General features: G+C 43.3%; 2 protein-coding genes across 3 annotated transcripts; both read left to right on the top strand.

Moving 5' to 3' along the window:
* Nucleotides 1-26,264: 26,264 nt before the first annotated feature.
* fabp7b (fatty acid binding protein 7, brain, b) lies at nt 26,265-27,748 on the top strand. Its single transcript, XM_078399590.1, has 4 exons — nt 26,265-26,446; nt 26,723-26,895; nt 27,205-27,306; nt 27,391-27,748. The coding sequence occupies exons 1-4, from the start codon at nt 26,374-26,376 to the stop codon at nt 27,439-27,441; spliced, it is 399 nt and encodes a 132-aa protein (XP_078255716.1). The 5' UTR covers nt 26,265-26,373; the 3' UTR covers nt 27,442-27,748.
* Nucleotides 27,749-28,980: 1,232 nt separating this feature from the next.
* On the top strand, nt 28,981-61,478 carry smpdl3a (sphingomyelin phosphodiesterase acid like 3A). Of its 2 annotated transcripts, none has more exons than XM_078399587.1 (8): nt 28,981-29,110; nt 41,271-41,484; nt 42,057-42,201; nt 44,255-44,351; nt 47,789-47,973; nt 52,011-52,191; nt 56,498-56,622; nt 58,373-61,478. In XM_078399587.1, the coding sequence occupies exons 1-8, from the start codon at nt 29,002-29,004 to the stop codon at nt 58,676-58,678; spliced, it is 1,362 nt and encodes a 453-aa protein (XP_078255713.1). In that variant the 5' UTR covers nt 28,981-29,001; the 3' UTR covers nt 58,679-61,478. The 2 variants fall into 2 exon arrangements, with proteins under 2 accessions (XP_078255713.1, XP_078255715.1); XM_078399589.1 differs by lacking the exon at nt 28,981-29,110 and adding an exon at nt 33,886-34,155.
* Nucleotides 61,479-72,089: the final 10,611 nt, after the last annotated feature.

Genomic DNA, 72,089 nt, shown 5'->3' with positions numbered 1-72,089 from the left:
TTTCTAAATTAAGATGGTGCCCTAATAGTATTAGAGAAGTTAATGCATCATCGAAACATATAAACATAGAAAATAGGTGCAGGAGTAAGCCGTTCGGCCCTTCGAGCAAGCACCACCATTCAATATGATTATGGCTGATCATCCAGAATCATTACCTTGTTCCTGCTTTCACCCCATATCCCTTGATTCCATTAGCTCTAAGAGCTAAATCTAACTCTCTCTTGAATACATCCACTGAATTGGCCTCCACTGCCTTCTGTGGCAGAGAATTCCACAGATTCCTCATCTCAGTCCTAAATGGCCTACCCCTTATTCTTAAACTGTGATCCCTGGTTCTGGACTCCCCCAAAATGGGGAACATTTTTCCTGCATCTAGCCTGTCCAATCCCTTTCCTACGTTTCCATAAGATCCATAATTTTCTACATTTCCATAAGATCCCCTCTCATCCTTCAAAATTCCAGTGAATACAAGCCCAGTTGACCCATTCTTTCATCATATGTTAGTCCCAACATCCCGGGAATTAACCTGGTGAACCTGCGCCGCACTCCCTCAATAGCAAGAATATCCTTCCTCAAATTAGGAGACCAAAATTGCACACAATAAGCATTCCGGAGGACTGGGAGAAATTTAACTCAACAGAGGAGGAAAAAAGGGGTTAATTAAGAGGGGGGGGGAGCATGAAAGAAAGCTTGCAGGGAATATAAAAACTGACTCAAATCTTCTTTAGATATGTAAAAGATTATTGAAAACAAATGTAGGTCCCTTACAATCAAAGACGGGTGAACTTATGATGGGAAACAAGGAAATGGCAGAACAGTTAAACGCGAACTTTGGTTCTGTCTTCACTAAAGAAGACATAAACAATCTCCCAGAAATACTAGTGGATCGAGGATCCAGTGGGAGGGAGGAACTGAAGGGAATCCACATTAGACAGGAAATGGTGTTAGGTAAACTGTTGGGACTGAAGGCAGATAAATCCCCAGGGCCTGATGGTCTGCATCCCAGGGGACTCAAGGAGGTGGCCTAGTAATCATGGATGCATTGGTGATCATTTTACAATGTTCTCTTGACTCTGGATCAGTTCCTGTGGACTGGAGGGTAGCCAATGTAACTCCACTTTTTAAGAAAGGAGGGAGAGAGAAAACGGGGCATTATCGACCGGTTAGCCTGACATCGGTAGCGGGGAAGATGCTTGAGTCGATTGTTAAAGATGTTATAGCGGCGCATTTGGAAAGCAGTGACAGGATCGGACAAAGTCAGCATGGATTTATGAAGGGGAAATCATGCTTGACTTATCTTCTGGAATCTTTTGAGGATGTAACAAGTAGAATGGATGAGGGAGAGCCAGTGGATGTGGTGTATCTGGACCTTCAAAAAGCCTATGACAAGGTCATTTGCTTTGTTAGCCACATTTGAACCTCCTTCGCTCTTTTATTTTTACGCCAGACAGGGATGAACAATTGTTGTAATTCATCCATGCGATCTTTTAATCATTGCCATTGCATATCCACCGTCAACCCTTTACGTGTAGGAAAGAACTGCGGATGCTGGTTTAAATCAAAGGTAGACACAAAATGCTGGAGTAACTCAGTAAGACAAGCAGCATCTCTGGAGACAAGGAATGGGTGAGGTTTCGGGTCGAGATTTTAAATACTTTATCATGTCCCCCTCTGTAATTGCTGGTCTCCTGAGTTCCCCTTAAATTGTTATCAGAGTGTCAATACTGGTACGACAGCAGCCTGCATTTAAACCATCTTCCACTCATGAGCTACCGATGAAGACTTCCTATGCAGTATATTTAAAGCCCTCTGCATCATTGGAACTTAGGCCCACAATTGCATTTGGGTCAAGTAAGCTACAAACCCACATGTCTTTGCGATGTTGGAGGAAACCGGAGCACCCTGAGGAACTCCTCACGGTCACAGAGAGAATGTGCAAACTCCACACAGACAGCACCTGAGGTCAGGATGCAACCTGGGTCTGGTGCTGTGAGGCAGCAGCTCTATCACTGTGCCACTGTACCGCCTTAATCTTTGTTCTCTTTGTTGGGACATTATTGAATGAGCTTTATTCTGCAAATAAGCAGAGCCTAAAATTGGAAGGTGCTCGATTGTATAGCACTTGAGACCTCTTTACATAAATTTCAAACAGAAAAAAAAATTAATGGCAATTTGTAAGCATAGTTAACCATTAGGGAAAATTATTCTGACATACTGCTGATTTACCTTGAGGCAGGTGGCTTTAATGGTATTTAAATTAGTTATTAAAATGCAAACTACCTGACTTAGTTTCAGAATTCTCAGACAGCCAATGTTCTGGCTGTTTGAAAACTAATCTGAATTGTACTTTCCATCTCTGAAGCCAGTTATTCGACGTTTGTCCACTACATTTTAAATATTTTCAGCAAAATTTTCAGGTGATATTAAACTAATTGATTTCTACTTTCCAAGTATATTTTTTGCCATTGATATCTTCACTGAGACAGATGAATGCACATAAGAAATTAAAACGATTCAGGGTGGAGGGGTCTACTTTTTGATTAAATGCGTGATGCTCAGACATGGAGGTCCTGGTGAGTTCCTGCTCCCTAGAAACTGGAATATTTAATGGTGAATTGTCGTTCCTATTACCTGCAGCAAAAATTCACTTTGGCTTTCTGACAGCAGTCTACATCCCACCCGAGGTTGATGCTAACGTTGCATTTGAGGAACTGCACAATGTCACCATTAGCCTTGAAACAAAGTACCCCGAGGCTTTATTCATAATAGATGGAGACTTTGGAATAGATAGGGTGAATGTGTGGAATCTTTTCCCCAGGGTAAGGGAGTCAAGGACCAGAGGAAATAGGTTTAAGGTGAGAGAGACAAGATTTAATGCCAACCTGAGGAAATAGTTGAGGCAGGCACTGTAATAGCATTTAAAAGGCACTTGGACAGGTACATGGATAGGAAAGGTTTAGAGTGATACAAAGCCAAATGGGATTAGCTTAAACGGGGCATCTAGGTTGGCATGGATGATCATCAGTTCGCGTTCTGGCTCTTGCACTACTAGTAATAAAAAAATAGTTTTAAAACGTTTGATTGTTTTAAGATCTTCTTAAACGGATAACAGTTTTGTAAAACTATGTTATGTTTAGAATTTCTACTGAGATGGAATAATTCAGTGCCAAAGAAATCTGCTCGAGACCAGATGCGTATTAGCATGACACCATCTGTTTTCATCCACGTTTCATCACAACACAAAAATGTAGTCTCTAAGGGCATGGAAGGTGACTGGAATTCTTACCTCTTTCAATCTAGGAATCGTCATTGTCCAATGTCAAATTGCCTCTCAAGGTCTACTGTTCTTTCAAAATGCACCATTCCGCGAATGGTATGTTGGCATTCATAGCAAGAGGATTTGAGTTTAGGAGCAGGGAGGTTCTGCTGCAGTTGTACAGGGCCTTGGTGAGACCGCACCTGGAGTATTGTGTGCAGTTTTGGTCTCCTAATCTGAGGAAAGACGTTCTTGCCTTAGAGGGAGTACAGAGAAGGTTCACCAGATTAATCCCTGGGATGGCGGGACTTGCATATGAGGAAAGACTGGATAGACTGGGCTTGTACTCGCTGGAATTTAAAAGATTGAGGGGGGATCTTATAGAAACATATAAAATTCTTAAGGGGTTGGAGAGGCTAGATGCGGGAAGATTGTTCCCGATGTTGGGGGAGTCCAGAACCAGGGGTCACAGCTTAAGGATAAGGGGGAAGTCTTTTAGGACCGAGATGAGAAAACATTTCTTCACACAGAGAGTGGTGAGTCTGTGGAATTCTCTGCCACAGACGGTAGTTGAGGCCAGTTCATTGGCTATATTTAAGAGGGAGTTAGATGTGGCCCTTTTTGCTAAAGGGATCAGGGGGTATGGAGAGAAGGCAGGTACAGGCTACTGAGCTGGATGATCAGCCATGATCATATTGAATGGCGGTGCAGGCTCGAAGGGCCTACTCCTGCACCTATTTTCTATGTTTCTATGTTTCTATTATAAATCAGAATCCCTGACTTCAAAACATCAACTGCAATTGTAGACTAAAGTTCGAATGATTCTGAGAGCTTTAAATATATAGAAAGTATATAGGAAGTATATAGTATATAGTTCATGGGCAGCTCATGAGTGGAGGATGGTTTAAATGCAGCCTGCTATCATACGAGCATTGACACTCTAATAACAATTTAAGGGGAACTCAGGAGACCAGCAATTGCGGAGGGGGATAATCAGGCTTGGAAAGTTACAGTGGCTTGGAGTTGCGTGGCTATTGTAGGCTCCCTATTTTAAATGCAAGTGCCAGAAGCTGTAAAGGCTGACAATAAAGGTACAGAAGATCTGAAACCTAATATCGTTCTGGGAGAATAAGAAAGGATGAAAATATAAGCATATAAAGTGAAACTGGCCCAATCAAGAAGGTCATTACCATGGTACAAGACATATCAGGTTTATTATTGTCATTATAGCATTGAAGTTATATAGAAAGTGCACATAAACAAAAATGAAAGATCCACAACGAGGTTAGTTGGAATATCGAACACCATCCTAGCTTATGGGAGGACCGTTTAGTAATCTAATATAACAGGAAAGAAGCTATTGTCCTATGAGTTTGTCTGAGAAACTAGAAATGGGATAGAATTGGAAAAGGTTAGATAAGGAAATTAGAGTAATTGAGCTGTGCTGGTTTTCTTTTTTATTCTGTTTACTTGTAGAAATGCTTTAAATCTGTCGATGCAATTATGGAGTTTTATAATTATTTGTCTGATGGTTCAACACAAACCAGAGATGAGAAGTAAACAACACATCTGTCAGCACCGAAAGCAAAAAGACTGACTGATATCGTTAGCAGAAATGAGGGACAATGAAACTGATGAAGAAACGCTGGGAAAAAAAAGGAACAATGTAGTTAAAGTGAATAAAAGGGCAAAAGAAAGACTGTAAGAGAAAATAAGAAAACAAAAGTGTCAGATTGCAAGATGTTTCATTTTGGGAATTCAAACCAGGGCAGGAACTTGACAGTGAATGGTAGGGGCCTGGGGAGTGTTGTAAAGCAGTGGGATCTAGAAGTACATGTACATTCACTGAAAGTGGCATTATAGATCGGTGGTCATAGAGTCATAGATCGATACAGTGTGGAAACAGGCACTTCGGCCCAACTCGCCCACACCGGCCAATAATGTCCCAGCTTCCCTAGTCCCACTTGCCTGCGCTTGGTCCATAGCCCTCCAAACCTGTCCTATCCATGCACCTATCCAACTGTTTCTTAAACGATGGGCCAAAAAGGTTTTTGATATATTGGCCTTCATCAGTCAGGGTATTGAGTATAGAAGTTGGGACATTATGTTACAGTTATACAAGATGTTGGTGAGGCCATGCTTGGAGTATTGCATCATCTTTGATCATCCTGCTACAGGAAGGATGTTGTAAGCGGGAAAGAGTGCAGATAAGATTTATGAAAATGTTTCCAGGACCTGAGGGGCTGAGCTGTAGAGAAAGGTTGGGCAGGCTAGGACTTTATTCCTTGAAGCACAGGAGACTGAGGGGTAATCTTATATGGGTGTACAAAAGCATAAAATAAATAGATAGGGTCAATGCACATAGTCTTTTGCCCAGAGTTGGGGAATCAAAAACAAGAGGCCATATGTTTAAGGAGAGTGGGACAGATTTAATACAAACTAGAAAGGCTACTTATTCACTCAGATAATTGGCAGAAATAACTTGGAGAGGGAGTACACCATGAATGGAAGGACCCTAGGGAAGACAGGGGTACAGAGGGACCTTGGAGTACAGGTACACAAGTCCTTGAAGGCAGCAGGACAGGGGGACAGGGTGGTCAAAAAGGCATATGGGTTACTGGCCTTCATTAGCCGGGGCATCGAATACAAAAGTAGGGGGGTAATGATGGAATTGTACAGAACACTGGTGAGGCCGCAGCTGGAGTATTGTGTACAGTTCTGGTCGCCACATTATAGAAAGGATGTGATAGCTTTGGAGAGGGTGCAGAGGAGATTCACCAGGATGCTGCCAGGGATGAAGGGCCTCGGCTATGAGGAGAGACTGAGCAGACTGGGGTTGTTTTCCCTGGAGCAGAGAAGGCTGAGAGGGGACATGATCGAGGTGTACAAGATCATGAGGGGCATAGATAAGGTAGATGGCGGGGAACTTCTTCCACTGGTGGAAGGTTCAACAACGAGAGGACATAGATACAGGGTAAGGGGAGGGAGGTTTCGGGGGGATGTGAGAAAGACCTTTTTCACCCAGAGGGTGGTTGGAGTCTGGAACTCACTGCCTGGGGTGGTGGTGGAGGCGGGAACACTCACAACGTTTAAGAGACATTTGGATGGGCACTTGAAATGCTACAACATTCAGGGCTACGGTCCAAATGCGGGAAAATGGGATTAAAATTAGACTGTGTTTGGTAACGGGCGGCGCGGACACGATGGGCCGAATGGCCTCTTTCTGTGCTGTAGGACTCTATGACTCTATGACTCTATAATGTTGAGTATGTAAAATGACTTGCCAGAGGAGGTAGTTGAGGCAGATGTTATAACAGCATTTAAAAGACACTAGATAGGTACATGAATGGGTAAGGTTCAGAGTGACATGGGCCAAACGTTGGAAAATGGGACGAGCTTAGATGGGGCAACTTGGACGGCACGGATGAGTGGGGCCGAAGGGTCTACTTCTGTGCTGTCTGACTTTATGACTCTAAGACAGAAATAAAATATGTCTCTGCACACTGGCTAAGGAATTTGTTGTCACAGTAATCGACATTCCAATATGGACGATGGCATCTGTATGTACATTCCTTGCCTGGTGCCCCAAGTCTTACTTGTAAAATTGTCCTTAAAGGGATCTGGGGAGCACAAATTAGCATTTTTTCCCATTCAAGAAGCAAATGGGAGACGGAGTGTCTTAAAATTTGAGGTGATTGTCTGCAGTATGTGCTGACAATGCGGCACTCTGGTCGTCATTACCTGGCAATGAAATCTCAGCCACGGAGCTTTGGAGGATGTAACGCCAAAGATACATTCTAAGCTTGCATTGGTGCCAGGAGAAACTAAATATGCAACAGGTATAATATTTTAATATTTTCAATTTTGATTTTGTCCTTTCTGGACTGGAATCTCCCATGGAGGATGAATGAGTAGAAAAGAAACTGCAGATGCTGGTTTAAATCGAAGGTAGACACAAAATGCTCGAGTAACTCAGCGAGTCAGGCAGCATCTCGGGAGAGAAGGAATGGGTGACGTTTCGGATCGAGATCCTTCTTCAGACTGATGAATGAGATGTTTATGTTTCAAAGTGACAACTATCCCTGGCTTTTTAACCATTGATCAACAGCGAAAGCCATTTGTTCAGTATCTAAATGAACAGTGACCTCTACTGGCAATAGTTTTGTGTGCCTATATCTGCAAATATATTTTTAGCAAATACAGGAATTGTAATGGAGATAAACCGATTTACTCATGTTGTTTGACCACTTACCAGGATCCACTATTTATCTATTATTATGGAGATACTGCTGAACATTGTTTTGTTTCCAATTTAAATTATTGACCACCTTGCTGCTGAAATGTTTTAATCAAGATTTTGAACCAAAAAATTAATCCAACTATTTTGAATTAATAGTAATAACAAATATATTCACTATAATTACTATTTCATATAATAGTAGTATTTTAATGAATGTCGATTAAACCTGGTCCTGTTTCAAAATGCCTCGTTGCAGCCATGAAAATGTAGTGACATTGACAACAAAGGATTGCGATATCTCTAAATATATTTTACGAATGCAAATTTGAATATTGTATTTTATTGTTTAACAAATAGCAAAATGCCTTAGACCTTCCAGTAAAAATGTTACACAACAGATTTTAAATAGCTGTGAACCAGTTTCTGATTGAACAGCCAAAGAAATGTTTGTTCAAATGCAATTACTGTACAGAGTTGATCTTGCATCAATTGAATGGTGCAATTTAACTCAACTTTAGAAAGTTGGACATTGGCAGCCAAACTTTTGACACTCTTATATAAGGTATTAGTGATAGTTTAGTGAGTTTCTCTTCTGAATTGATAACCTTTACAGATGATAAAGGTTTGAGCCCCATGGAAGATGCTAATCTTGAGGGAATATTTTGTTTTATCAGCTTTTAATAACTATTTAAAAATGTTTTTATAGATTGTGATTAAGACCCCACAATAGAATTGCTGTTTTCCTGGTTACAGAATGGAACAGTTCAATTTGCATAGTCCATGACTACAGGCTTGTTGTGTATGGTTTGCTAGCCATGCATTAATGTCAAAGCACCTGGTTTAGTTTTGTTTCGTTTAGTTTAGAGATGCAACATAAAAACATGCCCTTCAGCCCACTGAGTCTGTGCTGTCCAGTGATCACTAGTTCTTTCCTATACACCAGGGGACAATTCACAGATGCCAATTAACTTACAAACCTGCATGTCTTTGGAATGTGGGAGTAAACTGGAGCACCCGGAGAAAACCCATGCGGTCACAAGGAGAACGTACAAACTCTGTACAGACAGCACAAGTGGTCAGGATCAAACCCGGGTCTCTGGCAGTGTAAGGCAGCAATTCTACCGCTGCACCACTGTCTCTAGTAGTTGAATGATTCTGAGATATTAGTTCTATATTACTGTGGCTCGTGGGGCATTTAAATTCAAGCAATGATATACATTTGGAATATTGAAAGGAACAGAACTGATCACAATGAAATGATTGGATTGTTGAAAATCTCATCTGGTACATGAGTGCCCCTTAGACAAAGAACCAGGACTGGAATGCTTGTGATTCCAAGACCGTGCCTCAGAACTACTCACTGAAATGACCCAGCGTGCCATTCGATGCAGGAACCATTAAGGATAATGAATAAGTGAAGTTGTTCAGTGAAGCCCATATTTTGCAGAAATACACATGCCGATGCACATGCAATATTTAAAATATTGCACAGTTACTATTTACCATGATGCCTCTGACAGAGTATGGACGATTTAGAGATCAAAATGACAACTGCCAGCTAAACTAATAAAGATTATCAAACAAGATCCACTGGACTCTAACATGGTATGATTGAGTTCATTGAGTTTGACCAATGTTGAAGAGCCAGATTTCACCATTTGCCTTCTTCCCTTTCAGCTGTTGCTATGAGGAGACGACTCAGAAATGACTGATGTTGAGCCTGTTGTCACAGATTTTGTCTCATCGGGACGGACCGGCCGCAGAAATGCCGTGCCTGACATCTTGGGCTCTCCAACAGAAGCCAGTTCATCTGATTTACCACAGAAACTCACAGAGCTCTCCCTGAACACAGGTGGATATTTGGTATAAAATCCTGACATTGTTACACTAGCCAAACAAAAGGGGGATATTCATGTAATGACCCTGTTTCTAATTTCAAGTAGCCTTTGCTTTCCCTCTCTCTCCATCCCCCTCCTCCTTCCCAGTTCTCCCACCAGTCTTACTGTCTCTGACTACATTTTATCTCTGTACCGCCCGCTCCCCTGACATCAGTCTGAAGAAGGGTTTTGGCCCGAAAAATGATCAATACCTTCTTTCCAGAGATGCTGCCTGTCCCGCTGAGTTATTCCAGCATTCTGTGTCTATCTTCATGTAATGACCAACAGCTAGAGTTCTGGGTCATTGATCCAATGGCAACAGTTTCTATTCCACCGTAACACCTGGGGACTTTACATTCAAATAATTTGATTCATTTGAGGTAATAAGAAAAAATGCATAAAATCACTCCTTTATCATAAAAATACAGCCTGTTCATTGATGCAAATCAAATTTACTGCCCTTACCCAGTCTGGCCTTTAAGTAATTCCAGACCCATCAATCTGGGCAGCTCTTCAGTAAATCTTGAAGGAACATTATGAACATACAACAAACAACCTGTGAATGAATACATTTTTTTAAAGTACAAGGCCATTGTTGAAACTTTTCAGTAACTAAGTTTTTAGCATGTTATTGCTGTTACAAATGTCTTCACCTTGAATATGTAGTTTGTGTTTTCATGTTCTTTGACCATGAGAAAGAGTTAGATGCCATAATAATTTCCCAATGCCCTTTATTTATGCACATTATTTCAAACTTACAGGGGACAGGGAACTATCAACATTTGTTTAAAACAAATATTTTTCCATCCATTCACCAATTCACTTTTGATTTATTCAAGAATAAACTTGGAGCTTAACATGAGGGAATATTATTTCCAAACTTCATCCACCCAGGTTTGCCATTGTGGTGAGAGCTAGATGTCATTGAACATTGGAAAGATCTATGGCATCTATGTAGCTCTCCACATGGCATAACCACCTTGATAGGTGATTGAAGTCAAGTATCCATGAATTTGTCTCATAATCTTTACACAAGGCTAATGCTGGTATAACTTTAATGGAGTGACATGCATATGGGATAATGCCACCAACAAAATATCCTACCTGATTGATGTATGATTCAGATACTGGTAAATTAAGAGAGGTGAAGCATCTGTTCCAGAGACTTCTCACATTAGTTTCTTCATCTACAGATTTGTTAAGATACAGATAGAGATTACCATTCTACCGCAGAATATCATTAAAACAAAATCCAAAGAAGGTCTCTTTTTTTAAAGCTTTCCAAAATCTGAAAGATAAAGAAAAGACATACTTTGAAAACAATGATACCATAGTACTTTCAACCCAAATGCACTTCACCACCTACTTTAAATCCTTGCAGTTAAAAAGAACACTTTTTTTGGTAAAACATAACACTGGGTATGCTAGCACCTCTCTTAAATATCAGATCATCTCAGAACCACGTCAACAAAACTTGCATCAAATATACATAGAAAACAAAGCACGTTCATTTTCAAATGACTATTTCAGTAGTAAAAATTAGATTTGAAGTAATAAATAACTGAAGTATTTTTTTAATCATTTATTTTATCCTTGGTTTGATCCCAGATAAAGGAGAAGAGGGAAGAACAGCTTCATCTGAAGCACCGCCAGGATCACCAGAATGTGAAGATAAGAATAATGCACTGTAACTGATCAGCTAACTGCAACATATAATATCCATGGAATACCAGGAACCTAGATTTCTACAAAATCTTAAAACCACAGATTGCAATTTTAAGTTGAAACAACCTCGATATTTGATTCTTTTGTGACAAAAGAGGGACAAATTATATACTCATAGATAAAATTTAAACAACGCATGTTATTTTCATTGTTTCCAATTTCTATATCTTTTTTTGTGAAAGCTATTCATTAAAGATGCTGACATGATTCATTCAAAATATATTTATTCAACGAACCAGCTTTGGGTAGAATGTGTGAAAACATAGAAACATAGAAATCACTTATTGACATCAGTGATTTACCCTGGTAAAAGATTTAAGTTCTGATCAGAATTTTAGCAATAGTTCCCAGAAAATGGCATTAATGGGCGTTAATCCTATTTTAATGCCACTTACTACATATTGTCCTAAGAGCGTTTGATTTTCTTAACTTCCAGCCTGTTAATTTGAATGGTTTTGTAAAAGAAAACTTTTAGATGTGATTTTTAAAATGTTTTATAAACTTTCTTTTTGAAATGATCTCTGCTCTTTTTCTTTAGTTCTGAAAGGTTTGCTACAGAATTATGAACGTAATTATAAAAAAAGGTCAAACACCAAATGAATGCAATGTTTTATTCTTAATTCCATTCACTCAACACTCAATTGTCTCAAATCATCTTTATAGTCTTTTATATGTAGAAGCATTTTTAATTCATAGAAAATCTGAACTGGTCATATCTGAAGAAGATAATTGTTTTCTTCTTCATATTATCAACTGAATCACGGGCAAGATAGTGCCCTGTGAGGAATTTAATATACTCTATTTTTTAACTTTCAATGTAGCAGTGTTCGTACCATAATGGGTGGTGTGCTACTTTGATGTTGCCTGGCCTTATGCACATTCATTGCAAGTTTGGAATAGAAACTCAGAGGTTTGGCCTTCAAAGACTTGAGTTTGAAATCTGCCAGTGGCAGCTGGGAAACATCTACATACTAAAACTCTCGATTGTTTGTTTGTTTGTTCCAGCCAAAACGTTACACGACAGCCCGGCAATTTTAGGCCTATCTTACTCACCGTCGTCCCTTTGGTGCTAATGGAAGAAGTTTCATTGAAATCGATGTTATATTTTTAAAGTTATTCATATTTTAAAGTTTAAATCTATCTCCTAGGGGGGGAGGGGAGAGGGAGGGAGGGGGGGAGGGGAGGAGGGAGGGAGGGGGAGGAGGGAGGATAAGGGGGGTTGAGGGGGATGGAGTGGGGAGGGGAAGTGGGGAGGGGAGGTTGGAGGGAGGGGGTGGAGGGAGGGAGGGGGAGGGGAGAAGAGAGGGAGGGGAGAAGAGGGGGAGGGAGGAAGGGGGGAGGGAGGAGAAGAGGGGGAGGGAGGAAGGGGAGAGGGGGGAGAAGAGGGGGAGGGAGGAAGGGGAGAGGGGGGAGGGAAGGAGGGAGGGAAGGGACAGAGGGAGGGAAGGAAGGGGTGGAGGGAGGAGGGGGGAGAGGGGGGGTAGAGGGAGGGAGGGGGTGGATGGAGGGGGGTGAGGGGGGATGGAGGGGGGGAGAGGAGAGGAGAGGGGGGGAGAGGAGAGGGGGGGAGAGGAGAGGGGGGGAGAGGAGAGGGGGGGGAGGAGAGGGGGGGGGAGGAGAGGGAGAGGAGAGGGGGGGAGAGGAGAGGGGGGGAGAGGAGAGGGGGGGGAGAGGAGAGGGGGGGGAGAGGAGAGGGGGGGAGAGGAGAGGGGGGAGAGGAGAGGGGGGGAGAGGAGAGGGGGGAGAGGAGAGGGGGGGAGAGGAGAGGGGGGAGAGGAGAGGGGGGGAGAGAGGAGAGGGGGGGAGAGAGGAGAGGGGGGGGAGAGAGGAGAGGGGGGGAGAGAGGAGAGGGGGGGAGAGAGGAGAGGGGGTGAGAGAGGAGAGGGGGGGAGAGGAGAGGGGGGGAGAGGAGAGGGGGGGGGAGAGGAGAGGAGAGGGGGGGAGAGGAGAGGGGGGGAGGAGAGGGAGAGGGAGAGGAGGGGGGGAGAGGGGGGGAGGAGAGGGAGAGGGAGAGGAGGGGGGGGAGAGGGGGGGAGAGGAGAGGGGGGAGAGGAGAGGGGGGGAGAGGAGAGGGGGGGAGAGGAGAGGGGGGGAGAGGAGAGGGGGGGGAGAGGAGAGGGGGGGAGAGGAGGGGGGGAGAGGAGAGGGGGGGGGAGAGGAGAGGGGGGGGAGAGGAGAGGGGGAGAGGAGAGGGGGAGAGGAGAGGGGGAGAGGAGAGGGGGGAGAGGAGAGGGGGGGAGAGGAGAGGGGGGGAGAGGAGAGGGGGAGAGGAGGGGGGGAGAGGAGGGGGGGAGAGGAGGGGGGAGAGGAGAGGGGGGAGAGGAGAGGGGGGGGGAGAGGAGAGGGGGGGGGGAGAGGAGAGGGGGGGAGAGGAGAGGGGGGGGAGAGGAGAGGGGGGAGAGGAGAGGGAGAGGAGGGGGGGAGAGGGGGGGAGGGAGGGAGGGGGAGGAGGGAGGATAAGGGGGGTTGAGGGGGATGGAGTGGGGAGGGGAAGTGGGGAGGGGAGGTTGGAGGGAGGGGGTGGAGGGAGGGAGGGGGAGGGGAGAAGAGAGGGAGGGGAGAAGAGGGGGAGGGAGGAAGGGGGGAGGGAGGAGAAGAGGGGGAGGGAGGAAGGGGAGAGGGGGGAGAAGAGGGGGAGGGAGGAAGGGGAGAGGGGGGAGGGAAGGAGGGAGGGAAGGGACAGAGGGAGGGAAGGAAGGGGTGGAGGGAGGAGGGGGGGGAGAAGAGGGGGAGGGAGGAAGGGGAGAGGGGGGAGGGAAGGAGGGAGGGGGTGGATGGAGGGGGGTGAGGGGGGATGGAGGGGGGGGAGAGGAGAGGAGAGGGGGGAGAGGAGAGGGGGGAGAGGAGAGGGGGGGAGAGGAGAGGGGGGGGAGGAGAGGGGGGGGAGAGGAGAGGGAGAGGAGAGGGGGGGAGAGGAGAGGGGGGGAGAGGAGAGGGGGGGGAGAGGAGAGGGGGGGGAGAGGAGAGGGGGGGGAGAGGAGAGGGGGGGGAGAGGAGAGGGGGGAGAGGAGAGGGGGGGAGAGGAGAGGGGGGAGAGGAGAGGGGGGGAGAGGAGAGGGGGGAGAGGAGAGGGGGGAGAGGAGAGGGGGGGAGAGAGGAGAGGGGGGGAGAGAGGAGAGGGGGGGGAGAGGAGAGGGGGGGAGAGAGGAGAGGGGGTGAGAGAGGAGAGGGGGGGAGAGGAGAGGGGGGGGAGAGGAGAGGGGGGGGGAGAGGAGAGGAGAGGGGGGGAGAGGAGAGGGGGGGAGGAGAGGGAGAGGGAGAGGGAGAGGAGGGGGGAGAGGGGGGGAGGAGAGGGAGAGGGAGAGGAGGGGGGGAGAGGGGGGGAGAGGAGAGGGGGGAGAGGAGAGGGGGGGAGAGGAGAGGGGGGGAGAGGAGAGGGGGGGAGAGGAGAGGGGGGGAGAGGAGAGGGGGGGAGAGGAGGGGGGGAGAGGAGAGGGGGAGAGGAGAGGGGGGGGAGAGGAGAGGGGGAGAGGAGAGGGGGAGAGGAGAGGGGGAGAGGAGAGGGGGGGAGAGGAGAGGGGGGGAGAGGAGAGGGGGAGAGGAGGGGGGGAGAGGAGGGGGGGAGAGGAGGGGGGAGAGGAGAGGGGGGAGAGGAGAGGGGGGGAGAGGAGAGGGGGGGGGAGAGGAGAGGGGGGGAGAGGAGAGGGGGGGGAGAGGAGAGGGGGGAGAGGAGAGGGAGAGGAGGGGGGGGAGAGGGGGGGAGAGGAGAGGGGGGAGAGGAGAGGGGGGAGAGGAGAGGGGGGGAGAGGAGAGGGGGGAGAGGAGGGGGGGGGAGAGGAGGGGGGGGAGAGGAGAGGGGGGAGAGGAGGGGGGGAGAGGAGGGGGGGGGGAGAGGAGAGGGGGGGGAGAGGAGAGGGGGAGAGGAGAGGGGGAGAGGAGAGGGGGGGAGAGGAGAGGGGGGGAGAGGAGAGGGGGGGGAGAGGAGAGGGGGGGGAGAGGAGAGGGGGGAGAGGAGAGGGGGGGAGAGGAGAGGGGGGGAGAGGAGAGGGGGGGGAGAGGAGAGGGGGGGGGAGAGGAGAGGGGGGGAGAGGAGAGGGGGGGGAGAGGAGAGGGGGGGGAGAGGAGAGGGGGGAGAGGAGAGGGGGGGAGAGGAGAGGGGGGAGAGGAGAGGGGGTGGAGAGGAGAGGGGGGGGAGAGGAGAGGGGGGAGAGGAGAGGGGGGGAGAGGAGAGGGGGGGAGAGGAGAGGGGGGGAAGGAGAGGGGGGGGGAAGGAGAGGGGGGGGAAGGAGAGGGGGGGGAGAGGAGAGGGGAGAGGAGAGGAGAGGGGGGGAGAGGAGAGGGGGGGGAGAGGAGAGGGGGGGAGAGGAGAGGGGGGAGAGGAGAGGGGGGAGAGGAGAGGGGGTGGAGAGGAGAGGGGGGGGAGAGGAGAGGGGGGAGAGGAGGGGGGGGAGAGGAGAGGGGGGGAGAGGAGAGGGGGGGAAGGAGAGGGGGGGGAAGGAGAGGGGGGGGAAGGAGAGGGGGGGGAAGGAGAGGGGGGGGAGAGGAGAGGGGAGAGGAGAGGGGGGGGGAGAGGAGAGGGGGGGGGAGAGGAGAGGGGGGGAGAGAGAGAGGGGGGGGAAGAGAGGGTGCTGCAGGAGAGGTTTGGACCCAACAGGTCCACTTGGTCTAGCAAATACTAATAGTTAAATCAGTCCTGCATGAAAGAACAGGTGTTAATATAAGTAACCCCAAGTATAATGGGCAGTATCTGCGAGACATGCCAGCTGTCCACTAGATCTATTAACTAACTATCTTTTTTAAATGTCAGAAATTGGTGACTGGTGAGGGTCATTAACAATCGCCAGTTAACCGCCTGCTATGTCTCCATTTGTATGTATACCCCAGTAAAAATTAGCAGTCCCAATCCTTATCAGTGAGGCATGTGTTGCCTAGGCTTTATTGACATAATCCCATTACATGATTAGACAGAACAAACCCTACTGACAAAAACATGGACTGCTTTTACAGCTGACTCCTTCAAAACTATCAAAAACTTTGGATGTTTCAGAACGTATGTAACATTGTGGAGATGGTCCTGATTCTTGGCAGTAAGGCCTATACTGTTCCAGACTTTCAAACTCCCATCTCGTGGAGGATCTATAACACATTCCTGCCATAGAAAATAAATCCTGAACATGAAAGGTTTTTGTATAAAAATCAAACTCTACACAATTATTTATAACGAAATTAAAACATTTAAAGATCTTTAAATAAATAATTTTGAAAAGCATAGATGGATTAGACAGTCAACACCCTTGTCCCAGGGTGTAAAAAGGTCCAACACTGGAGAGCACAACTATAAGATGAAATGGAGAAAAGTTCAATAGAGATGTGCGGGCCAACCTTTTGTTTCCACAGTGAGTAGTGGGGACTTGGAACACATTGCCAGGCCTTTAGTGGAGGCAGATACAATAGTGGCGTTTAAGGGGGTTTTAGATGGGAACACGGAAGTGCAGGAAATAGAGGAAAATGGATGATGTACAGACAGATGAGATCGGTTTAACTTGACATCACGTTCAGCACAAACATTGTGAGCCGAACAGTCCATTTCTGTGCTGTACTGTTCTATGATCTCTGTTAGAAGTTAACCGTTGAACCAGATCACACTGATCCTAGCCCATGTCTCACAATCACCACTCAGATTCAAACTCAGTCTGGTGAAGGGTCCCGACCTGAGATGTCACCCATCCCTTTTCACCAGGGATGCGGCCTGACTGGTTGAGTTACTCCTGCACTTTGTGTCTATCTTCGGTATAAACCAGCATTTGCACTTCCTTTCTACACTCTTGCACAGCCGTGCTGTTGATCTATATCCTTGTGTCAGTGTGTCTCCCTTTGCAGGGCTGGCGTCACTGCCGGGGCTGTTTTTACAGCATTATGGGCCCCCGGGCAAAGCAGTGTACTGGGGCCCCTACCGTTACTCTTCCCCACCCCCCTTTCCCTACCAGCCCCCCCCCCCCCTGTCGTGCCAGCGAAAAGCACTTACCGAAAAGCACTTAGCGATGGATTTAGGGTGCTACATTGTTGTGAAAAGCACTTACAGATCGCTGTGAGAAGCACTTAGTGACCGAAAATGTTGCGAAAAAAGCACTTATTGAACCTACATTTTTAAAGTAGTATTTATTTATTGCAAGTCACTTAACATACACAGATCAGCATGGGGCCCCTGTGCTCGTGGGCCCCCGGGCAAGTGCCCATCAGGCCCATGCGTTAAGACGGCCCTGGTCACTGCCACAGCCCTTCTGCAAGGTGCGGCAAGGTGCAACTTGCAGCAGAGAAAAACAACTAAACCCACACATCGGCTTGATGGACAACTCCGTCAAATGCCATTTGCAATACTCTGATGTTCAGCGAAATTTGGAAATAGATAATAAAAATAGATTTAATAAAATAAACACTTTGAAAAACTATAGATGTCTTTAAAATGCAGTTGATTAAAAAAAAAACATTGTAAAAATAAAAATAGACAAACCCAAACATAACTTCCAAATGGAAATTGGCAGTCCCTTTCAAATGAATGGGGTCGCACAAACTGGCATAAAGCCGAGGGGCCAGATATTGGTATGTCATTGAAGCATACTGAGATAAAGTTCCCTCATCTCTCATCCGGACAATTAATATCGTTGGGATTAACAGAAATTTAGCCTTGTGGACTGATAACTGGCTTACTGATAGAAGACAGGGTGTTGTGGTAGGAGGACGACATTCAGGACTTCTATTGTTTGAGATATGTATAGATGATTGGACATTATTGTTGATGGGTTGTTTAGAATGTTTGCAGATGATACCAAGATTGCTGGGATTGCAGTCTGTGAGGAATGTGGTCAAAGTACAAAGGGGGATATAGATCAGCTGCAGAAATGGTCAGAGAAATGGCAAATGGAGTTTAATCTGAGCCACTGTGAGGTTTTGCACTTTGTAAGGGAACAATGTACAATTAATGGCAAGACCCTTGATAGCATTGACGTACAGAGGGATCTTTGATGTTCTAATCATTCACTCTGAAAGGGCCAACACAAGTAAATAATGTGGTAAAGAAGGCATTTAGTACGCTCGCCTTCATTAGTCGAGGCAATGAATATAAAAGTCAGGAAGTCGGGATGCAGCTTTATAGGACTTTGGTTCGACCATATTTGAGGTATTGCATGCAGTTTTGGTCTCCCCAATACAAGAAGGATGTGGAGGCTTAGGAAAGGGTGCAGAGGAAATGTACCAGAATGATGCATGGATCAGGAGGCATCAGCTACAAGGAGAGATTGGACAGACTTGGACTATTTTCTCTGAACTGCCAGAGGTTGAGGAGAGATCTAAAAGAAGTATATAAAATGATGAGAGGCATAGAGAGATTAACCAGTCAGAACCTTTTTCTGAGGATGGAAATGTCAAATAATGGCAGGCATCGCTTAAAGTACGAGAGGACTATCGAACCAACAAATAAATAATTTCTAACCTTGAAGCTGCTGCTCCTCGTTCCTCTGCACCAATTGTGCTGGTCTGCCACTGGATGGCGAACTTACTTCATATAACAATTTCACATCATAACATCATTGAGCAGATCATACATTTAGCCCAAGGACCGTAACGGCCAATTATCTTCTTCCATTTGACGAAGGATCATGCCCCGAAACATCAATTCAGTTTGTCTCTCCGCAGGCACGGTCTAACCTGCCGAGAACGTAGAGCATTTTCTGATTTTATTTCTGATTTTCAGCATCTGGAGGTTTTATTTTGCTTTTTATTCACCAGTAATTTTTTTCAAGTCAGGGATTCTTGAAGAGTCGTTCTTTGCCCCTCCAGCCAATAGCCTTCTGCCAGTCTGCTTGCTGGTCTCCTGCTAAGCACTCAGAATGAGACATCTCCCTGTGTCTGTGTCAGCAGGGACCCCAACCCTGTGTCAGCGATCCGACTCCACCGAGATTCATTGATTCACCTGGACCACTGAGTGGTAAGGAGGAAAATAAACTCACAGTCATGCACCTTGTAAACAGGCCCCTCAACCCACCAGCTTTGCATTGACCATCAAACATCGATTTATGTTCATCCTACATTAGTCCTATTTTTTATTCTCCCCAGGTTATCATAAATTTAACACACTCCGACGCCCATCTCTTCCCTCACCCCCACCCACCCTACCCCCGATTCTACCACTCACATACATACGAGGGGGCAATTTAGAATGGTCAATTAACCTATCACATCAATTTCTCCATTCATCGACATACTAAGGGTTATTTAGAATGGCCAATTAACCAACACATCTTTGGGATGTTGGAGGAAACCAGAGCACCCAGGAGAAGCCCACACAGCCACAGGAAGGATTTGGGTCGTGCCCTCTTCTCACTGCCTCCATTTGGCATGAGGTACTGAAGTCTGAAATCTCACATCACCTCGTTCAGGAACTATCTACTTTATTACCAGCTACTTTTACACAAACATCAGTTACTTGAACAGACCTATACAACCATAATTCTACCTCAGTACTGGTAATCCAGCGGACAACAGACCAGCTCTTGCACTAACATGGACAATTTCTGATTGTGTTTTTCACTATTGTCTTGTTTTTTTTCCACAGACTATTTCTTTTCAATGTCTTGTTACATTTATGTGTAAGTTATATATAATTAGATTTTTTTCCATCCCATTGAAGACCAGAATTTCTTCAAGATTGGCATTCCCAGAAGAGACGTGACAGAATCCAACAGTAAAGGAAAAGCCCTGCTCAAGGAACAATCTCAAGCTTCTGGTTGCCAGCCAGTTTAATCAAAACAACTGAAGATGCCGTAAATCTGCAATGGGCTCTCCAGGGAAGGAGAGAAAACAATTGTTTTTAATTTGCAGAGAGAATGGGTTGGGGAATTTTGTTTTAGTTTTAGAGCTACAACATGAAAACAAGCCCTTCAGCCCACTAAGTACATGCCAGTCATTAATTAGTAGAAACAAGGAACAGACACAAAAGGGATACAAAGTCCTGGAGCAACTCAGCAGATCAGGAATCAGTCTGAATCCATCAGATCAGTGAATCCATCACTAACAAAACAATTGAGGAGGTGAAAAAGCATTTCAGGAGATAGAAAAGCCTGAAACCTCCAGGACCAGACAATGTTTCCCCCTCTACCCTCATGCTCTGGCACCAGTCTACACAGACATTTTCAACCTGCACTGTCCCTGCCTGTTTCAAAGTCTCCACCATTGTTCCCGTACCCAAACAGCCAAGGATTATTGGTCTTAATGACTACAGGCCTGTCGTACTGACCTCTGTAATCATGAAGACCCTTGAAAGACTTGTGCTGGCCCACCTGAAAAATATCACAAACCCCCTGCTGGACCCCCGGCAATTTGCATACCAGGCAAATAGATCTGTGGATGATGCAGTCAACCTAGGCCTGCATTTCATGCTCCTATGCAAGGATTTTGTTTGTGGATTTTAGCTCTGCATTCAACACCATTGTGCCAGAGCTACTACACTTCAAACTCTCCCAGTTGACTGTGCCTGCACCCCTCTGTCAGTGGATCATCAACTTCCTGACAGAGAGGAAGCAGCATGTGAGGCTGGGAAAGCACATCTCGGACGCGCAGACCCTCAGCATAGGAGCACCGCAAGGCTGCGTACTCTCCCCTCTACTCTCTCTACATCAACGACTGCACCTCCACAGACTCCTCTGTCAAGCTTCTCAAGTTTGCGGATGACACAACCCTAATTGGACTGATGCAGGATAGGGAGGAATCTGCCTACAGACAGAAAATGACACATCTGGCGTCCTGGTGCCATCGCAACAACCTGGAGCTCAATGCTCTTAAGACAGTGGAACTGATTGTAGACTTTAGGAGAGCTCCTCCTCTTCTCCCCCCACTCACCATCAACAACACCACTGTCACATCTGTGGAGTCATTTAAGTTCCTTGGAACCATCATCTCCAGGGTCCTAAAATGGGAGGCCACCATCGACTCCACAGTCAAAAAGGACTAACAGAGGATGTACTTCCTGCGGCAGCTGAGAAAACACAATCTGCCGCAGGCAATGATGGTCTAGTTTTATACTGCCGACATAAAGTCTGTCCTCACCTTCTCCATCATGGTCTAGTTTGGCTCAGCCACCAAGCATGACATCCGGAGGCTGCAGCGCATCATATCATATCATCATATCATATATATACAGCCGGAAACAGGCCTTTTCGGCCCTCCAAGTCTGTGCCGCCCAGTGATCCCCGTACATTAGCACTATCCTACACCCACTAGGGACAATTTTTTTTAACATTTACCCAGCCAATTAACCTACATACCTGTACGTCTTTGGAGTGTGGGAGGAAACCGAAGATCTCGGAGAAAACCCACGCAGGTCACGGGGAGAACGTACAAACTCCTTACAGTGCAGCATCCGTAGTCAGGATCGAACCTGAGTCTCCGGCGCTGCATTCACTGTAAAGCAGCAACTCTACCGCTGCGCTACCGTGCAACGTTCGATCAGTCGCAAAAGTTGTTGGCTGCAACCTTCTGCCCATTGATGAACTGTACACTGCAAGGGCCAGGAAGCGAATGGGTAAGATCATCTCTGACCCTTCTCACCCTGGCCACAAACTCTGAAGCATTTCCCTCTGGAAGGTGACTCCGGACTGTCAAAGCCACCACAGCCAGACATGAAAACAACTTTTTTTCCATGAGCAGTAGCTACGCAACAGCCAAAAGTTTGTAGCCTCATTTTCCTCTGGTATTTTATTTCATTCCTCACATATTTAAATTATAATGCTTTATTCTTAATTGTCTACTGTGTATTGTGTTGTTACTTGCAAGCAAAGCACCGAGGCAAATTCCTTGTATGTATACATACTTGGCTAATAAAATATATTCAATTCAATTCAAGACCCGAAACGTCACCTATTCATGTTCTCAAGAGATGCTGCCTGACCTTCTGAGTTACTCCAGCCTTTGTGTCCCACCATTAATTGCCCATTCAGTTGAGTTCTCACCCACTCCCTACACATTAAATACAATTTTACAGAGGTCTATTATCCTACAAACCAACACATTTTGGGGATGTGGGAGGAAAGCAGACCTGAGGAAATCCATCCAATCATAGAGAACAATTCATCCCCAGACATACTGCACCCAAGGTGTGGCACCGTGAGGCAGTTGCTCTACCAAAATGTTAGATCAAAGGAAATATCTCTGATGCACTGAGATCAGGTTTGCCGCAGTGATACATTATAAATGAGGTCCTCTTGTCAATTAATTAACGAGGTAGTTAGAAGAAGCCTATACAATGAGGATGGTTAGAAAATGAGAACATGAACAAAGGAATGATCCAATAACTCAAAGAGTCCTACTGGATGAAGAAGTGAATTACTTGTACTTCTAATCTAATATACTTCACTGGGTGTTCATAATATGGTCTCCTCCATAACCCTAAGCTTTCAGTTGCCTGCCTCTTTAATTCTCCATCCCACTGTAATAATAGGCACAATGTTAGCTGAAGGAACAGCACCTCATCATCCATGTGAACTCATCACACCCTCCCCATCACAACATGGAATTCTATAACATGAGACAACATATTTGGTGTTGGCAGTACAGTGGCAGAGTTGCTGGTTACAGCACCGGAGACCCGGGTTCGATGCTGACCATGGGTGCTTGTCTGTATGGAGTTTGTACACTTTCCCCGTGACCTGCGTGGGTTTTTCCCGGGATCGCCGGTTTCCTCCCACACTTCAAAGAAGTACAGGCCTGTAGGTTAATTGGCTTGGTATAATTGTAAATCATCCCTAGTGTGTGTATAGGATAATGTTAGTTTGTGGAGATTTCTGGTCTGCACGAACTTGATGGGCCGAAGGGCCTGCTTCCACACTGTAAATCTAAACTAAACATTTCTCTGGTAGACACAAAATGCTGGAGTAACTCAGCGGGACAAACAGCATCTCTGGAGAGAATGGGTGACGTTTAGGGTCGAGACCTTTCTTCAGTCTGAAGCAGCATCTCTGGAGAGAAGGAATGGGTGACGTTTTGGGTCGAGACCCTTCTTCAGGCTTCACTCATAACGTCACCCATTCCTTCTCTCCAGAAATGCTGCTTGTCCCGCTGAGTTACCCCAGCAATTTGTGTCTACCTTCGATTTAAAGCAGCACCTGCAGTTTTTTCGTAAACATTTCTCTGTCTGTATCGGAACTGACCAGTCTGTCTCTGAAGTTAGCTCAGTTTTTTCTCTCTTTATTACCACAGGCTGAACTACGGAGCACATCCTGGGGCTCTGCATCTCACAATATTATGTTACTTAACTAGTGTCTCACTTACTCTAAATTCACATTTATGGTCATTTGTTCGAATTCTCACTCTCCAATTGTCCTGAATAATCTATCAACTCAATCACTTAATTTTGCCTTATTCCCATGGCAAGTCAGGCTACATCCTATCATAGATATTCGATTTGTCTTATCCCCCCCACGTGCACACATCCCCGAGCTCGATCCTGACCTAGGCTATTATCTGAGAACTAACTTGTTTTCTCACTTTCCCAGTGGTCTTCGATAAGAAACATTAACTCATTTTTCTTTCCGCAATGCCTCAGTAACTGTTGTGTTTCCAGCATTTTCTGTGTTTACTTCAGATAACATCTGCATTTTATTTAAATGTCCATCTATCGTCCACCCATGTGTCCAACATCTGCAGTTCATTGTTTCTACATTTTAAACGTAGATACCACTTTCATGCAAACTTGATGTAAGAATAAAACTGAATCAGTGCCTCTTCTACTTCTGTCGTATGTCTTTTAGACCTGCAGCTCCGTTGAGGCGAGCCAGGCCAACATGTCATCGTCCAGGTCAATCAGACCTCATTCACCATTCGGTGGCCGGTATTTGGGGCAACTGGTGACTATGTGCTCCACTGTCTGTGTTGGGTCCCCACACTCGCAGGAGGCACTGTCCACGAGGCCCCACCTCTTCATCGCTACTCCATAGTGTCCGACGCCTGTCCTCAAGCGATTGAGGGTTATCCACTGCTTTCGGGGCAGGTCCTGGCCAGGGATGTCCATGGGTTCACCGATGTAGCGGTGTAGCCTAGATGGTTCCGCTAACTTCCACTGGTCTCTCCATCTCGTCTTGACCCAGGTGGCCTTGGAAGTGTCAACCGGTGTTGGTACAGAGCAGCTCGTGGGCTTGCATGGCAAAGGGGTGCCGTGACTTGAGGCGCACATGTTATGGTGTCTCTGTGACGATCTGATGGAGAAGGTGGAAATCACTAGTCTGTGCCTTTCGAGAAAGGGCCAGCGTGGCTGCTTCTCGTCTGATGTTGGCCGGGGCGATGCCGGCAAGGACGGGCAGTTGGTTTACTGGGGTAGCTCGTAGGCATCTGGAGACAGTCCGTAGGGTGCTGTTGAGGGCAGCATCCAGCTTCTTAGCGTGAGGGCTACGGCACCAGACCGGGGCGCAGTACTCAGCGGCTGAGAACACCAGGGCCACTGTGGACATGCGCAGTGTCTTCGTCGTGGCTCCCCATGTGGTGCCGGCTAGGCGGCGTATCAGTGCGGCACGGGCGCTTATCTTTGCCTTGGCACCTTCCAGGTGTTGTTTGGATGACAGCGTTCTGTCGAGCTTCACTCTGAGGTACGTGGGGACGGGCTGGGACTCTAACCGGGCGTTATCCACCATGACTCTCATCTCGCGAGTCACTTCCCTGTTGTTAAGATGGAACATTGAGGATGTTGTCTGACCTGTACTGAGCTTAAGACGCCAGTTCCTCAAATATGAAGACAAGATGTTCATGTCTTCAGAGAGGCCCTCTTCTGCAGCTTCCCAGGATGGCTTACTGAGTAAAATGGCCAGGTCATCAGCATAGCCATACTTCTTTGACTGGGTTGCAGGCAGGTCATGGATGTAGATGTTGAACAGCATTGGTGCCAGCACAGAGCCCTGTGGGACACCGTTCTTGAGTTTCCTCACCCTGCTGCATTGGCCGTTGCTGGTGTGTAGCCGGTAGCTGCAGTTGCTCAGCATCTCCATGATGAAGCTCACCATGTGCTTGTCTGAGATGGTTTCCAGAAGCTTCATATGTAGTCCACGCAGCCAGACAGTAACGTATGCAGCTGCGATTGCGTATGCAATCAGTGCTTAACCAATGGGGGCTGGCCAAACGTACGGAGATTCGACCAATTCCGTTTTATGACATTTGCGTAGGTGCACTTGGATGATGAACAAACATTTACATGGTAGCATGTAAACAAAATACTGCAGATCTGAAGAAGGCTCCCGACACGAAACGTCATCAGCATGTTCTCCAGCGATGCTGCCTGACCCGCTGAGTTACTCCAGCACTTTGTGCCCTTTAAAAACAATTTAAATAACCAACCACTAGCATTTCACACCAAAGATATCTTTGTTTCGCACTACCATTCCTTCGACCGTGTTGTTATCTCTAAACCGAACACCAGGCGTCGCTTTCGCCGCCACAGATATCGTGAGCACGTATTTACTCATTTCATTTCTATGCATAGTTCATTTCTATCTCCGATTCATCGCAATTTGCTGTAATTAATTAGTTACATTAAAAATATCACTTTGGACACAACCAACCGGATTCCATCGTCAGCAAATATGTAACGCCGTCTATAACTATTTGATGATTGAAAGAAAACGCCTTCTAAAATATTTATTTGGAAAACAAATCCGATTTGTATGTAAATGGCATTAAAACTCATTGGGAACTAAACGGTCAGATCCAGAAAAATCCCCACTCTTATACATGTTAGTACAATTTAAATAGGAAAGAAACCTTGGCATAGGAAATCTTCTGATTTGAGATTTACTCACGTTAACTTAAATACAATGCGAATGGATGGAGACTTTTCTTGATAAAGTTGAAACGTCTGTTTTATTTTCTAAGCAATCGGGTTGTGAAATATAGAATACAATATTATGGAAATAGAATGTGTTAATGTGAAGAAACGCTGTAATGAATAGAGCATTCCACGTTTTAATCACAGCCTCTGTACTTCGAGTGTTTAGTTCTTTCGAAGTGTTTTCTTATAGTTCTTTCGAAGTGATCTTTGTTATCGCTTTATTTTCTTGAGTTGCTTCTAATACTTTCTGGTTGTTCGCTCGCAGTGGTCGGGTTGCAATTGACCTCATCCGTTATTTGTCATGCTCCGCCCGTGACTCCTCCTCGCCGCGGTTGTGTATTTAGGGGGTGTCGCGCCGAGCCGGACCACTGGCTTTATTTTGCAGTCTACGGGACCGCCAGTTACAATTTTAAGGTTAGTTCTCCACCCGAAGTCGCTTCTTTCACTTTCCCCAATCTTCGGTACCGGCACCATGGTCGATGCTTTCGTTGGAACCTGGAAGCTCATTGAAAGCGAGAATTTCGATGCATACATGAAAGCTTTGGGTAAGCAGCGCACTGCATGTCGGCATTCCTGCGAATAATTAAACCTTAAATCTGGCAGTCCAGACGGAAATATATGCTTGAAATAAACGTTTTATGTTAAACAACGACAGAGATCAATATTTTACGAGGAAGCTAAGTTATAGGCATGCTTGATGTTCTTCAGTGTAAATAATTCCTGCCGTGTTCATTCAAGGCAAAGCAGCAAATAGTTAGTCTGTTTCATTCGCTCGCTTTGAATGGAGAGTGGAAATTGGTGCAATATCTATATTTTGGCAGGTGTGAGTTTCGCTACTCGACAAGTCGGGAATGTGACCAAACCGACTATTGTCATCAGCAAAGAGGATGATACTGTGGCGGTGAAGACGCTGAGCACCTTTAAAAACACCGAAATCACTTTCAAACTAGGAGAAGAGTTCGACGAAACTACAGCGGACGACCGGGTCTGCAAAGTAAGTGCAGTGATTGTCATTGCCCATTGTGCGCTTCAGTAATAGATTCAGGCGATGTGGATAATTGAGCTGATGAATAAGACTTCTTTTCTGTTCTACCTCCCGATTTGGAGTCGCGGCGGGAGCAGGCAGAGATTTGTTTCAAACATTGCTTTTCGAAAGTAGTACATTGTCGTTACTCGCGAAACTGGATTTAAATATTTATAGCTACGTGGTCAAACGCAATTGTTGACAAATGATGCCCGGTTTCTTGTTTATTGCAATTAAGTACCTTTGCAGAACGATAATTCGTATTTTACTTGTCAACAGACAACGATAACTTTGGAAGGTGATAAACTTGTTCACGTCCAGAAATGGGATGGAAAGGAAACTAGTTTTGCCAGGGAGATCAAGGATGGCAAAATGATCATGGTACGTTAACCTGCAATTGTATTGCTATTGCATTATTCTTTTGGTGTGAATGGCTTAAGTTAAATTATACTTGTGTTTTAACAGACTCTAACATTTGATGATATTGTTGCGGTTCGTACCTACGAAAAGGCATAGCGTTCCACGCGAAGAACTGTCAGAGCAATCGTGTCCAGTTTATTGGACATGACAGTATTTGAAATCTGGAGCGGTTCTTCCTCTGACTGTACTGTGACTTGCCTGGATTTCCAGTGAAGAGCCAATCTGAGAACCTCTTTTGTAACAAGATACGAAATACTGTTTTTATGTTGTAAAAACAAAATTAACAGACTAGCATTTTTAATACCTGTACATCACTTATCCACGTTTTTATTTTTTATAAAATGGAATTTGGTCGTAGAAGAATGAAGAAATTGAAGCGGTCAATAAACATGTTGCTCTGGAACTGGCGGTTGTGGTTTCTTATGCTAACACTTTTGTGCAAACTATTTGCCTTTTCGTGTTATCACCAATGTTCGATCTCTGCGCACGGATTCAATTTACAGAAAAAAAGTTATTTAGTTCCTTTCTAAAGGTATAGACTCTAAAGCGCTTAAATACATTGGGAGATTAAACTTCAGCCGCTTCCTGTCGTTCTAAAGACAACAAAGTGGCATATTTAATAAATATCAATTGTAACAAGAGAGTCACGAGAGGCTATTATTCCGCAATAGCAGAACAATCGTATTCATGCTTTGGAGATTAATTAACATTTTCAGCTCGATCTTTTAAACACGTTGAACAGTCATGCAAAGTCAAAATAGATTTTCAAAGACAAATTGTTCCAAATATTCTGTAAAGCATCGTGGAAGATCAAATATACCTCCCATGACTAGTTTTCCAATCGCATGTGTGGAAAAAAAATCCACTTCACTTGTGTAATTTCTTCATCTCATCTCGCATGCAGATTTATTGTGCCAGTTCACGGTGGCACAATATCGGCATCGTATCGGGAGAGCTTAGTTGTTACCTCGGCAACCTCGAAGGAAATCGACTATTTTTCACTTTTAATAAGAGATCTATGGTCCAATTTAGTGCATTTCTAAAGGAAATGTCGTAATTTTAAATTGTCATTTTCGTTGTAAAGTGTTTTTTCTTATACATCCCCAAAACGAAAAAATAAAGTACTTAAAACAAGAGAGTTGAAATGCAGAACAGTAAAAAGTTAAAAAAAACAGAGCATTCATACCTAAATCTCGCCAGTTCCAGTTTACTTGAAATGAATTTGGAACAAATCCGAGTTCAAATTCCAATTTCAGAATTAGAACAGTTCTTTACATAAATGAATCAGCCAAATTCAACAGTGAGTAGACTCGATAGTCCGAATGGCCTAATTCTGCTCCTCTGGTGTATATGCACATTAAAAGGAATAGCAAGGGAACAGCAAATTATCAAGTTGATTTCAGAGTGCATAATAAAATCTGTACCGTGTGATAATATTTCAAAGGGATTAAGCTGCAGGGGTTACATTGACGCGAAGTTGGCTATTTTCTGGTGGTTTATAACAGTGTGTCCCCAGTATTGAGTCACTGAGTGTGAGGAGGACTGAGCGCTTGACCCGATCAGAACGCGGCCCGGATCCGCGCTGGTCACGTGCTGGCGCGCGCTGCGGCTGCGCGCTGCGGCTGCGCGGAGGTTCCTGCAGTCGGCCGGGCAGCGATGGAAGTCGGTGGGGCATCTGTGCAGCTGTGGCTTGTTTGCGGATTGTGGCTGCTCGCCGCAGATTTAGTGGCGTCTGCCGCCGCACCGACAAGGGTCAGGGTCACAGGTAAGCGGAGTGAAAAGTTGCTCTCGCCGGGTGACTGAGATCCAAAGGTGTGGCAGAAGTGTTTACTTGTTTTGGGGTTAAAATCATACTGCCTTCATGTCTCCACCCTAAAATATTGCTCTGAAATTAGGGGAATGCAATCTTAAGAAAAGGAAGTGTAAGAAAATAAATGCAGATGCTGGTACAAATCGAAGGTATTTATTCACAAAATGCTGGAGTAACTCAGGGTCTCGACCCGAAACGTCACCCATTCCTTCTCTCCTGAGCTGCTGAGTTACTCCAGCATTTTGTGATATAAATACCTTTAATGTTAAGAAAAGGAATGTCACATTTGTTTTGGTAAAGTATTACCGACGACAAGTTAATTTAGGTATATCGGCGCCATAAGGTTGTGTTTGGGTAAAAGTTATACGCTGTAGTTTGCTTTATTAGCGACTGAGTACCTTGGAAAGAAAGTGCTTAGTTTCTGATCGTGCAAAAACATTAAATGGATAATTGGGAAGTAATTGCGGGAGCAAAATTACATATAGATCAGTGTGAAGATAACGCAGGGGTTTCCACGAAATTAAGGATCGTTTATTGTGGTGGCGATTTAAAAACCGGAATTAATGGACGCATAAACTACCAAGGTCTCTCAAGTTTTCATTATTATTACTGAACCGCGTAAACATTAAGTTGTTTACAACAAATTCCAGCATCGTCAGTTTCTACTCTTAGACCAGTCGCAAATACGGCAGAGAGGAAAATACATTGGTTTTGGAAGGGTCTAAGATTACTTACCCATTCCAAGTAGTTGTCTAAAATTATATTTTCCTAAAAAAAGTGATTATTTTTTTTGTACATACATGCAATGGGCCTACTTCATTATCACAAGGGAGAATGTTTCATAGACTTTTGAAGGGTTGGTGGTTTCTAAGATTAATTTTACAGATCATATTATAAGATTCTAATGTCCTGGCTTCACTATCTAGACCTTTTTACAACCTTAGACCCAGAAAATTGTGTCTCTCTTGTCTTGTGATAATTAATTCAATTTATATAACTGGTTTTAATCCATATGCACAATTCTTTTGACTGCTCTAATCTATCATCTCACTGTATGCCATATTCAACATTTCTATATTTTGGGTTGTTTGAATCATATATGGACACTTCTAAATTCGCTGCACCAATGATTTATAAAGTGGCAGGATTACCTTACGGTCCTCTTGATCTTTACCTTTTAACATATCCTATTCTCTGGAGGGACAGGAAATATTACACACAGAGAATGTTCTACTTTGGTTTATTATGTATCACGTGCAACCTGGTACACCATCAGTGGATATATTTAAAGCAGAGATAGATAGATTCTTGATTAGTATAGGTGTCAGGGGTTATGGGGAGAAGGAAGGTGAATGGAGTTAGGAGGGAGAGATAGATCAGCCATGATTGAATAGCGGAGTAGACGATGGGCCGAATGACCTAATTCTGCTCCTATCACTTATGACCCCTCCCCCAATGCCAACATTGCAATGTTGCAGGTCTTGGTTCCCTTTGTGAAAGAGGGTGGGCCACAAATATAACTTGGAGGAAGAAAGAGAACCTTGTTGAACCAACAAGATTTAAAATATGCTAATGAGCACACAGCGGCATAGCCTTTTAGATTCTGTACAAAATACATATCCAATGACAGACCATCAAGTTTGACACTGATGAACTGGTTGCTTTGAAGAGGTATTAGGAGAATAAGATTTTTTCCCACTTTAAATTGAATGGTAGAGTAAATAACCAAAATAAAAGTAAAAATACATGAAAAATTGACTTCATAAAACCAGATAGTGAAAGCGTAACATTTACTTCAAGTAGCCTGAAGAAGGGTCCCAACCCAACTTGTCCATCCTCAACTTCCAACATTTTGTTTTTCTCTACTGGGTGTCAGTTCACCATTTCCATGGAAGCAGAAAGCAGCCTGCTTGTCAGTGTCCAGATCGGAGGGGGGCTGTGATGGACGTAACCACTCTTGGCAAATTTGGAACCTGCTGAATTCCTTCAACATTTTTTACTCAAGATTCCAGCATCTGCATTTTGTGTCTCAAATTTACTTCAATGTTTGGGGAACATTCCTTTGAAAAGTGTGAATTCTTATATTAACATTAATGTGTTCCTTAACAGTCACACACTCGCATATATATTCACAAGTTCACAAATTGTACAGAGCCCAGGTGAGACTGCACCTGGAGTACTGTGTGCAGCTTTGGTCTCCAAATTTGAGGAAGGATATTCTTGCTATTGAGGGCGTGCAGCTTAGGTTTACTGGGTTAATTCCCGGAATGGCAGGACTGTCGTATGTTGAAAGACTGGATCGACTAGGCTTGTATATAAGATTATTAAGGGGTTGGACACGTTAGAGGCAGGAAACATGTTCCCTGGGGGAGTCCAGAACCAGGGGCCACTGTTCAAGAATAAGGGGTAGGCCATTTAGAACGGAGATGAGGAAAGACTTTTTCAGTCAGAGAGTTGTAAAGCTGTGGAATTCTCTGCCTCAGAAGGCGGAGGAGGCCATTTCTCTGAGTGCTTTCAAGAGAGAGCTAGATAGAGCTCTTAAGGATAGTGGAGTCAGGGGGTATGAGGAGAAGGCAGGAACGGGGTACTGATTGGGAATGATCAGCCATGATCACATTGAATGGCGGTGCTGGCTCGAAGGGCCGAATGGCCTACTCCTGCACCTATTGTCTAAATTGTGGGAGTAGAATTAGGCCATTCAGCCCGTCGGGTCTACGCCATTCAATCATGGCTGATCTCTGCCTCCTAGTCCTATTTTCCTGCCTTCTCCCCATAACTCTTGACACTTGTTATAATCAAAAATTTGTCTATATCTACCTTTAAAATATACACTTTCTTGGCCTCCACTGCCCTCTGTGGCAATTAACTACCACAGATTACCCTCTGATAAAGAAGTTCCTCCTCTTTGTAAAAGAGCACCCTTTAATTCTGAGGCTATGATCTCTAGTCCTAGACTCTCCCACCATTGGAAACATCCTTTCCACATCCACTCTATACCTTTCATTATTCTGTAAGTTTCAATGAGGTCCCCCCTCAACCGTCTAAACTCCTGTGAGTAGAGGCCCAGTGCTGTCAAACACTCATCATATGCTAACCCACTCATTCCTGGAATCATTCTTGTAAACCTCGTCTGGACCTTCCTTTAACTGCAAATTTTACAGGCTATCAACCTCTTTTATGTTTAAAGTGCCAAACGTAAGTGAGTGATCAAAACCTGGGCAATATATTGATTATGAGCCATGAAAGGTGTAGAGGCACTATTGGCACTAGGCTTGCGATAATGTTGTTGTGATGAAGTGCTCAGGCCAAACATGTTTGAAGCAAAAATTAGAGATGATTTTCACGATTTTTTTAAAATATAAAGAGTTTGCTAAAATGACTATGAAAAGATTCTGTTAGGTTCTGAAGATGAATCATCTTGGGGAAAACAAGAATTGTTATGCAGTTAATAGCGGCATAGAATGCTTTGAAAACCATGATTAAAACAAAAAACTGTTGTATGTTTCAAGAGCAACATTTGTATTTAGGAGGGAAAATTACATTAGTGTAATAGGTAGACACAAAACTGGAGTAACTCAGTATGTCTGGAGAAAAGGAATAGGTGACGTTTTGGGTCGAGACCCTTCTTCAGACGGAGAGTCAGGTGAAAGGGAAATTCTCCATTAGAAGAAGGGTCTCGACCCAAAATGTCACCTATTCCTTTTCTCCAAAGAGGCTGCTGACCAGCTGAGTTACTCCAGTTTTTTGTGTCTATATCTTCGGTTTAAACCAGCATCTGCAGTTCCTGCCTACACATTAGTATGGGTGCTTGGTTGTCAGCACAGTCATGCCTTTTTTGATAGGTTTGATGATTATGAGGAGTGGATATAAGAATTGGTTGTGATTTGTTGACTGTAAGTAGGAAGAATTTGGGAAGTGATTGGTGGTGTAGTGAGTTGGCAGAAAGTGAAAAATGAAACTTAACTCTGCAAAGTGTGAGGGAATGCTTCTGAGGAGGTGCGACCAGTTAAAGCAGTATATGGAAAAATGATAAACTGTGTGTGGTGGAGCCAAGGGAATGCATCTCCACAGATCCTTTCAAGTAGTAGGGACGGTTAGTAAGGGTGTTAGAAGAATGTTCGGCATTATTAATGAAGGCACAGAATGTAAGAGGAGAGAGATGTATGCATCACCAGTAAGGCTGCAGTTTGTGGACTATGTCCAGTTCTGGTCACTGCAATACAGGAAGGGTGTGATCCTACAACAAAAGATACGGAAGAGATTTGAGGATGTTGCCAGGACTGAAATATTGTAGCAATAGGAACGATTCAATAGACTAGAGTTATTTTCTTTGAAACGCCTGAAGAGAGACTTAGAAACACTAGGAACTGCAGATGCTGGTTTTTAGAGCATTACACAAAGTACTGGATGAACTCAGCAGACCAGGCAGCCTCTATGGAGGAATGTGTGAATGGCATTTTGGGTTGGGACCCTTGAGGAGGGAGGTGATAACTGGAGAAGAGAGAAGGGGGCAGGACAAAGCCTGGCAAATGATACAGGAGATGGGTGGGGGGTGATTGGCTAATGGGTGGAGTAAGTGACAGTGGCTAGATGTGAAAACAAGACAAAAGGGTGTCAGATAAAGACAACCTCTTGTTTTTTATAGCAAATTTTGTTGCCTAAAGTCACAAGTACTAGGTAAAATAGGAAGTACGATACAAACAGGAAGGACGGTACAAACGATGCTCTAGGCCAAAAGTTTGAAAAAAACGAGGGGACATGGATTTAAGGTAATCAGTAGAAGGATCCAAGGGGAGAAGAGGAAAGGTTCCTTCACCCATTGAGTATAGGAGGTTGGCAACTCACTGCTTGAATGAGTGGCAGACACACAAGCCATCATCACAGTACCACATTACTGGGATGTGCACTTTAAGAGTCGAGACCTGAAGTGGTATGAACCTACAGCTGGAAAGTGGGATTAAGTTGGCACCGACATGATGAAGAGAATTACCTCTAGTGAAGTAAGTTTTCTTTTATAATGGGTATTGCTAATAAAGAACTATAATAGTAACATAAGCTGTAAGCACGGTTTGTATTGTGAACTACTTTAATTTTGCAGCCTATTGATCACTTTGGCTTCAACAGAGTAAACGGAAACTTTTTTAATAGGTGGGGTAAAGAATGAAGGTGACCATCAGACCAAACTCTTCATTTTGAACAAAAATATGTTTCTTTGGAAGTTCATGAAATAACATCTATTGGTGATGGAATGAGGTCATGTTAACAATTGCAAACTTCCATTGAAAACATAGAAAAACAGGTTACAATTATACCATTTCAGTTATTGCTTAGACATTTACGGGTGCATATCAGTTAGAAATAGTTAAAGACAGAATATAGATAAAATTATTAATTCCCATTTGGGAAGAGCTAGTAACTGACAAATGGACAATAGTAGGCTGAAAAAAGACTGAATTGCATGGCTTATTTATTCTCGTTTTTGCAATTTGCTAAATTTGCAGTTTCCCCTAATTCTAATTATGTATGCTTGTCACAGCAAAATCAGCTTTTTTGATGACCTTGAAGTTTCACACTGCGTGACAATCCTGCTGCGTAACTGAAGTATATCAGTTTCCTGTAATGTTTCCCTGCAGCATTGCAATGCTGTGGGTCACAGCTTGAAATGATTCTACTTGGACAACAGTGTGATTGTTGGAGTAGATGCAAGAGAGAAACCTTGACCAAAATTGCCTATTTTAGCAGAAAGATTAAAAACATATTATCTAAATGGTGAGAGATTGTAGAATGTGAGATCTAGATGTCTTGATACATGATTTGCAAATGCTTGTAAGCAAGCATAGAAAGTAATTAGGAAAGCTAACAGAACCTTATCATTTATTGTGAGGGGGATTTGTTTGTCCTTTGTATAAGGCATTGGTGAGACTATACCTAGAGTGTTGTGTATAATGTTGTGTATAATGTTGGTCATGTTTAAGGAAGAATGTAAATGTGCTGGGAATAGTTTGGATTGGTATGTCATCTAATGGGCAGGTTGTGTTATAGGGAAAAGCTGGAGAAACGGCTTCTGTCCACAAGAGCGAGAGAGGAATTGATTGAAACAAGTTAAATACTGATGGGTCTTTTCTCTTGCAGGAGAATCTAAATTGAGCATTCATTGTTTAACAACATTTAAGGTAGAGAAAGCGTAAACTTTATTTTCTCAACTTTTGAGAGTCTTTGGAATGCTCCTCCTCAAAGGGTGGTGGAAACAGAGAATTGTAATGTTATGGCAGAAGTGGAGACATTCTTGACAAGTAAAGAGATGAAAGGTTATGGATGGTAGGTACGAATGCGGAGGTGAGGTTAGAGTTCGAGTAGTCATGAATTTAATAAATGGCAGAGCAGCTCCAGGGACCACGTGGCCTACTTCTGTTTCTAATATAGATATGTGTGTGTTTCTGATATAACATGATATAGATAGTAATATAACATGGAGGTACAAGAGACTGCAGCTGCTGGAACCTGAAGCAAAAAAAAAGGCAAGCTGCTGGAGGACTTGTGGAGCATCTTTGGAGGGAAATGGGCAGTCGATGTTTCAGGTTGAGACCTTTCATCAATGCATTCAATGTGATAAATGCACTGACCTCCAAGTTGAAGGAGGACATCTTTGCAGTTGGGGCGTTTAAAAAGACCCAAGTGAATGGGTATGAAACATATTCTACAAACAAGTTTTCGATTAAGCATCAGTGTTCTGTAAAAATACCAATGAACCCTGACAGCGATATTAATTATACAGACCTGGGAGATAAACAACAAACAGTGAATAAAGTTTCCTTGATTCTGTCAACTTGATTCAATGTGATTCCGCCTGCCAGTAATATCTTCCCACCTGTGCTTGCTTCTGCTTTCTGTAGAGAACAGTCCCTCCTCAACATGTCCCTTCCCACTCAACAAAAAAAGGTGAAAATGTGTGGAGTAACTTAGTGTGTCAGGCAACATCTCTGGAAAACATAGATAGAAGATGTTTTGGGTCAGTTCCTTCAGACTGATAATAGTATGGGGGAGGGGGAAGAGGAAGAGAACTGGAAAGGATGAGGGGCAGGACAAAGCCTGGGGAGTTATAAGTGCATGTAGATTAAAGTTTTTGATAGGCAGATGGTTGGACAAAATTATGAAAATGCAAAAGGTGTGAGATAAGGATGGAAGTTCAAATTATGAATCCAGAGGAAGGAACATAGGAGGGATAGAAAGAGAGAGGGCAGAATTCCTGGTGGGACACAGGGAGGAGATGTGGAAAAAGTGGATGGGTTTGAGGTTAGGTATGTGAAATTTGAGAATTCAATTTTAATTCTGTTGGGTTGTAAGCTACCTAGGCGGAGTATGAGGTATTCCTCTAATTTGCATTTGGCTTCATTCTGGCAATAGAGGAAGCTGAGGACAGAAAGGTCAGTACAGGACTGGGATAGCTTTGGATAGCTTAAAAAAAAATAAAACACTCAATGTAGTTTTTCTGTGATGATTATCTTGACCTGTTAGATTTGAGCGAAAGTTACTTCAGCCCCTCTCCATTCACTCAAGCAGTACAGCTAGCTGGGTCTTATATGGAAACAAATAACTGCAGATGCTGGTTAACACACGAAAGAGAACAATGCTGGAGTGACTCAGCAGGTCAGACAGCATCTCTGGAGAATGTGAATGTGTGATGTTTTGGGTCGAGACCCTTCTTCGTCACCTATCCATGTTCTCCAGAGATGCTGCCTGACCCGCTGAGTTACTAATATAATAATAATATATTCCTTTATTCGTCCCACACCAGGGAAATTTGCAAGTACTCCAGCACTTTGTGTCCTTTGGGGTCCTATCTGGTGTGCCTTGCATGAAATTTTAAACTTTGCACTTTTCCTTTTGTTAATTTCTGTGATGACGTGCAAATGAATAAACTCTGATTCGCATTGTGTAGCATTCATTTTGCTCGGGTATTTTGATGTTATAATTTGTCATAGGCACCATGTATAGGAAAGATGTTGTCAAGTTGGAAAGGGTACAGAGAAGATTTCCGAGAATGTTGCCAGGACTCGAGAGTCTGGGCTATAGGGAGAGGTTGAGTAGGCTGGGACTCTATTCCTTGGAGCACAGAAGGATGAGGAGTGATCTTGTGTGTAAAATCATGAGGGGAATAGATCGGGTAGATGCACAGAGACTCTTGCCCAGAGTAGGTGAATAAAGCACCAGAGAACATAGGTTTAAGGTAAAGGGGAAAAGATTGAATAGGAATCTGAGGGGTAACCTTTTCACACAAAGGTTGGTAGGTGTATGTAATGAGATGACAGAGATCGTTAAGGTAGGGACTATCCCAACATTTAAGAAATAGTTAGACAGGTACATGGATAGGACAGGTTTGGAGAGATATGGGCCAAACACAGGAAGGTGGGACTAGTGTATCTGTGACATGTTGGGTGGTGTGGGAGTTGGGCCGAAGGGCCTGTTTCCACGCTATATCACTCTATAGACTCATAGTCATATAGCGTAGAAACTGGCCCATCATCCTAACTTGCCCACACTGACCAACATGTTCCATCTACACTAGTCTCACCTGCTTGCATTTGGCCCATATCCCTGTAAACCTATCCTATCCATGTACCTTTCTAAACGTTTCTTAAATGCTGCGATAGTACCTACCTCAACTACCTCTTCTGACGGCTTGAACCATAAACCCATCGCCCTTTATTTTAAAAAAAATTACCCATCAGATTCCTAATAAATCTTTCCCTCCTCGCCTTAAACCCATTTCCTCTGGTTCTCGATTCTCATTTTCTGGGAAAGAGACTCTGCGTGTTTACCTCATCTATTCCCCTTATGATTTCGTACATTTCTATAAGGTCACCCCTTATCCTCCTGCGCTCCAACGAATAGAGTCCTAGGCTGCTCAACCACTCCCAAAAACTCAGGTCCTTGGGTCCTGACAATATCCTCGTAAATATTCTCTGTACCTTTTCCAACATGCCAACATCTTTCCTGTAACCTGGTGCCCAAATTGATCATCCATTGATCAGAGCCATTAGGAGACAGTAATCATAATATGCTGTTTTAATCTACAAATTGAGAGGGAGAAGGGGAAATCGGAAGTGTCAGTATTACAGTATAGCAAAGGGGATTACACAGGCATGAGGCAGGAGCTGGCCAGATTTGACTGGAAGGAGGCACTAGCTGGGAAGACGATGGAATAGCAATGGCAGGTATTCCTGGGAATAATGCTGTAGTTGCAGGATCAATTCATTCCAAAGAGGAGGAAAGATTCTAAGGGGAGTAAGAGGCACCCATGGCTGACAAGGAAAGTCAAGAACAGCATAAAAATAAAAGAGAAGAAGTATATCATAGCAAAGAAGAGCAGGAAGCCAGAGGATTGGGACTATTTTAAAGAGCAACAGAAGATAACTAAAAAGGCAATACGGGGAGAAAAGATGAGGCACGAAGGTAAGCTAGCCAATAATATAAAGGAAGATAGTAAAAGTTTCTTTAGGTATGTGAAGAGGAAAAAAATAGTTAAGGCAATTGTGGGTCCCTTGAAGACAGAAGCAGGGGAATTTATTATGGGGAACAAGGAAATGGCAGACGAGTTGAACCTGTCTTCACTAAGGAAGATACAAACAATCTCCCAAATGTTCTAGTGGCCAGAGATCATAGGGTGACGGAGGAACTGAAGGAAATTCACATTAGGCAGGAAATGGTGTTGGGTAGACTGATGGGACTGAAGGCTGAATAATCCCCAGGGCTTGATGGTCTGCATCCCAGGGTACTTAAGGAGGTGGCTCTAGAAATCGTGGACGCATTGGTGATTATTTTCCAATGTTCTATAGATTCAGGATCAGTTCCTGTGTATTGGAGGGTAGCTAATGTTATCACACTTTTTAAGAAAGGAGGGAGAGAGAAAACAGGAAATTATAGACCAGTTAGTCTGACATCGGTGGTGGGGAAGATGCTGGAGTCAATTATAAAAGACGAAATTGCAGAGCATTTGGATAGCAGTAACAGGTTCGTTCCGAGTCAGCATGGATTTACGAAGGGGAAATCATGCTTGACTAACCTTCTGGAATTTTTTGAGGATGTAACTAGGAAAATGGACAGGGGAGAGCCGGTGGATGTAGTGTACCTTGACTTTCAGAAAGCCTTCGACAAGGTCCCACATAAGAGATTAGTGGGCAAAATTAGAGCACATGGTATTGGGGGCAGGGTACTGACGTGGATAGAAAATTGGTTGACAGAAAGCAAAGAGTGGGGATAAATGGGTCTCTTTCAGAATGGCAGGCAGTGACTAGTGGGGTACCGCAAGGCTCAGTGCTGGGACCGCAGCTATTTACAATATATATTAATGACTTAGATGAAGGGATTAAAAGTAACATTAGCAAATTTGCAGATGACACAAAGCTGGGTGGTAGTGTGAGCTGTGAGGAAGATGCTACGAGGTTGCAGGGTGACTTGGACAGGTTGTGTGAGTGGGCAGATGCAGTTTAATGTGGATAAATGTGAGGTTATCCACTTTGGTGGTAAGAATAGGAAGGCAGATTATTATCCGAATGGTGTCAAGTTAGGAAAAGGGGATGTACAACGAGATCTGGGTGTCCTAGTGCATCAGTCACTGAAAGGAAGCATGAAGGTATAGCAGGCAGCGAAGAAAGCCAATGGAATGTTGGCCTTCATAACAAGAGGAGTTGAGTATAGGAGCAAAGAGGTCCTTCTGCAGTTGTACAGGGCCCTGGTGAGACCGCACCTGGAGTACTGTGTGCAGTTTTGGTCTCCAAATTTGAGGAAGGATATTCTTGCTATTGAGGGCGTGCAGCGTAGGTTCACTAGGTTAATTCCCAGAATGGTCGGGACTGTTGTATGTTGAAAGACTGGAGCGACTAGGCTTGGATACACTGGAATTTAGAAGGATGGGAGGGGATCTTATTGAAACATATAAGATTATTAAGGGGTTGGACACGTTAGAGGCAGGAAACATGTTCCCAATGTTGGGGGGGGGGGTCCAGAACCAGGGGCCACAGTTTAAGAATAAGGGGTAGGCCATTTAGAACGGAGATGAGGAAAAACCTTTTCAGTCATAGTTGTAAATCTGTGCAATTCTCTGCCTCAGAAGGCAGTGGAGGCCAATTCTCTGAATGCTTTCAAGAGAGAGAGCTGGATAGAGCTCTTAAGGATAGTGGAGTCGGGGGGTATGGGGAGAAGGCAGGAACAAGGTACTGATTGAGAATGATCAGCCATGATCACATTGAATGATGGTGCTGGCTCGAAGGGCCGAATGGCCTACTCCTGTGTCTATTGTCTATCACAGTGCTCTAAATGTGGCCTCTTCAATGTCTTCTATAATTGCAACATGACCCCTCAACTTCCATACTCAATACTTTGACGGGTGAAGTGCCAAAAGCCTTTGACCATCCTATCTACCTGCAATGCCACTTTCAAGGAACTATATCCTAGATCCCTCTGCTCTACAACAATCCCCAGAGCCCTCTCATTCACTATGTAGGTCCTGCCCATTTTTTGTGTTAAATTACATCAACCACTCCTCCGCCCACCTGCCCAACCTATTAAGATACTGCTGCAATTTCTGTCAACCTTCTTCACTATCTACAATACCACCCACATATGTGTTATCTGCAAACTTACTAATCATGCCATGTACATTTTCATCCAAATCATTGATACAGATGACAAACCGCAATGGGCCCAGCGCTGAACCCTGAGGCACACGACTAGTCACAGGCCTCCAGTCCGAAAAACAACCTTCCACCATCACCCTCTGCTTCCTTCCATGAAGCCAATTTTCTATCTAATCAGCTCTCTCTCTTGATTTCATGTGCTCTAACCTTCCAGAACAATCTACCAGCAGTTCTCAACAGCTGCCACTTCCTCCTTATTTAGAAATCAAGTTGATCCTGATTGTCAGGTGTATATGTTTGTCAAGACATTGACAATGGCATTTCCAAAAGATCAATTTTTGAGGCCAACGTCAGTAGGCATCCTTCAGAAAACTTACATTTGAAATGGATTTCTAGCTTGACTTATCAAAGATTGATTAGAACTTAAGTAACACAGAGATTAGTGTGGTAAGCATTTTTTGCCTTTTGTTTTCTACTAGGAGAATTCTGGCATGTGACTGACTTGCATTTGGATCCGACCTATCACTTGTCAGCTGATCCGACCAAAGTTTGCTTTTCATCATTGGGTTTTCCAGCAAAGCATGCAGGACCTTATGGAGACTATATGTGTGATTCACCATATAATCTTATTCACTCTGCTTTTAAATTCATGAAAGATGCCGAAGTTCAACCCTCCTTTGTGATATGGACTGGGTAAGCATTAATGTTACATAAAACCTCACTTACATCAAACCTCACTCTGAAAACTAATTTCTTCCACCAGCACCATGGCTGTCGAGCATATCTTCAACATAATGACAGCTGCAATTACCAAGGTTTCTTTCAGAAGATTTCTTGTGCTTGTGACTTTACCCTAGAAGAACAGGTTTAGCAGATTTATAGCAACACCACCACATGAAATTCCTCCACGTCATGCACTATACATCCACAAATGTTATGCTGTTTGTCTATCACTATTTTGTTCTTGGGCACATTCATCAGATACCACCATCTGGTTATATTCACCCCCTAATTACATGATCACTTCTGTCCACATGAAGTGAGTCCCACTGAGAAATGTGTTTGGATGGTGAGAAGCTTTTATACCATTGGATACTTTTCTGTTTCCAGTTTTTGTTTGCAATCATGGTCTTCCTAGACAGATCAGTGCAGAGCAAATGTTAATTATTTTCATACATATTATTACAAATACAAATAATAGCAAAGTAATTGGTGTCAGCGTTTTCCTTAGCTGTTTATAAATAGTGTTTTTTCTTTTAATGCAGTGATAGTCCTCCCCATGTACCAGTTGAGAAACTCTCTACAAAGATCGTGCTTGACATCCTCCATAATATGACACAGACTATTCAGGACCACTTCAAAGATCTACAAGTTTTTCCTGCTCTGGGAAACCATGACTTTTGGCCACAGGTAATGATAAAATATACATTTACAATGAAATATCATGGTGTTTATATCACTTAGTACTTTGCATAAGCATGTGCACTTTTTGTTGATATGTTCCCTTGAACGTTTTCACAAGCCCTTTTGTTTTGGCAAAATTAATCAAAGCAATTTAAGCAGATGGTTCATATTTGACATTTGTCATTACCCCAAATCTGCCAGAACAACAGCATTAAGAGTAAGGGGGGAACAAACACTTTTAATTCATCTTTTTAATTTTATTCCAAGTCAGCAAAATACAAATAATTTATTATTTGTGATTGACAAACTTTAAAGAATGTTAATTTTATTGCCATATCTTAAGAATATAGAGCACATCAGCATAGGAACAGGCCATTCTTGACAATGTGCCCAAAAGTTGTTTTTAGGAGTACTGATAAAATAACCAATAATAGGTGGCACGGTGGTGCTGAGTCAAAGTGTTTCACCACTTCACCAACCTGGGTTCAATCCTAATCTCTGGTGGTGTCCTTATGGAATTTGCACATGTTCCCTGCAACCAACTGAGTTTCTTCTCCCACATCCTGAAGATGTGCTTGTTGTAAGGTTAATTGAGCACTAGAAATTGCTATTAGTAAGTAGGCGAGTGGATAGAAACGTGGAGAGGATTAAACAAGGGGTGGTGCAAATCTTGATCGTTGGCAGAGACTTGGTGATTCAAAAGGCCTGTTTGTGTTGTCTTGCTCCATGACTATAAATTGTTACCAAGACTTTTCTGTGACAATTATTGCAACTACAGTTGTAATATGGTAAATATTGCAAGGTGAATATTCAAATAAAAAGTCTAGCCTAACATCAGTGTCGATCGGGAAGTTGGTCATAGAGCATAGATCGGAAATAGACCCTTTGCCCTCATTGCTGCAAATTTAAGCTTGACATCTGTTGCATGTGTTCTATGCCTCTCAATTCCCTATTTATTACATAGATACATTGAAAATAAGTGCAGGAGTAGGCCATTCGGCCCTTCAAGCCAGCACCGCCATTCATTATGATCATCCACAATCAGTACCCTGTTTCTGCCTTCTCCCCATATCCCTTGATTTCGCTAGCACTAAGAGCTCGATCTAACTCTCTTTTGAATGCATCCAGTGAGTCAGCCTCCACTGCCTTCTGAGGTAGAGAATTCCACAAATTCACAACTCTGGATGAAAAAGATTTTCCTCATCTCAGTTCTAAATGGCCTACCCCTTATTCTTAAACTGTGGCCCCTGGTTCTGGACTCCCCCAAAATCGGGAACATGTTTCCTGCATCTCGCATGTCCAATCATATAATCGTATATAAACATATAATTTTATGTTTCTATAAGATCCCCACTCATCCTTCTAAATTCCAGTGCATACAAGCCAAGTCTTTCAAATCTTTCATCATATGACAGTCGTGCCATCCCGGGAACTAACCTCGTGAACCTACGCTGCACTCCCTCAATAGCACGAATGCCCTTCCTCAAATTAAGAGACCAAACTGCACACAATACTCTAGGGCCCTGTACAACTGCAGAAGGACCTCTTTGCTCATATACTCAAATCCTCTCATTATGAAGGCCAACATGCCATTAGCTTTCTTCACTGTCTGTCAAGATTTATAGTTTATAGTTTTGTTTATAGTTTTGGACAAACAGCATGGAAACAGGATCATTGGCCTTTGATCGCTCATTCACACTCAATGTTATCCCCATTTTCTCATTCTGTCCCTGCACATTAGGGGCAATTTTATGGAGGCCAGTTAACAGACAAATCTGCATGTCTTTGGGATACTGGAGCACCCGGAGGATATCCACGAGGAAAGATCCACAAGGGGAGCGTGCACACTCCACACAGACAAGATTAGGAGGTAACAAGGTCAGGATCGAACCCAGATCTCTGGCACGGTGCAATAGCAGCACAACCAGCTGTGCCACCTTAAATGTTGCTTGAATATTGCTATTGGATCTAATTCCACTAATTCCCCCGTAGATGCTTTGAAAGTACACTTTATAAGTTCATCTGTATTTTAACAAAAATTATCTTCTCTTTTTGTTAGGACCAGCTTCCTGTTAATATGAGTGAAGTTTATTGTGCTGTCGCTGACATGTGGAAACAGTGGTTGACACCTGAAGCCCGTAGGACCCTGCAAAAAGGTAAAGCTGCTCATAAAAGCAATAAATGCTAGTCGGGCAACATCATTGGAGAACGAGAGTCAATGTTTCAGTCAAGTACACATCAAAAATGGAAAAGTAAGAAGACCAGTCTGTTTTAAGTTGCAGACAGGCAATACGTGGAAAGAAAGAATCGGGGGGGGGGGGGGGGGGGGGGATGAGAATGCAGACCAATGTCAAAGTAAGAATCATTGTTTAAAAAACAGTATTTGCAGAGTGGTGGAGCCCCTTCGCTGTTGGGGAGGGGTAGCAATGAAAAAAAATTATAGGCACTGGTGTTAAAAGTCAGAATGGATTCAGTAGTGGCAGAGAAAGTGGAGGAACTAGATGAAGGCCTTTATAGAAAGGAAAACTAGTTGTGGGAAGAACCTGAATAGACCTGAAATGGGCACAGTTACACCTGTCCAATGAGGAGTTTTTGCACAGCTGGTCCCCCTATGGGTACTCAAAGCTCCACCTTCAATGTGGCAAAAGTGAGTGAAGATATAGAAGTTGTCGAAAGTAAGAACGTGTTGAGACCTTACAAATGTCATTACCTTTGCTGCAACAATTCTAACCTGCATTTGACATCTTTAAAAACTTTTTTTTCTCTGCAGCTGCCCTATTTAATTTTATTAATCTAATGGCTCTTTAAATATTGGGATTGTCTGGACAACCAGAATGGGGCCACTGGGGCTGACAAAGGAAGCTAAAGATAGCATTAAAGCAAAAGGGAAGGCATGTGATGTGGCAAAGATTAATATGAAGCTGTAGGATTGGGAAGCTTGTAAAAACCAACAGAAGGCTAATACAAAGGCAATAAAGGGAGGAAAGGTGAAGTCAAAAAGAAAAATATACCAACATTTTATTCAGATATATAAAGAGTAAAGGAGAGGAAGGAGTAGGCATGAACTGCTGGAAAATGACGCTGGAGAAGTGACCTTCAGAATGGAAATGAGAAATTTATTTAGCGTAGGTGGTGAATCTGTGGAACATTCCCACAGATCGCAATGGAGACCAAGTCATTGGGCATTTTAAATTTGGAGATAGATTGATTCTTGATTAGAAAGACGGTCAAAGGTTATGGGGAGAAGGCAAGAGAATGAAGTTGAGAGGGAAATATATGTCAGCCATGATTGAATGGTGGGGTAGACTCAATGGGCCGAATGGCCTAATGGCTCCTATGCCTTATGAATTTATGAAACCAAATGCAGATTGGGTCCTAACTGCAGAACATTTGCAAGAGCAACCCTGAGCTCCAGTTGCCTAATGCTTTATTTCTCCATCCCATTCCAATTCTCACATGTATCTTTAACTTTCTGCATTGTTCCAGTGATTTTCAATGTGAGTTTGAAGGATTAGGTGCAGTAAAGCTCCAATAATCCATCATCTGACTATTTGGAAATCCTGTAGGAAAATAATTGTAGATGCTGGTTTAAATCGAAGGTAGACACAAAATGCTGGAGTAACTCTGCGGGTCAGGCAACATCCCAGGAGAGAAGGAATGGGTGACGTTTCGGGTCGAGCCCCTTCTTCAGACTGATGTCAGGGGAGGGGGCTGGACAAAGATAGGATGGGGTGTAAACTGTCCAAGGGAAATATGAGGTGCTGTTCCTCCAATTTGTGCTGGGCCTCACTCTGACAATGGTGGAGGCCCATGACAGAAAGGTCAGATTGGGAATGGGAGGGGGAGTTGAATTGCTGAGCCACCTGGAGATCAGGTTTGTTGAGACGGACTGAGCGGAGGTGTTCAGCGAAATGATCATCGAGCCTGCGCTTGATCTCGCCGATGTAGAGTCGATATCTGGAACAAAGGATACAATAGATGAGGTTGGAGGACGTCACCTGCACTTCAATTTCCCCTCCCGTTCCCAATCTGGCCGTTGTGTCCTGGGCCTCCATTGTATTTCGCTTGGGCAGTTTACACCCCAGCGGTTTGAACATTGGCTTCTCCCACTCCAGGTAATCCCTGCTTCCCCTCTCTATCCCCTCCCCCTTCCCAGTTCTCTTACTAGTCTTCCTGTCTCCGACTACATCCTATCTTTGTCCCGCCCCCTCCCCTGACATCAGCCTGAGGAAGGGTCTCGACCCGAAACATCACCCATTCCTTCTCTCCTGGGATGCTGCCTGACCCATTGAGTTACTCCAGCATTTTGTGCCTATTTGGAAATCCTGATGGTTTGACATTTGAGTGACCAGGTAATGTTTGCTGCATTCTACTTGTGCCCTGATTCCACTGCTCCCTTTCAAATATCAGGTTCACTTAAAATTTTATTGTCATTATGTGATATTATTAAAAAGTGAAGTAAATGTATTGCTCAGTTCCTCAGTGTATCCAAGTGAATCCCTCATTTTCCATTTTTCTTCTTTTCTGTCTCTTAACTGTTGACCTTTAAAGTAATTGTTGTTAACTGTGCTCCTACCCTATTACTGATATTCTGTGTATCCCTCCCCCACACTCCACAGCTTAAAACATGTTTTCACTTCTTCTTTTCCGATGAAGAATCCTTGACCTGAAATGTTAACTCTGTCTCGCAACACCCAAGGATGAGCTTGAGCACATCAGCAATTTCGGTTTCAGTTTTGGAGTTAAGTTTGTTGTTGGTTAATTGAAAATGGAAAAGTTTAATCATATTTTGGTTTGCCTTTTAAACTTGCCCACATGCATTTTTTGTATTAAAAAGATTGACCTTGTACCCTTGCAATTTTAAGTACAGATGTAGTTTGTGTAAAAAAAAAATCAAACAGCACATGGTTTCTGCCTAATTCAACTAATTTGCACGAATAATGTCTTAAGGAATCAGTTGAAGGTGTTTGGCATTATTTGTGTAATGCTACAGATACACATTGGTTCTACGAGTAGGCAGATGTTTAATTAATTGGATGATCAATTCCACCTACCTATGCAACTGTTGATTCAAAACTTGAGTCATATTGAATACTACTTAGGGTCTAATGTATTTCCACCAACCAGACAGGAATTAAAGCTGTCCTTGACTGCTTTGACTAGTGTAGGTTTATCATACACTAAGGAGTTCTAATCTTCTTGGTCCTGATTTATATCCCACATTTGGTGTAAACTCAAATTCACTTATAGCACTGCTTCTTTGAATTCCATTTAAAATATCCGATGATAATGGACTTTAGTGAGCAACCAAGGGATGAATTTACACCTAGCCCTCTTGCATTTAGAAAGAAATCCTCACCATTGGGAAATTCATTCTTCATGATACAGGTTAAGAAATTGACCAGCTGGGTTACTCCAGCACTTTGTCTTTTTTTTGTGAAACCCGCATCTGCAGTCCCTTGTATCTCCAAAGATGTGTCTCCTACTGTCTCAGGGCTAAAGTTCAACCCTTCCATCGGAGGGGAGGAGATTAGATTACTTAATCTTTAGTTATTATAACTGTACATTTGAGTTTGATTTCCTCTTCCTACAGGTGGTTTCTACACCCAAGTCTTTAATGTTAATGCTACTCAGCATAAGCAGACACTCCGGATAATCAGCCTGAATACAAATTTGTACTACAGTCCAAATAAAGCGACAGGAAAATTGCCAGATCCTGCAGGGCAGTTTGAGTGGTTTGAAGAAACATTAAAGAGAGCTCAGCAAAATAAAGAGAAGGTAAATCAATTTCTCGTCTTCAAAATTGAACATCGTTGAAGCAAATAATCCTTCATAATTTGCCAGTTAACTTGATTTAATATTGATGTAATTGAGATTTTATTTTTGTAAATTAATTCATGACGTACCATGTAATTTGGTGTACATGTTGTTCCTGTGTCTATGTCTCCCCACCTTTGTGGGGTGTAACACATAGTGAGGTGTTGCATGCAGAAGCAAAGGGAAGAAGAGCACAATGATATTAGTCAAGTCAAGTCAAGTCAATTTTATTTGTATAGCACATTTAAAAACAACCCACGTTGACCAAAGTGCTGTACATCTGATTAGGTTCCAATGGAAAAAAAAAAGAAACATACAGTAGCATGCAAACAGTTCACAGCGCCTCCTCAATGAGCCTCAAACACTAGGGAGTAGAAATAGGTTTTGAGCCTGGACTTAAAGGAGTCGATGGAGGGGGCAGTTCTGATGGGGAGAGGGATGCTGTTCCACAGTCTAGGAGCTGCAACCGCAAAAGCGCGGTCACCCCTGAGCTTAAGCCTAGACCGCGGGATAGTGAGTAGCCCCAAGTCGGCCGACCTGAGGGACCTGGAGTTAGAGAGGGGGGTTAGAAGATTTTTGATGTAGGGGGGGGAGTGTCCATTTAGGGCTTTATACGTGAATAGGAGGAGCTTGAAGTTGATTCTGTACCGTACAGGGAGCCAGTGGAGAGAGGCCAGAATCGGGGTGATGTGGTCCCTTTTACGGGTACCCGTCAGGAGTCTCGCTGCGGTGTTTTGGACCAGTTGCAGGCGGGACAGGGAAGATTGGCTGATCCCAGTGTATAGGGAGTTGCAGTAGTCTAGGCGGGAGGAAATGAAAGTGTGAATGATTTTTTCTGTGTCATCGAATTGGAGGAAAGGTTGGTTTTAGCTATGGTTCGAAGTTGGAAGAAGCTGGCTTTTACCACAGCGTTGACTTGCTTATCAAATTTTAATGCAGAGTCAAATATCATGCCGAGGTTTTTGACATGCGGTTTGACTAGGCAGGATAGACTTCCAAGACTGCCTGTTATCAATTTGATGGAGTCGGGGGGGCCGAATAGGATGACCTCAGACTTGCTCTCATTTAATTGGAGGAAGTTCTGTGCCATCCAACATTTTATGTCCTCAAGGCAGTGTAAGAGGCTGTTTAAATTTGACTGGTTGTTGGGTTTCAGGGGGAGGTAAAGCTGAGTGTCATCGGCATAGCAGTGGAAAGAAATGCCGTGCCTTTGAATGATTTGGCCAAGGGGGAGCATGTATAGAGAGAAGAGAATGGGGCCTAGGGTGGAGCCTTGTGGAACTCCGCAGGAGAGGCTAGCTGGAGCAGAGGAATAACTGCCTATGTTGATGGCGAAACTCCTATCTTTGAGGTACGAAGCGAACCAGCTCAGGGCAGTGCCATCAATGCCAACCGCGTACCGGAGACGGTCAATAAGGATGGTGTGGTCCACTGTATCGAACGCTGCGCTGAGGTCGAGAAGGAGCAGGATTGCACAGTCGCCGGTGTCGATGGCGAGAAGCAGGATTAGACCAGGATTAAGAGTGAATGGTAGAGGAGGGAGATGGGGAAAAGACTGAAGCATTCTCATTATTTTCTCTTTCTGGCTACACCCCTCCCCCAACATGTCCATGTCTTTTCTTCACTGCCCCACCCACCACCGTCCATCCCTGGTATCCAGGATGAGGTCTGTCTGACATGAGGTCCTATATCCAAGGCAACATGGTGTGTTGGATGCACCCCAGCTGATGATGCAACCCACAGTTTGGGAAGACTGTGCACGGTGGCGCAGCGGTAGAGGTTGCTGCCTTACAGTGAATGCAGCGCCGGAGACTCGGGTTCGATCCTGACTACGGGCGCTGTCTGTACGGAGTTTGTACGTTCTCCCCGTGACCTGCGTGGGTTTTCTCCCAGATCTTCGGTTTCTTCCCACACTCCAAAGACGTACAGGTTTGTAGGTTAATTGGCTGGGCAAATGTAAAAATTGTCCCTAGTGTGTGTAGGATAGTGTTAATGTGCAGGGATCGCTGGGCGGGGCTGACCCAGTGGGCCGAAGGGCCTGATTCTGCGCTGTATCTCTAAATCTAAAAAAAAAGACTGATTATACACAGTGTATAAGTCACCACCCATTTTAGTTAGACCTTCCAAATGGTTTAATAGTTTCTAGCACACTAAATTTGTGGAATCCAACAGCTCAGCTGAGTTAACAACGCCATAATTTCTCAGAATAAAGTGGGTTGAGCACCTTTGTGAATTTGGTCATAGTCTGTTGTTGACATTTGCTGCGTCGCAGTGTTGTCAGTCAAGGACAGCTTTAATTCCTGTCTGGTTGGTGGAAATACATTAGATCCTATTTATATAATGGTTAAGCCTTTGATTTTTACAATACCTTGTGTAATTAGATACTGTAAGGCTAGATAGGGAATTAAAGTAAAATAATTTATTTTTCATGACTTAATTTATTTCTTTATAATATTTAAGAGTTGTGCATTAAGTGATTCCAAAAAAAAAGTATCTATATGTGGTGGGAAAGTGGGTATTTTTTAAAGCTTTTTCAGCTGCAGATCCCACATGATTCGCCTATTTTGTCTACAAGTTAGTGGCCTTCATGTATGAACTTCTATTCTTTCCTTTTACTTTGAGAGTGAGTCACAACACAAGATGTTTCACAGCATATTGGCAGTAAATATCCCGAAAACACTGTATTCCCATATCTTGTTTTGTAAATGCCTGCAATTTCTTTAGTTTTGTTTTTTGCATTGTCTCCTATTTCATTTTATATTCTTACAGTGAATAAATGGCATCATATACTTTTTAATGACAGTTGAAAATTGGCCAAGTGTTTTAAGAATCGGAAGTAGAGAGTGCAGCAAACAACTGCTCAACTGGATAATGTGGTGAGCACTTTAGAGGTTAAGGCAGACTATGGTAAAAATACCACAATCCATGCAGGGGAACAGATCTGATCCTAAATTGCTTAATGATCGATGGATAGATAGAAATTATTATCACATGTGACATGTCACAGAGAAATGCTTTGTTTTACATAACATGCACGAAGTATGCAGAGAGTCATCACATATAGGGAGCCGAAAATTTCCATATTTCTAGTTTCCATACTGAACATTCTATCTTGGGCTTCTCCCATTGCCAGTGAGGTCACATCTATGGTGTTGAATAATCAAAAACTAGATCTTTATGTTTTTGGAAAATTGCTTTAGGGAAGGCAACTTTCTTGAAAATAAAAAAAGACAGTGCTGGAGTAACTCAGCGGGTCAGGCAGCACTCCACCAGCCCCTGCATCTATCAAAACATTCTCTGACATTGCCGCCACCTTCAACGTGTTCCCATCACCAGCCTTCGTCCGAAGAAGGGTCTCAACCCGAAACGTCACCCATTCCTTCTCTCCAGAGATGCTGCCTGTCCCGCTGAGTTACTCTAGCTTTTTGTGTCTATCTTCGATTTAAACCAGCATCTGCAGTTCCTTCCTACACACTTCTGCGGAGACCGCTCCGTCCGCGATATCTTGGTTCACACATCTTTTCCCAGTCTGGCCAACCCTCCCTAGGTACTTTCCACAGCCACTGAATTAGATGTAGCACCTGTTCCTGCACCTCTTCCCTCGCATCCATTCATGGTTTCCCAGTTGTTCTTCCAGGTGCAACCAAGTTTCAGTTGCAACTCCTCCAGCCTCATCCACTGCATCCAGCGTTCTCAATGTGAACTCTTAAATCATTGGATATATTTAACATTAGAATAGATAAATATTCAAAAGATTGAGGATTTGATGGTTATGGGGAACTGGCAAAGAGAAGCTGAGGCTGGATCAGCCATGATCATATTGAATGGCAGGGCAGATTTCAGGAGCCTGATGGCTTATTAATGCTCCTATTGTCATGCATTCTTGTCTTGAATATAAAATAAGTTTCAGATCTCATGACCACACTTGTAATGTAACAAATGAAATGTGATTCCCAGCCAATTGGTTTATTCCCATAAAATAATTAATGTACTTCTAGGTTTATCTCATAGGGCATGTTCCTCCAGGCTACTTGCCAGATTGTCTGAATATCACTGCAGTGAGGGAGAAGGACAATGAGAGATTGGTGCAAATTCTTCGCAAATACAGCAATGTCATTGTTGGTCAGTTTTATGGCCACACTCACAAGGATAGTATAATGGTCCTTCTGGATGATCAAGGTAATACTTTAATATATATTTTTTATTGCTTTCTTAATTGGTTCAGAGAACATGCATCAGTTGCTCTGTTTCTGGACTCTTTTGGAATTGTATCCATTACATTAAATTGCCTTCCCTCATTCTTCCAACTCATATTTATCAGTTCGTATTTATCTGCATTCTGCTTTGTGAACTCATTACACCAGCCTGCCTTTCAACTCCAGATTATCATTATTCTCTTCCAATCTTTACATTTCCAGGTATTGTCATGTAATTATTTTGAAATGGCATCCAAGTCATTTCATATGTCAACAAAAGCAGAGTTCTTTGAACAAAATGTACTTTGAGTAAAAAAGAAACTGCTGGAGGCCACATTAGTGGAAGTAAATGGACAGGCGGTGTTTTGGGTCGGGTTCCACCATTTGCTGAATTCCTTCAGCAGTTTATTCTTTGTTCAAGATTCCAGCATCTACAATCTCTTGTGGCTCCTGGTACTTTACTACAGGGAGTACTTTGCATGAGCTCCTCCAGTCCGAGTAATAATTATTCATTGCAACTCCAATCTTAATGCAATTTGTGCTGCTACTGGCATATGATGTTTCTGTGCATATGATGTTTTGGGATTCGGGGTTTCTACCCGCTCTGCTCAGCCACTGTACCTCCCATGGAGGTGTGGCTTCCCTTCTAGTCCTGGTCACTTATCAACCTAAATGCAGCCAAACTTTGGATAGTCAAGTTGAGTCTAGTGGAGTTTATTGCCATATGCACCAGTAAGGGGAGGTACAGGTACAATGGTAATCCTGATGGCAGCTATACCACAGCACATGTTTCTTTTTTTTCCTAATCAGATGTGCAGCACTTTGGTCAACGTGGGTTGTTTTTAAATGTGCTATACAAATAAAATTGACTTGACTTGACTTGACATTAGACTAAAACATCACACAAAAACATTAAATTATATATAAATTACACAAGACGGTGAAAAGAATAAAGAGCAAGATATAAATGGAAAAATACACATTTCGAAAAAACTAAAAGTCAGCAGTATTGCAAGAGGTGGTCCCTAATGTTAGATTGCTGAGGTAGGAATAGAGTTCCGACTAAGAAAGTAAGCTACTTTATTATTAGGAACGTAGCTGTTCTTGAACCTGATTGTGTGGGACTTCTGGCCTCTGTACTTGCCCATTTACCCAATCTTGGCGTTTCTTGGTGAAAGATAATGCCTTCCTGAGGCAGCTCCTTATGTAGATGTTTTTGTTGGCAGGGAGGGGTTTGCATGTTATGGACAGGGCTGAGTCCACCCTCTTGTTTCTGTGCGTTGGAATTACTGTTCATACCAATCTGCACTGATTGAAGCACCACTCATTAATCAGCTTTTCATGCATTATGATCGATTGCTATAATTTTGGTAACATCATCTTGGTCAAAAGAGATAAAATGTACTAATTTAATATCTCTGCAAAACCCTCTTTCATCATTTGTATATCTTTTTTGATCCCTAATCTGCTTCTCTTTGTTCTACCTGCTTGTTTTGTAAAATGTGTTGTGATTCCCTTCTGCGTTAGCTGCTATGCTCCTACATTCATCCTTTTTTGTTCTCCTTCACTTCTCTTAAAGAAGTACTGCATAGCTCCATACCTCAGCATGGTCTTGATCTAATCCAAGATGCAATTTGCTTCAGTACAATTAATGCATGAAGATTCCTTGTGGTAGGAAGAGCGATAAAAAGAATTGATTACAATTTTTAGATTCTGAGACCAAAAATAAAATGGTCTGAGTGTTTATTTTGAAACTTTGGGAATGTTAAAACTGTATACACTTCTAATTTTAGCTGAGCAAAATTGTTTAGAAAACCCCCCACTGTATGGGCAAGGATAAAATAATTACAATAGATAGTGAGGTAGACAGAAAGAGATTCAAAACTGTTGGTGATGAAAATTTGCATTTCATATGAAATCTATTTTATGTTTTTGTGTGTAATATTCCTGACGTATAGTTTCTACGCACCGTAAAGAATTGTTGGCGGGTCTTGTAAGCAGCCCAGCAAAAGAGTTGTGGGGTGTCATGTGACAGAAATGTAGACACTGTAGCAGTTTGTAATGCCTTAATAACAATCTAATACTACTTCACTTGCAGTGAATTAACATGAAATTTTGCCACTATTCTTTTGTGGAAAACTAATATAGCAGCCAGTTTATTCACAGCAGATCCTACTAACATAGATCGTGATACAGTGAGGAAACAGGCCCCTCGCCCCTATTTGCCCACATTGTCCAACATGTACCAGCTACACTAGTCCCACCTGCGCCCATTTTGTCCATATCCCTGTCCTATCCATGTACCTGTCCAACTGTTTCTTAAATGTTGGGATAGTCGCTGCCTCAACTACCTCCTCTGGCAGCATGTTCCATACATCCACCATTCTTTGTGTGGAAAAAGTTACCCCTCGGATTCTTATTAAATCTTTTTCCCTTCACCTTAAATCAATGTTCTCTGGTCCTTGATTCACCTAATCTGGGCAAGAGACTCTGTGCATCTACCCGATCTATTCCTCTCATGATTTTATACACCTCAATAAGATCACCCCTCATCCTCCTGCCTTCCAAGGAATAGAGACCCAGTCTGCTCAACCTCTTCTTTTTGCTCAGACCCTCTTGCCTTGGCAACATCCTTGTAAATCTTCTCTGCACCCTTTCCACTTTTACAACATCTTTCCTATAACATAGAAACATAGAAACATAGAAAATAGGTGCAGGAGTAGGCCATTCGGCCCTTCGAGCCTGCACCGCCATTCAATATGATCATGGCTGATCATCCAGCTCAGTAGCCTGTACCTGCCTTCTCTCCATACCCCCTGATCCCTTTAGCAAAAAGGGCCACATCTAACTCCCTCTTAAATATAGCCAATGAACTGGCCTCAACTACCTTCTGTGGCAGAGAATTCCACTTCTGTGGCAGAGAATTCCACAAGGTGCCCTGAACCGAACACAATACTATAAATGTGACCTCACCAATATCTTATACAACTGTAACATGACCTCAACTTCTATACTCACTTTGACTGATGAAGGCCATGTGCCAAATGCCTTTATGACCACCCTATCTACCTGCGACTCCACCTTCAAGGAACCATGCACCTGCACTCCTAAATCGCTCTGCTCTACAATACTCTCCGGAGCCATACCATTCACTGGGTAGGTCTTGCCCATGTTAGACTTTCCAAAACGCAACACCTCACATTTCTCTGTATTAAATTCCATCAACCATTCCTCAGACCACCTGGCCAATCGATCAAGATCCTGCTGCAATTTTTCACAGCCATCTTCACTGTCGCTATCATATCACAGTTTTGAGATGAATGATTAGCTTATTTGTTTTGGAGATGATAGTTTCAGCATGGCAATGGTATATTGGGAAAGTCCTCCTTTCATAGTTTGTGTGCAATAAAATGTCAGTTGAGGCCTAGCTTTAACGTCTCAGTAGAAAGATGGCATTTCAAAGTCCCTCAACACTCCACTGATACTTAAGTTATACATTTAATCCTTACGCTGGATTAAAACTACTTATTACTGAAGTAAACCATTTTCATCTATGCCAAACTGACAATGTTGCAGGTGCATTTGCTAATAACAGATTAATTTATATTATGATTGTAAATCGTAACAGGGCGTGCAGCGTAGGTTCACTAGGTTAATTCCCGGAATGGCGGGACTGTCGTATGTTGAAAGGCTGGAGCAATTAGGCTTGTATACACTGGAATTTAGAAGGATGAGGGGGGATCTTATTGAAACATATAAGATAATTAGGGGGTTGGACACATTAGAGGCAGGAAACATGTTCCCAATGTTGGGGGAGTCCAGAACAAGGGGCCACAGTTTAAGACTAAGGGGTAGGCCATTTAGAACGGAGATGAGGAAGAACTTTTTCAGTCAGAGTGGTGAAGGTGTGGAATTCTCTGCCTCAGAAGGCAGTGGAGGCCAGTTCGTTGGATGCTTTCAAGAGAGAGCTGGATAGAGCTCTTAAGGATAGCGGAGTGAGGGGGTATGGTGAGAAGGCAGGAACGGGGTACTGATTGAGAGTGATCAGCCATGATCGCATTGAATGGCGGTGCTGGCTCGAAGGGCTGAATGGCCTACTCCTGCACCTATTGTCTATTGTCTATTGTAAAATTTTGGTTATGAATTCTGCATTTTGTAATCCATTTCATCTTTTCTTAAATATTATTTTAGAATTCTATAAAAAATGCTAATATTGGAAGGAATATATCTTGGATGTGTAAATGTTAATATTACAAACTCACTGATTTATTCCCCGATCTCCCAACTAGGCAATCCAGTTAACTCGTTGTTTGTGGGGCCTGCTGTAACCCCTCTTAAAAGATTTTTGAAGCAAGTATCCAACAACCCAGGCTTTCGCTTATATAAGTATGACACACAGGATTACAGCTTGCTGGTAAGTTTCTGCTTATGGTAAGCAGTCTGACATCTGTGAATTGGCATTCGGAAATGTGTGGAATCTGGAAATTGTGTCCATATTGACAAAGTTGCATTGATTTTAGGGAGGTTCAATTTTCTGATTTTAAAATTAATTTATAAAAATACAAAAACGGATATGAAACAAAGATCTCTTCTTCAAACTTAGGACTTCAGTCTGAAGAACCGTCCTGACCCAAAATATCACCTATTTGTTCTTTTCACAAATGTTGCATGTTCTTCTGAGTTATTCCAAAGCCTTTTGATTCACTGTTTATGATACCACCTATTTTTGTATCATCTGCAAAGGTACTAATCATGATCGTGAAGTGAGTGAATGTTCGGGCTTTTGACAAGATGCCTGTCAAACGGGATACTTTGTCATGGATGGTGTTGAGTTTATTTTTTGACGGTTGGATCTCATCCAAGTGAATTATGGAGATTTTGTTTGGGTCTTGCTGTATGTAGAATGGATTCCTTTATCGGAGCGTTTCATTCACTTATCACCTGTGTCCTGCTATTAAATCTTTCCACTCTCGTCTTAAACCTATGTCCTCTGGTTCTTGATTCCCATACTCTGGGTAAAAGAATGTGTATTCACCAGATCTATTCCTCATGATTTTGTACACCTCTATAGGATCACCCCTCAGTCTCCTGCACTCCAAGGAATAACATCATCACCCCCCCCTTCATCCCCCCCCCCCAAATAAAATCCTCTTTCTACAGTTCGGTCCCACGAGTCCTGGCAACAACCTCATCAATATTCTCTGCACTCTTTCCAGATGAGTGACAGTGTTCGGGAACAAGAGCATTGAAAACAGCTGCTGTCACTCAATCTCGTATGCATCCATCAGTAGTGCAGAATTTAACCAAGAGGTGGGACTAATGTGGTGAATGCAGTCTTGACAGGGGTAAGGGGTAGGTAGCCCTGTTGGCCAGAGAGCTTGAATTACTGTCAGTCACAAAGAGACGGTGCAGTTCAAAACTGGAACTTCTCAGCCCAGGATTGACTAGTTCAATTGATATTTTACTTATTTTGGGAGTAAATCCATCTGGTTGTTTGCCGTAAAACAAGCAAAGATTACAAAAGTGTGAATAATAGTGATGCAAAAATAAATGAAATATTCCTGGCATATTAGTTGTCTCAGCCAAATCTTCTACAACAGCCGCCACACTTTAAAAAAGGATGTTTTCAGACGCCCATTGGTGGTGGTGGGGGATAGGGTGCGTTGTTGATGAGGGAGATGTATTTTTTACTTGGTGTGAATGTGAACTTTTCTTTTTTTTTAAAAAGGTGGTGCAGTGGTAGAGTTGCTGCCTTGCAGTGCATCCAGCACTGGAGACCCAGGTTCGATCCTGACTCCAGATGCTGTCAATACAGAGTTTGTAAGTTCTCCCCGTGACAACGTGTGTTTTCTTTGAGATCTTCAGTTTCCTCCAACACTCCAATGGTTTGTTGGTTAATTGGCTTTGGTTTGTATACTTGGTATAAGTGTAAGTTGTTCCGAGTGAATGTAGGCTTGTGTTAATGTGTGGGGATCGATGGTCAGTGCGAACACGATGGGCTGAAGGGCCTGTTTCTGCACAGTATCTCTAAACTAAACTAAAAGAGTGGGAAATGTTGGACTAGAGAGATGGTTGAGAGAGAAACTTGGTTTTCAAATCTATTAGAAACAAGCTTTTAGCTACCTACCAGAAAGTTTAGTGGAGAAATATTCTTTCTCTTGCAGGATTTCTGGCAGTATTACTTGAACCTCACTGAAGCAAATGAGAAGAAAAAGCCTGATTGGAAGTTGGAATACATCATGACATCAGCCTATGGTATAAAAGATCTGCAACCGCAGTCTTTGTTGGACTTAACTGATCGGTTCATAATGGCACAAAGTGAGAAATTTCATATGTATTACAACCATTATTTGGTCAGTTATGATCCAAGTAAGAAATGTGTTGGCCTTTGTAAGATGAAGCAGATATGTGGTATAAGATATTTAGATAGCACTTCATACAGAAACTGCATTTTAAAGGGACTAAAATAAGGATTTTATGGAAATTGAATTGATAAAGATTGTAAAAATGAATATTTTATTTTAAACTTATTTCCTGGCAGGCTATTACCTTGTTTTAAATTAATTACCTTGTATTTTGTTGTGTGCATACTCTGATTAATTTGTATTTTCCCAACATTCTATTTTTGTTATTTTAATCCAGTGATTTTTTTTTGTGTAATTCTATTTTGGAGCCGTAAATTTCTTTAGGATGTTGGGGTCCAGGGCGGCACGGTAGCGCAGCGGTAGAGTTGCTGCTTTACAGCGAATGCAGCGCCGGAGACTCAGGTTCGATCCTGACTACGGGTGCTGCACTGTAAGGAGTTTGTACGTTCTCCCCATGACCTGCGTGGGTTTTCTCCGAGATCTTCGGTTTCCTCCCACACTCCAAAGACGTGCAGGTTTGTAGGTTAATTGGCTGGGTAAATGTAAAAATTGTCCCTAGTGGGTGTAGGATAGTGTTAATGTACGGGGATCGCTGGGCGGCACGGACTTGGTGGGCCGAAAAGGCCTGTTTCCGGCTGTATATATATGATATGATATGATATATTCCAGAAGCTTTTTGCCCCATTGTGACTCTCCTAGCTGTTTAATGTGTAATCTAAATAATCCCATTTGATGTACTTTCCGAATTTTTTCCAATTAAAAAAATCTTCTTCCAACATTCTTCCAAAGTTTTTTGGTGCACAATTAGCTGTATACTTTTGTATAATCTAAATTATCTTAAATGTAAATATTTGATATCTTCTAAAACACTTTCTCATTATTCATTCTGTAAAAACTGTTCTATGATTTTTGGACATAACCATCAAATGTCCCCTTAACCTTCTCTGCCCTATTATTTATAAAGAAGTCCTTTATTCCTCTGATCTCTCAATGTTAATAAAATCTTGCATCCCAATTGTGGCGAATCTCCTCGGTACCCCATCTCAAAAGGACTCAACATCTATTCTAAATGCAGACTTCTGCTTTCTATTTTGGGCCTAATCAGAGTTTTATTGAATTTGAATTTTAGTTCCTTGCTGAGGGGATATTTAATTGAGGGGCCAAGATAGAGTAAATGGAAGGACCTGTTTCACGCAACATGTATCATGGGGCATAAATTTAACAGGATGGGTAGAAGGATGAGAACAAATTTGAGGAAACATTATTTTTCACTGAGAATGGCAGGAATTTACTTTAAATGGGGAAAAACATGCTCCACATTTGAGTATTGGACAGTATAGTTAAAGGGCTACAGGATTGGGTTGGTATTTTTTTGTTTGTTGCCTAGCACATAATGGCCAAATGGTGGATTTTGTTAATTTTCAATTACTATTCTTGCCTCTCAATAAAGGCAATCATCTTGATTTTCATTTCTTTTAACAACATTCCCTTTCAACATTATGAAGGAAATTCTTATTTATTGGCAAATAAATTAAACGTCGGCCCCTTTTGTTTTTTTGCACTTTCGGCTTCCAGGTGAAACTTGTGGGTTCAAACCCCACACCAATGTGTGTACTTGTTCAAAGATTCAATATTCAAATGTATGAGTGCTTCAGTGCAGATGGAGGTGTCTTGTAAACTAGTGATTATGCACACAACAGTTGATGGTAAAAACACTGCTTGTTGCACATCGATAAATAAAATGTTATCTCTGTTTGTATTCAATATAAGAATATTGTGTGTTAAATTGGTTTTAATTCGTTTTACATTCAAAGTGTACTTGCAAATTTTACAATTGCTTCCCGAGTGTATATGGAGATCATTGGCTATATCTTAGAGAGAATTGTTATAGCTTGAGCATTTCTCACTGAATTTGTTGCATTGATGTTTAAAGCAAGCAGCTACAACCTGTTACTGGTTCTTGAATGTCCAAATCTCAAATTTAATTTGGGACGTCAGGGTCAACAGCCTCATGAATGCTGCCTGTTTTGTTGAGTATTTCCAGTTTTCCTTTTATTCCAAATTTCCACCATCCAGTTTTGTTTTCTGCTTTCATCATGATCTCTTTTCAGTTCTATAAAAGTGTTTTGAACTTTTCTTTGTGCTGAGGCTGCAGAAATAACCTACGTAGATGGTGTAAGAGGATTCCTAGGATTTGTCATTGGAGGGGGAAAGAAATGTAAGTTGAGGCTAAGAATGAGAGGTGATCCCACTAAAATATACAGAATTCTACCTCATGTACGACTCTTGGTTTTAGCCTGGATAGCTTCAACTATTTGGAACAAAGTTGAGAATAATTTTCTTCATCTGGTGTAATGAGGCTTTCAAATTCTATAACCATACCAATCAAATGTCTGAGTGAGACCCATTCCCCTGTATCCTTCTAAACCTTTAAAAAAAAAATACATGACCTGACCAAATGCCTTTTTAAACATTGTAAATTTTACTCGTTTCTACAGCTTCTGGCAGCTCATTCCATGCACCACCCACTGTATGGAAGAAGTTGCCTTTAAGGTCTCTTTTAAATCTTTACAATCCCACCTTAAAAATATGTTGTCTAGTTTTCGACTCTCCAACAGTCTCTTCGATAGTCACAGCTTCCCACACTCCCCCTATCTATGCGCCTCATGATTCTCTCAATAACCAACATAATGTAGCCAACTCGGGTAAAAATAGAAATCATATTGTGGCTCAATAAAGCCAAATGCAAATTTGAAGAGAATGTCTATCTTAAATTATTTTGGATGTGCTCAATATTGTTATGTCTTCATGACTACATGACTAAGGCTATAAATTTGTACCAATACATGAACCCATATCTTTAAGGTTGTTTTCAATTTTTCCTTTTTGCATTGCTAAACTGAATGAATAAAGTATCTTGTGATTTATTTTTATTTTTAAATCAATCATGTAGTGACCAATAATGGTTGGTGTGATTCGCAAACTTGGGATACATTCTGTGTGTAAAGCATCCTGCAGAGTTGGGAATTATGGATCCAAGAACATGAGGTCACCACTCCAGAATCTCACTTGCTACTGCGTTTCTGCTGGGGCTAGAACATTAATTGGTGCACATATGGTTTGAAGCGGTTGAACATACTCTGGCAGGGACTGTGTAGGAAAGAAAACTGCAGATGCTGGTTTAAATCGGAGGTAGACACGAAATGCTGGAGTAATTCAGCGGGTCAGGCAGCATCTCTGAAGAGAAGGAATGGGTGGTGTTTCGGGTCAAGATCCTTCTTCAGACGGATGTCAGGGTAGGGGGCGGGACAAAGATAGGATGTAGTAGGAGACAGGAAGACTAGTGGGAGAACTGGAAAGGGGAGGGGAAAGAGACTTCAGATAGTTCCTCTGTCCCTCTCTTTCCCCTCCCCTTCCCAGTTCTCCCACTAGACTTCCTGTCTCCTACTACATCCTATCTTAGTCCCGCCCCCTCCCCTGACATTAGTCTGAAGAAGGGTCTCGACCCGAAACGTCACCCATTCCTGCTCTCCAGAGATGCTGCCTGACCCGCTGAGTTACTCCAGCATTTTGTGCCTACCTCTGGCAGGGACTTATTTGATCCCAGCTTTACTACTGTGCAGGCACCTGATCAGGAAGTTGGATTTGATCATAATGATGAAAATCAAAAAAAGCCACAAGTGCTGAAAATCTGAAACAATAAAGAATGTTGGAAACACTCAGGCATCACCGAGTGAAGAAACAGTTAATGTTTCCACTTTTACTTCTTTGAACCAGGAATGAAAGGAAGCAAATTTTAGATAATGTATGGAGATGAATAGGTACAACAAGGAGGATATCTTTTCAAGGGTGGGAATAAATGTCCCAAAGTGACAAAGTGCAATTTAAAATCAGCTTCTTCCTGTGTGTAATGTGTTGGTAACAATAAGGCTGCGGCATATGCCCAGCAGATCAGACTACACAAAAAAGGGAGTGGATTCTTAGAACAGCTTGTACTGGAGCCTACTAGGGAGAAGGCAATTCTGGATTTAGTGTTGTGTAATGAACCTGATCTGATAAGGGGACTCGATGTAAAAGAGCAATTAGGATACAGTGATCACAATATGATAAGTTTTACTCTACAAATTGAGAGGGAGAACGGAAAATCGGAAGTGTCAATATTGCAAAGGGGATTACAGAGGTATGAGGCAGGAGCTGGCCAGAATTGACTGGAAGGAGGCCCTAGCGGGGAAGACGGTGGAACAGCAATGGCAGGTATTCCTGGGAATAATGCAGAAGTTGCAGGATCAATTTATCCCAAAGAGGAGGAAAGATTCTAAGGGGAGTAAGAGGCACCCGTGGCTGACAAGGGAAGTCAAGGACAACATAAAAATAAAAGAGAAGAAGTATATCATAGCAAAGAAGAGCGGGAAGCCAGAGGATTGGGACTCTTTTAAAGAGCAACAGAAGATGACTAAGAAGGCAATATGGGGAGAAAAGATGAGGCACGAGGGTAAACTAGCCAATAATATAAAGGAGGATAGTAAAAGCTTTTTTAGGTATGTAAAGAGGAAAAAAATAGTCAAGGCAAATGTGGGTCCCTTGAAGACAGAAGCGGGGGAATTTATTATGGGGAACAAGGAAATGGCAGACGAGTTGAACCGGTACTTTGGATCTGTCTTCACTAAGGAAGATACAAGCAATCTCCCAGATGTTCTAGTGGCCAGAGATCCTAGGGTGACGGAGGAACTGAAGGAAATCCACATTAGGCAGGAAATGGTGTTGGGTAGACTGATGGGACTGAAGGCTGATAAATCCCCAGGGCCTGATGGTCTGCATTCCAGAGTACTTAAGGAGGTGGCGCTAGAAATTGTGGACGCATTGGTGATCATTTTCCAATGTTCTATAGATTCAGGATCAGTTCCCGTGGATTGGAGGGTAGCTAATGTTGTCCCACTTTTTAAGAAAGGAGGGAGAGAGAAAACGGGAAATTATAGACCAGTTAGTCTGACATCAGTGGTGGGGAAGATGCTGGAGTCAATTATAAAAGACAAAATTGCGGAGCATCTGGATAGTAGTAACAGGATTGTTCCGAGTCAGCATGGATTTACGAAGGGGAAATCATGCTTGACTAATCTTCTGGAATTCTTTGAGGATGTAACTAGGAAAATTGACAGGGGAGAGCCGGTGGATGTGGTGTACCTTGACTTTCAGAAAGCCTTTGACAAGGTCCCACATAGGAGATTAGTGGGCAAAATTAGAGCACATGGTATTGGAGGTAGGGTACTGACATGGATAGAAAATTGGTTGACAGACAGAAAGCAAAGAGTGGGGATAAATGGGTCCCTTTCAGAATGGCAGGCAGTAACTAGTGGGGTACCGCAAGGTTCGGTCCTGGGACTGCAGCTATTTACAATATACATAAATGACTTGGATGAAGGGATTAAAGTACCATTAGCAAATTTGCAGATGATACAAAGCTGGGTGGTAGTGTGAACTGTGCGGAAGATGCTTTGAGGTTGCAGGGTGACTTGGACAGGTTGTGTGAGTGGGCGGATGCATGGCAGATGCAGTTTAATGTGGATAAGTGAGAGGTTAACCACTTTGGTGGTAAGAATAGGAAGGCAGAGTATTATCTGAATGGTGTCAAGTTAGGAACAGGGGACGTACAACAAGATCTGGGTGTCCTAGTGCATCAGTCACTGAAAGGAAGCATGCAGGTACAGCAGGCAGTGAAGAAAGCCAATGGCCTTCATAGCAAGAGGAGTTGCGTCTAGGAGCAAAGAGGTCCTGCAGTTGTACAGGGCCCTGGTGAGACCGCACCTGGAGTACTGTGTGCAGTTTTGGTCTCCAAATTTGAGGAAGGATATTCTTGCTATTGAGGGAGTGCAGCGTAGGTTCACTAGGTTAATTCCCGGAATGGCGGGACTGTCGTATGTTGCAAGACTGGAGCGACTAGGCTTGTATACACTGGAATTTAGAAGGATGAGAGTGGGCAAAGCCCATGCGGAGTCCAGTGGCTGAAGCAAAGAAAAAGAACAGATCTCCACAAGAGGAGATCTTATCGAAACGTATAAGATTATTAAGGGGTTGGACACGTTAGAGGCAGGAAACATGTTCCCAATGTTGGGGGAGTCCAGAACAAGGGGCCACAGTTTAAGAATAAGAGGTAGGCCATTTAGAACTGAGATGAGGAAAAACTTTTTCAGTCAGAGAGTTGTGAATCTGTGGAATTCTCTGCCTCAGAAGACAGTGGAGGCCAATTCTCTGAATGCATTCAAGAGAGAGCTAGATAGAGCTCTTAAGGATAGCGGAATCAGGGGTTATGGGGAAGGCAGGAACGGGATACTGATTGAGAATGATCAGCCATGATCACATTGAATGGCGGTGCTGGCTCGAAGGGCCGAATGGCCTCCTCCTGCACGTATTGTCTAACAGCAGAAGTGATGGTAGGTAGAAATGGTCATTTCTGGTACACGCAGAAAGGAAGATCAAGTTGTTAAAAGTTGAATTTGACTTTGGGACCTGTACACTGCAATGCACCAAGATGTAAATTGAGGTGTTGCAGGGTAAAATGCAGCATTAATGCACTAGGAAAAGAGTTGGGAAGTGATCCCAAGTAGGGATTGTTCCATGCATTCCACAAAAAGGCTAGTGTTGCTGGGACCCATTGCTACTCCTTTGATCTGGAGAAAGTGCAGGTTGAAGGAGAAGCTGTTCAATGTGAGGATGGGTTCAGGCCGGCAAAGTGGTACATTGGTTGAGGGGAACTGTTTAGGCCTCTGTTAGACGATAGAGGACCCTCAGGACCTCCTAATGTTGGATGAAAGTGCAGAGGGATTGTATATCCATGGTAAAGATAAACGTGATTTGATCAGGGAATTGGAAACAAAATGTCACTGATGTAAGTGGGAGGGAATTGGGCACATGGAGAAAGGATTGAAAGGAGGAAATATTTTTGTTGGAGCAAGGACTGGATTATTCGATTTCTTGACCCTCCTTTGCTGAATTGTGAAATGTTTCCAATGCTCAGTCTTAATGTTCTTTTTGCAGTGTTATGTGCCTTTTCCCTTTGTCCAATATTTACCCACGATTGGATCATTCTTCCCGTTAGATTTATGTGCCATAAATGGATATTGTGTATTTCTATTGTAAAACTAGACCAGTTGGGCCCAAACATCTCCTGCATGGGTGCAGCACCCCCTTCTTTCCCCTTCTCCCCCCGGCGCTGAGCTGGCCTGGGAGAAGAGGGGGGATGGGGTAGCCGAGGGCTGGCCCAGGTCTCAGCCTCCACCTCCACCAACGCCAGACCTCACCACTGTGCTGCCACCTTTCCCCTTGGCCCACCTCAGGCTCGCGGTTACCCGGTCATGTCCTGGCCCAGGCTCTAGCTGCTTCCCCCGGCACCAGGCCTGGCTCTCCCGCCGCTTCGGAGCTGGCAAACCCACCCCCCAGAAACAGGTGGCTGAGCCCTGCTCGTCCCGAGATCAGCGGGCCCCAACTGCGCAAACGCGGACGCGTTTTTTTTAAATGTGAATGCGCGGATGCGGCGGTCATCTTACATAAGTACCAGATCAACGGGGCCCCAACTGAACATGCGTGGTTTTTTAAACTTTAAAATGTGAATAACTTAAAAAATATAACACTGATTTCAATGAAATGTGTTCCATAGGACCACGGGATGACGGGTGAGTAAGGTGGGCCTGAAATTGTTGCACTATTGTGTGCCGCTTTGGCTGTAGTTCAGGAACAAACAAACAAACAAGAGTTTTAGTATATAGATATATTCAAACTTTGAATATTCGGCATTGCTTATCTACTATCATACCCTTAATGTAGTTTCCCAATTCATCAAAGCTAACTCACGGCCGTGCTTCCATAGTTTGCTTCATTAGATGCAAGACTTTGATTGCAGGGTTGAGTTAAATCATTTTGATTCTTTGTGCAAAATTCCTTTCATTACTTTCTTATAGGTCTCCTGATCAATTTGTTAATTGACCTCTCTCGTTGCACAGTTCTAATATATCTAAAATAGCCAGTTCCCTCAGTTGCTCCACATACTGAGTACAGACACAGAGTAAAACACAAACTGCTGGAGTAACTCAGCAGATCAGGCAGCATCTCTGAAGGTAATGGACAGTAGATGTTTCAGTTTGGGACCCTTCTTCAGATAGATGGGTGATATTTTAGATTGTGATCATGCCATTTAGACCCGGCATTAGTCAGTCTTGCTCAGCCAGAGGCCTGTTGGCCCTTCCAGATGTACCAAAAAATCTCAGTAGGGCTGGATCACCAAGAGGAATGCATGGTGAATCACTCATTCAAAGGCTGGAAGATTTTTCCTTCCATTGGCACATCAAGATTTGGTAAATGAGTAGCTAGCAGGTAGCCACTCTGCTGATCTGGATACTCACTACTTGGAAACAAAACTAAATGGTGGCATTCTGGATGAGCTAGGCCTATAAGACATTTGGCCAGAGTGTCTGAACTGTTGTTGATTTCTTATCCAACAGTATGTGCACATCTTAGCAAAGCCGCATCTACTTGGCCGAACAGTACGTCCCATTGCCACTTTGCTGTGTTCATCCTATTTGTGCACCCCGGAGGTCATATGCTCATTTTGGAATGATGCCAAGATTAAATCCAGCCACTTCAAAAAATTATATCAGCTTATGGACTGTGGGAATAAATAAATTCTTCCAATGCACATTTTATAAACACAAAACATTTTATAGCCCACACTGAATATTAATGAATATCCTGATGCTTCAAGTGAGAACAAGTCCTTTTTAATGGGATTTGAGTATGGTTCTGTTTCAGCAATGTCTTCAAGTGTGGCTTCTGTTTTTATAACATTGATCATTTCAGACTTTTGTGAGAATTAACGGTCCAATTTTTAATATATGAAATTCCAATATACAGTATATTTATCTGTTGCTATTACAACTATTGATGTAAAATCCTTTTTAGGCACTCATGCACAAACTACACAATTACTGCAAATAAAAACAGGTGTGAGAGGTGATGCAGATTGGAAATGGAGAGCACTGGGACAAAGATTAATACCTGCCCACCCATCACTTAATTGAGAGTCACCAGCTTGTTAGCTTGTCTGTGAATCAGTGAAAATAAGTTACTGCTTCCCATTCGTGATTAAATAAATAAGCAGACTAGTTGCTGGTTTCATGCATCCATTATTATATTTACATAGTGAACAACTTTCTCAATCTGTGCCCTTCTGGCCCCAATGTCTCAAACTCAATCAAGGATCCTGGAGTCTCATGCATGCAAAGGCCTGTTGTCATCTGTCTGTCTGTCTGTCTGTCTGTCACCTCCATTGATCTGGCAGAAACCAACATATCCCTTCCTGATTATCTGCCCAAGCAACTCTCCCGAGCCCCCCCCCCCCCCCCCTCTTTGCAATCAACCCTACGATAATCCTTCTCGTACTCTCCAACCACAGTAATCAAAATATTATTCCATATGTAAAGTATGCAGCTACAGGGATAACCCCCAAGTTGTGTGGAGAATTTCATTTTCCTGTGCTTACCATGTTGAATTTCCTGAGTGGATATCCCACCTAATTTAATCTTCACCCGAAGAGCTTATTTGGGCGAATGATCTTAATGACTCAGGATCCTTGAGAAGCAGCTACAGATTGAGAAACCTGTTATTTATTTGCACAATGATGGATGCCAAATGGATTGAACCAGCAACAAACATGCTTGCTTATTCAATCACGAATGGGACACAAGGACTTGCTTCCGGTCAGATTGCTGATCCACTATAAGTGTAGCAAACAAAATGGTAACTCTGAATGAAGTAACAGCAGAGTAGACATCCATCTTTACACCAAGGCTCTCAACCCCCAATCAATATTTGCTGCATCCAATGACTGGGCAATGGACTAACAATGTTTTGGGTCAGGGTCCTTCAGATTGACCATAGCTGCCTGTTACTGAAGCAAAGCTGTTTGAAATGACTAGCCTATTAATTGCAACATTGCTGACGTTTTCTTTCCTCCCTTTCCATCTTGTCCCCTTGGAAAGGAGCTATGTACTTATCATTCCTTTTATCGGTTATTGGTTTGTTAATGTCACATGCTGAGATACAGCGAGAAACTTTGTTTCTGTTCTATCTGGTCAAATCATACCATACATAAGTACAACAGGGAGTTGTATCATGCATTTGATTTGTGAAATTTGGAGTCAGCTTGCTGTAAGTCTGCTCTTTGCCTTGTGGTATGAGTGGGTTAAGAATGTCAAAAGACGGCAGTAGAAACTCCTGGGTGCTTTTCCTTTTATTATTCAAAACTATTGTTCAGTTTCCCATCATACCAGGCTTTGTCGTATAGTTCCTTGCCACCCACATCCCAAAACTGTGTTGTGACCCAGAAAAAAGGAGCATTCACTTAAGACAAATCGTGTATGAATAATTATTAGCTGTAGCGAAGAAATGCTGCGTTAGTGTAGTTATGTTACTAGATTACTAATAACATGAATGGAATAAAGCCAACACTTAAAGGGCCTGTCCCACTTTAGGCGATTTTAAGGCGACTACCGGCGACTGTCAAAGTCGTAGCAGATCGCCGATATTTTCTTTTACCCGACGACAATGACCACGACAATGCCGAGTCAGGTTGAGATTGCAGCGTCTTCGGAAACATTGCGAAATGCCCACGCTGTCAATGCTTCTCCGGCGTCCTAATTTTTGCTGAAATCACTGACAAGTCGGTAAGTTCATGAGAGTTTTGAACTATAACATCTTGTATGGGTTACTTAAAAACCAAGATTCACTGTAACAAGGCATAAACTGGATTGACTTCCAGTTTACTAATAGCAGTATTAAAAAAAAAAGTGGTTAAGTGGATTTTTGTGAAAAGTGTGTGGGCAATTCTTTGAAAATGTAAGGGAGATGCATATCTGGTTTCTGGGTTGCATATCTGGGTTGGGAGCCCACTTTAAATGTAATGGCTGATGGCCATAAACATCGCGGAATTCCCATGCTTACCTGACCGTCAAACTGTCGCCTCCAATCTACCTGTCCTGACGGTAAATAAATTGGTTAAACACAAGCATTTTATGGTATTTTGAATATTATGTGCTTCTAAGTGCATCTAAGAGAACGTAGCAAACCTGGGGGCAGCATGCGACAGTGCCCACAATAAGCAACGGTACCTGGCAACAAGCCAGCTGTCGTCGAGAAATTTCACTCCGGATGATTTCTCAGCGATGCGCTGAGATCTGCTATGATTCTTGGAAGACTCCTCACGATCACGCCCACGACACCCGGCGAACTGTCGGCGACAGCCTAGTCGCCGGCAGTCGTCTTAAAATCGCCTAAAGTGGGACAGGCCCTTAATTTTAAATGAGTGTAAATGTTAAATTATTTTATTAAAGAAAAACATAAAATATTTAGTTAAGATTGACTATTTGGAGGTGTCTTTTCTCAGTAGTTGACTTGGTTTTATTTTGAGAAACTTGAAGAAATAAAAGCACATCACCAATTGATTATTTTTTAATGGGTGGCAAAAAAACAAGGGAGTTGCATGCCAATATTCTCCCATTACTCTCCCAGCGCATCACGCTTTGACCTAGGACAATTACAATGAAATGTTACCATGGTGGGGAATTTACCTAAGTTTTAATTAGACAATTAATTAGATTAAAAGTGGGTGCAGCAATCCATTTGCAAAATACAATAGAATACAATACAATATATCTTTGTCATTGTTCAGGGGTACAACGTGATTGGGAATGCGCCTTCCATACGATGCAATAAATTAATTAGCTAATCAGAATAAATTTAGACAGCCCAGTGAAACAAAATTAGAAACAGTTTTAAAACAGAATAAAGCTCAAGTAGGTCTGTGCCGGTTCGTTGTGCGATGTGACCACCCGACTCAGCAGGACCGGTTCATAGCAGCTATGGCCCTGGGGATGTAGCTATGGCCCTGGGGATGAAGCTATGGTCCTGAGTCTGGAGGTGCGGGCGTAGAAGGCCTTGTAGCGTCTGCCCGATGGTAGAATTTCGAACAGACTATTGCAGGGGTGTGAGGAGTCTTTGTGAATGCTGGTGACTTTTCTGAGGCATCATGTGTTGTAGATGCCCTCCAAGGCTGGTAGCTGTGTTCCGATAGTCTTCTGAGCTCTATGGACTACCCGCTGAAGAGCTCTCCTCTCTGCCTCCGTGCAGCTGAGATACCACACAGGGATGCCATGCGTTAGGATGCTCTCTATGGTGCAGCGGTAGAAGGTCGTCAGCAGCTGTTGGGGCAGACCAGACTTTTTCAGTGTTCTCAGGTAGAACAGTCGTTGCTGCGCCTTCTTGACCAGCGCAGCAGTGTTAGTGGACATTTGGTGAGAAAACAGTTAAACTGCTGAAAATTCCCTATATACAAAGTTACATAGTCGTTTATCTTCGACTAGACCAAGTGGACCAGTTGGGTCCAACTCTCCTGCATTGGCGCAGGACCCGCTCCTCCCCCCATCCCCTCTCCCCCTCCCCTCTCCCCTGCACTCCACCTCCCTCCCCCTCCACTCCACTCCCCCCTCCTTCCTCCCCCACTCCTCCCTCCCCTTGCCCCCTCCCCTGCTCTCCCCTCCCCCATCCTCCCCCTCCCTTCTCCCCCCCACACCCCTGTTCTCCCCTCCCCTCTGCTCCTCCTTATCCGTCCTCCCCCCCCCCTCCCTCCACCCCCCTCCCTCCCTCCCTGTGAGATAGATTTAAACTTTAAAAAGTGAATAACTTTAAAAATATAACACCGATTTCAATTAAACTTCTTCCATTAGCACCAAAGGGACAACGGTGAGTAAGGTGGGCCTAAAATTGTTGTGCTATCGTGTACTGTTTTGGCTGTAGCTCAGGAACAAACTAACAAACGAGAGTTTTAGTATATAGAATAGATGAGTGACCATACCAGCAACAATTGATGAACAATCCAAGATTAGGTCAGCAATGAAGACAAAGATTAATCTTTTGTTAATTTACCCAACGGGTGGTGATAATGTGAAACTCACTACTTTAGGAAGTGGTTGAAGTGGATAGTATGTAATACATTTAAAGAAATTCGGACATGTAGGGAGGAAAAGCGAATGGAAGATAACTGATGGATTAACTAAGTGAGGCATGACTAGAGGAGGCTCAAATGAACCATAAACATTGACACTGCCTGATTGGGCCAAATGGCTTGTTTCTCTGCTGTATATTGTACATAGTCCTATGTACCTATAATTATCAGAATCAGGATAGCCTTTATTGTCATCCAAAAAAAACAAGTCTTTTGGACGAAATTCTGTTACCCACAGTCCAACAATAATAAGCAATAAAAATAAAGCAATAACACACACAATCACAAACCAACACAAAACAAAAAAAAGAAACATCCATCACAGTGAGTCTCCTCCTGTCACCTCCTCACTGTGATGGAAGGCCAGAATGTCTTTTCTCTTCCCTGCCGTCTTCTCCTGCGGTCAGGCTGTTGAACATGGCACGTCGGGGTTCACGACATTGAAGCTCCCGCCGAGCGGAGAAAAAA

This window comes from Rhinoraja longicauda, chromosome 5 (assembly GCF_053455715.1).
Source record: "Rhinoraja longicauda isolate Sanriku21f chromosome 5, sRhiLon1.1, whole genome shotgun sequence".
Taxonomy (NCBI): Eukaryota; Metazoa; Chordata; class Chondrichthyes; order Rajiformes; family Arhynchobatidae; genus Rhinoraja; species Rhinoraja longicauda.
This window is presented reverse-complemented; position numbering and strand designations above follow the sequence as displayed.

Bases quoted from the DNA above. Each gene is read 5' to 3' on its own strand.
- fabp7b (XM_078399590.1), top strand. From the start codon at position 26,374: ATGGTCGATGCTTTCGTTGGAACCTGGAAGCTCATTGAAAGCGAGAAT. The intron at 26,447-26,722 runs GTAAGCAGCGCA...ATATTTTGGCAG, and splicing joins TGCATACATGAAAGCTTTGG to GTGTGAGTTTCGCTACTCGA. The intron at 26,896-27,204 runs GTAAGTGCAGTG...ACTTGTCAACAG, and splicing joins CGGACGACCGGGTCTGCAAA to ACAACGATAACTTTGGAAGG.
- smpdl3a (XM_078399587.1), top strand. From the start codon at position 29,002: ATGGAAGTCGGTGGGGCATCTGTGCAGCTGTGGCTTGTTTGCGGATTG. The intron at 47,974-52,010 runs GTAAATCAATTT...ATGTACTTCTAG, and splicing joins CTCAGCAAAATAAAGAGAAG to GTTTATCTCATAGGGCATGT. The intron at 56,623-58,372 runs GTAAGTTTCTGC...TTTCTCTTGCAG, and splicing joins CACAGGATTACAGCTTGCTG to GATTTCTGGCAGTATTACTT.